The sequence below is a fragment of the Adiantum capillus-veneris genome, chromosome 7, assembly GCF_014529385.1.
Source record: "Adiantum capillus-veneris isolate H3 chromosome 7, ASM1452938v2, whole genome shotgun sequence".
Classification (NCBI taxonomy): domain Eukaryota; kingdom Viridiplantae; phylum Streptophyta; class Polypodiopsida; order Polypodiales; family Pteridaceae; genus Adiantum; species Adiantum capillus-veneris.
This window is the reverse complement of record NC_140937.1, coordinates 51,768,736-51,840,824: the sequence shown is the minus strand read 5'-3', so window position 1 is coordinate 51,840,824 and position 72,089 is coordinate 51,768,736. Positions and strand designations below refer to the sequence as shown.

At 40.2% G+C, this 72,089-nt stretch overlaps 1 protein-coding gene across 2 annotated transcripts; it reads left to right on the top strand.

Annotated features, from left to right (window-relative positions):
- The first annotated feature begins 35,098 nt into the window (after positions 1 to 35,098).
- Positions 35,099 to 58,834, top strand: LOC147453848 (short-chain dehydrogenase reductase 2a-like). Of its 2 annotated transcripts, none has more exons than XM_086517211.1 (5): positions 35,099 to 35,288; positions 35,390 to 35,417; positions 38,103 to 38,149; positions 57,067 to 57,459; positions 58,333 to 58,834. In XM_086517211.1, the coding sequence occupies exons 2-5, from the start codon at positions 35,392 to 35,394 to the stop codon at positions 58,689 to 58,691; spliced, it is 825 nt and encodes a 274-aa protein (XP_086373337.1). In that variant the 5' UTR covers positions 35,099 to 35,288; positions 35,390 to 35,391; the 3' UTR covers positions 58,692 to 58,834. The 2 variants fall into 2 exon arrangements, with proteins under 2 accessions (XP_086373337.1, XP_086373336.1); XM_086517210.1 differs by having other exon boundaries at positions 38,097 to 38,149.
- The last annotated feature ends 13,255 nt before the right edge of the window (positions 58,835 to 72,089 follow it).

Here is a 72,089-nt window from a genome sequence, read left to right as displayed (position 1 = left end):
ATTGGAACACTGTGCTGAATCCACTAAATCAAACCACAACAAATGCGACTAATTGAACCATAAGGAAAATCTGAAATACTGACAGTTAAATGACAAATTTGAAATGACTAAAGATACTTGACTCAATTAGGTGAACCACTTCAAACCAGATAATACACTTCAATAAAAAAAAGAATACATTTGACAAGACATGTATATCATAGAAATGTTTAAATCGGATAAAATGATGGTGCAAGTTCAACAAGTGGACGTTGGACAGGGTTACAGTCTGTCTTTAAATGTTCTTTAAAAAATATCAACACGTTAGAATCATTCCTTCTTTTGTCCCGCTCTTTTAACTTCATCCAACAATCTACTTTAATTCGAATAGCCCTCATAACATCTTCGTCCGGGTGGTGAAAAACTTCTGCTAGAAAATAAAATTTTTTGGCTGCACTCCAAAAATCTGCCAGCATGTCGAACAGGTAGCCCAATGCATAAATATCGCTCGCTTTTGTGTATGCATCTACGCACTGTGGATTGTATAGTTCGGGAGAAATCCACGGTCGCTTAGCCATCTCGGCATTCCCTGCTCTCGGTGCATTCAAAACTGCTTCGTCCGACTGTGCACTTGGAGACAGATAATTATTTGCTACGTGCTTAGCAGGTGTTCTCAGCATCATACCCCAATCAATGATACCGACGTGGGGTTTATTGGTGCGAGTAAAGTCCAACATTACGTTGAACGGGTGCAAGTTACTGTGCACTATACTGGCTGAGTGGGCAGCCGCAACGCCGTCGATTAAGGCATGACAGATTGCCGACATCTGCTCGACCACTGCTTTGATCCGCACCTTGTCTAACTCGCTTACAGGGTTGTTTGCTACAAGCAATGACCTCCAGCCGTGCTGTAGCCTGTGCATGTGTCGTCTGAACAATCCGTGAGCGAACGGTAAGCGGCACATCATGTCGCCCACGGTACCCCCATTATAGTATGGGAATATCGTGATCCAAGGAGCTTCTATAGTAAACCCAATGCACCTTACAATGGAGGGGTGAAGCGTTTGCATTCCTTGCTCTGTCTTAAAGCTGTCAAATTTTGCCTCACTCCCTCCTTTGTAACATTTTTCCACATATGTAATGTGGTCTCAAAAAAATGAGATGGCTTTGATAGTGTACAATGTGCACACACCGAAGGAGCCTGCTCCAATCCTCATACCCTCTACCAAGGCTTCGTGAGGGATGCCGACAAGATGAGAGCACTTTGCATTCAAAGCCCGGGGCGGTCACTTATCAAAAGCTTCCTATATCACGTGCGTTCAAGAGGTTATTAATAATACCTCAATATACATACTATATTTACACTACGTGCCTATTTAAAAAACCCCCACCCCCCTCTAATGTACACATACAAGGATACATTTTGATACATTTTGATCTGTTAATAATCCTCTCCGGTTAACTCACGTGATAGCATACACATTCTAAAAAGTGATCGCCCCGGGATTCAAAGCAGTGCGCTTGATTGTGCCGGTGCTGCTAGCATCGGATCGACCTCCCAAAGCTGCTTGCACATGTTGGGCCATCGTCAATCTCTTGGGTAAGGCTGCTTGGTCTTGCGCTTTCACACGCTTCATCTTTACCTTCTGTTCTTCCCACAATTTATCCCAGAGCTCTAATTTTGACATGTCGCAAGTAGGTGGGATATCTTCCTTTAAGTCTCTGCAACATACTTTCATATTGCCCAACACTGTCCTGACCTTGTGGTGGGGGTCAAATTCTCGTATCCCAGCTGGACTCAACAACTCGTATTGGCCTTCAAGTCGCAACCTGCACTCTGTGTTCTCCCATATAGCGCTAGTGATGTCTTTGATGTAGACATCGCTTTCACTAATCTGCTGTATGCGATAAGCTGCACATGATGAGATTGCCAAAATACATTCTTTACGAATGGCACGCATAATACATTTCTTTTGATCTGGCGTCATATTTGCATTGGACAATACAAAAACAGCATATCAAATACAAATTCATGGTTGCGAATGACACTACCACTCTCACACTATCTCAGGTAAACTCTTAACCACCACTTGAAGACTTTAACAAATATGCAAGGAAATATTGATAAAAATTGAATATAATCTTCACTTAAAATTGCAATCTATTACACGTGTAAAAAGCAGTTCAAACAAGTGGTTTATAAGAACTTAATTTAGATAAAAAATACATGTTAACGGTCTTTAACATTTCAACATATATTGAATTTTTAACTTATATTTTTCTCCGTGCGCACATACTAATTCAAACAAAGCACACACCGACTTAAAATCTTCAAAAACATTTAAAACATTGGAAGTATACAAATTGGACTAGCAAATTGTGTTCACACACTTTTTTACATAGAATTGGACTAGCAAATTGTGTTCACGCACTTTTTTTTTTACATAGAATTGATGTAAATGTAGTAATAAAAAAGTGATGATAATTGAAGCTCTGTAAAAAGATACAAAAGAATATTTAACATGCAAATTATGTACATTTAGATTTTTTGTGGAGAATTTATGTAAATGAAGCATTAAAAATAGCGATAATGCTTGAGAGTCCTTTAAAAAGATTAAAAACGAATATTAAACATGCAATTTGTGTGCAAAATTTTTTTAACATGTAATTTAAATGGAACATTTAAAATAGCGATGATTGATAAATAAAGTATTCTATATAATGAAACATTTAAAATAGCGATGATTGATGAATAAAGTATTCTATATAAATGAAACATTTAAAATAGTGATGATTGATGAATAAAGTATTTTATATAAATGAAACATTTAAAATAGAGATGATTGATGAATAAAGTATTCTTTTGAATATGATTAGCTGGTATATAATTTCAAATGGACAGTTGAAAACAACAAAATCTAACAATTGATACATTTTATATATGAAATACTCTTCACAGCCGCGTTACCGACCAAGTATTTCATATACTTAATACTTAAAAAATTAATTGCACATGTACATACAAATTATATGATGTTCATACGGTCGGGTTAACGACCTGAACGCCACATTTATGCAAAAACATATGCTTCTAACAAACGACACTCTATTCGCGCGCTACCGACCGAGTGCTGCCTGAATCTAAGGAAAAACAATGGCCTACATACGAACATCATATAGCCGCGTTACCGACCGATGTCCATATGTTTTTTGAGTAAGGGGAAGGCAAGTTGACTTACCATAAGGATACTAGATTTTCCGCATTACCGACGTAGTACCCAAACAGTAAGCCAATACTTACCACAAGGACACCATCGTCCCCCCGTCACCGAGGTGATGCCCGCGTGATAAGCACTGTTCCGTAGAACAGCTTACACACACACTCCCATTGTGTGGTAAGGTACCTTATTACTGCCACGCACTACGACAAAAGGCACGCTACCACACAACCCATACACACACACACACACACAACACATACCCGGATCGTGTGGTCAGGTCCCGGGGCGGTCACTTATCAAAAGCTTCCTATATCACATGCGTTCAAGAGGTTATTAATAATACCTCAATATACATACTATATTTACACTACGTGCCTATTTAAAAAACCCCCACCCCCCTCTAATGTATACATACAAGTATACATTTTGATACATTTTGATCTTTTAATAATCCTCTCCGGTTAACTCACGTGATAGCATACACATTCTAAAAAGTGACCGCCTCGGGGGTCGGGTACTCTGCTACTGTCGCGCACTGCGACATAGAGCACGCTCCCACACGACCCCCTCTCTCCCGCTCTCCTCTCTTCGATGTACCTGCAAAGGTGGTCGCAAGAGTTCTCTCTCTCTCTCTCTCTCTCTCTCTCTCTCTCTCTCTCTCTCTCTCTCTCTCTCTCTCTCTCACAGAAGACGAAAGCAAGACTAGCACTAATACACCCAACGGGCCCGATCGTGCCCGCGTATATATAACGCTAACAGCACGTTGGGATTTTTAGGATTCCCGATGGGCCCGCAGGGAAAATAATGAACCCCGGCGGGAATACGGAAAAGCCCGGCGGGAATTTTGTGGGTTTGCAAGTCACCACTAACCGGGTTCTGTGTGATCATGTTTACTGTGATCATGTAAATGTGTCAATAAGACCTTGTGATCACACAAAATTTGACATAATTACGTAAATATTAAATCCCTAGGTATGTGCATCGGCCTTCTCCTCAATCTGGCCATAGTAAAAGTCTTCAGTTATTATTACACCTCATAAAATTCTATTGTAATACTTATCATTATGTGTTCTCATTGTTTGATATATTGCTTTTGTGCACTTTAAAATTTTGAAGTCCTTGATGGCCTTTTGCCACAAAATAGAAATCTCTTTGTATCTCACTATGAAGGAGCACCATTTGACCACACATAATGATATCACAAGTGATGTTCCTGTTGTTTCAACCACTTATCATAAAGAAAAAAATAGTGCTAAACAAACAACCTGTCATGAAGCTTGTTATCTTAAATGTAAAGATTTAGTGTCTTCTCAACAACACCTAATGATTTTCTCACATAAGTGATGTGCACCAATATGGTTACCTAGGTTGGTTGCCAATGCATGGATTGAATCTCATTCTTAATATTAAATGAATAATTACCTCAAAAATCAACAACCAACACAACAACATCACTAGGAAAGTTACGCAAGAGTCTTTGAACTATTGGTTTGCCATTTAAAGAGAAAGTTATGCTTGATGAAGCTTTTGAGATGATTTTAAAAGAGGTGAAGAAAAATAGCAATTTGGATTCTTTTTGTAATCAATCCCTTTCTCTTCTCTTCACTATCAGTAGCATAAACATGTCCAGTTTTGACATCCTTCAAAACTTTCACAATGTCAACTCCCTACTATCCATTGAACTCTTGTTCTAGAAATTTTTCAACTTGGCTTCTACAACATAATTGGGACAATCTCCAAACAGAAATTTCTTTGCATAATACTCATTTTCTAGAGGCTTTGGGCACAATATGGATTCCCAAAGATTAATGATCTATTGACATACTGCTTGGTTTGTAGAACATTGACTTGAACCACTACTTGCACAACAATTGGAGCATGTACACATATAATCTTTTTCATGATGCCCAAACTTGTTTTTCCACATTTGATTGAATACCTCTTTGAAATATATCATCTAGACATGATACATAGCAGTAAGTAATTGTCCTTTCAACTTCCAAACATAGTATAGTTTTAGTGTCTCAAATGATCTTAATGCCAAATTTCACTTATATCTAACCAAAGTTGGTACTGCACAATGAGTCTTTTGTACTATAATTGGTACAATAACGCACCATATTTTTTGCAGTATTACTGATGTATTACATACATTATTTCTATCTAATATTCCAATAGATAATTTTTGCAAACATTTTGGTATTCCATTCTCAAGTAGGGAAGTACCAGAAGTGGCATTATAAATTTGATAAGGTACTCGTCCTTATTTCTTTGGTACTATACGAAAACATTGCTAGGAAACATAGTACCAAATTTTGTATTGCATAGAGGCTTGGGTAAAAGTTTTTTCACTTTTGATATTGTATGTGTGACTCCTACCATGCACTTGAGCTTCAAATTTGGTGCTTATTGTATGCTTGGATACTATGCACGGTACAAATAGTTGTAGAAAATCCTCTACCTTATAGAAGACTACCAAATTTGGATGTCCACATGGGGTTTGGTGGTATAAAGAGCATTACTCAAGGCCTTTTTTTATATTTTAGTAATGTATGTAGCAGTTTCTATGCATCATACTACCTATTTTGGTACTCTTGAGTGGCTTGAGTACTATACCTATCTTTTTTGGTAGCATATGGAGTTACTGCCCTATAACAAATACTAGATTTAGAAAATGCATTGTATGGAGTATTACTCTAAAGCAAGTGAGTACCAATTTGGTGCTTTTGGTGGTGTATGGAACCACTACTTTGTAGTACATTGTTTTCCATAGGATATACCATTATAAAAAGTACTCTACTTGAACATCCGTACAAATGAAACACGAGGGAATGATGATTCTAGGAAATAGAGGCTACCTAAGAGTCATTGAGAAGATGTAATGGATGTTTGACAACGCTTTTTCTTCTAATTCTTTGCTTACATATGTCCTTTTGTTAGGTGAAACTCTCATCTTTGATGTCCAAAAGGCATAGACCAAATCTCTTATTTCTCTTGTACTAATGATACATTGAGGCAATTGTCTGTGAAGCAACCAATGGCAACACTTCATCCTCATCTTTCATCTCCAATCAAGAACTTGTTGGCCGCTATATCCCTCTAATATATTCCTTCAATGGGCACCAAAGACACTAGAAATTCTAGATTGATTCATTGATGTTGTGTTGTCAATAATATTCAACAACATCATTAAAGAGGTTCTCTTGACAAAATCTCACTTGTTGAGTGGGGGACCTTGAGCTGAGTTTATGTGTTGCAAACATCAAGAGACGAGATTCCATTTGACATTTGATTTTTGAACTTGGATAATGTTTGGTGGTGCATGAGTTGCTAAGTATTTCCTTTTGTTCATTTATTTGGAGCCCTTAGGTCTGCTTGCACAACTAAGAATATGTTCTTTCTTGACCTAGTTAATGGCAGTCTTACTTGGATATCATGACTCCTTTCCTTGTTTTGTTGTTCACGCTTCTTTTCCGCCCAATAACTACAAATATAATTTTGGTTAGTGAGAGGTTTGCAAATGGAAGTAAGCACTCCAATTTCCATGGGATCCAATGTATGTGGTCAGTCCATAGCCTTATGATGCTGGCTGTGGTGGGCATTGACGTCCTACACTAAAGGTATAGCAAGCTAGAGAGAGGGGGAGGGGGGGGGGGGGGGGGGGGGGGGGGAGAGAGTGAAACAACAACATTATAGAAGCCACTACATAGTTGATCAACTCCCATCTACCCATATTGTAAAGGTCCTACATTTTATATTTTGAAACAAAGACTATAAAAAATAGAGCCATCAATGAAAAATAGCAAACACTTTCTCTTTTACCTTCACAAATTCACTCAAAAATAGGTGTTTTCTTGAAAAAACCCCTAGTCCAATGTGGTGTCAAGGACACTCCTTGTTTTTCCACCACCCCCTGCTTTCAGCTAACTAGTAGGTACAAGCAAAGGTAGAGGATCACTTTGTATTCAACATATATTAGGTAGTTCCAAAAATAGCCATACTCGGTAGTAGTGATGTCCCCACATGAGATTAAATGGAAACCCCGACGAGGTATTAAACTAAAAGGGTTACCGTATAGTATCATGTGAGTGTAAAATAGGGGGGTTTTACAAGGCAAAAGAGATAGATTTTACAAAGGAGAGTCCCATATGTACTGACTATGAGGAGGTATTCAGCCTTGTAGCCAAGATGGCTACCATTCATGTGTTTATTGTAGTGGTTGTAGCTTTAGGATGGATGTTGAAACAAATGGATGTATAGAATTCTTTCTTGAACAAAGACTTGGAGAAATTTGTGTATGTTGGGGTTCAGGAAATTGGTTGGATGCTCATTACTACCATATTCATTAATACACAATAGAATAAGGATTTCTGAGGCAACATTATCCTCACTCTGTGCTCCACCCACTTTGTGTGTCTTCTCTTCTTCTCCCTCACACTCTGCACACACCTTGTACTCTACAAGTGGTATCACAACTTGGGGAGAGACTATTATGATAGCAATTTACATCACCAATCGATTGTCTACCATGCCATTGAACTATAAGATTATTAAGAAGATGTAGACTGGCAAGAATCTAAATTGTGATAGATTACATATATTTGGGTGTGAAGCATTCTTCCATGTCCCTAAAGAACTAGAACACAAATCACACAAATGCATCTTCATTGGTGGTGTAGATGTAAAGATGAGATATTATCTCTGGCACTCAAAATCTAGGAAAATCCTTCTCAGTTCATAGGTTATCTTTAATGACTCAAAGATTCATAGACAACCTGTAAAAGAGGTTTAGTACCAAAAGGTTAGATTCGAGGATGTAGCCTCAACTGAGAATATATAATCAATTTACTAGTGAAATTCCTACCACTAGTAGTGCCTTAGAGAGAGCAAAGTCCAATGGTCACGTAGTGAGGAGATGTATACGAGTCTCTCATGCCTCTGAGCATTTTTAGCCAAGATTAGACTATTTGTTGGTCACACTGACTGTGGAGAGCCTACATGCTACCAAAAGACTATTTAGATGGAAGATAACGTGAATTGAGAGCACACAATAGAATCAAATAACTCATTAATAAGAGGAAATATACAGCAGAAGATAATGAGCCAAAATATAAGGATAGATTGGTTTCTAAAGGATTTAAGACTTTGACGAGGTTTTCTCTCCAGTAGTCAAGATAATCCCATGCATCTTGTGCTTGGATTAGTAGCCACTGTGTACATGGAACTTGTCTAGATGGTTGTGAAGATGGATTTCCTTCATGCGGATCTTGAACAAGTTTCCTACATGAAATAGCTAGAAGGTTTTGAGGTTGAACCTGAAAAGCCAATGAGGAAAGAACTGGTGTGTAGACTACGTAAGACATTGTATGGCCTAAAGCAAGGCTCAAGGTAGTGGTACCAAAACGTACATGACTCCCAAGATTATGTATGGAGCCAAAAAGATCAATGTTTGTATATCCAGAAGTTGAACGACGGTTCACTTATCATCTGGATACTTTATGTCAATGATATGCTCATTGCCAGAAAGTCTAAAGAAGATATTTCCATCTTGAACAAGTCACTTAGCATGCACTCTTGTATGAAGGGTTTTGGAGATGCAAGTCACTTTCTTGGTATGCATATCACGAGGGATAGAAAATGTGGAATAGTGGAGTTATCAGAGAAAACGTATATCCACAAGGGGCTTGCAATGTTTTAATATGCAAGGGGGAAAGGAAACAGGTACCCCATTTCAAGGACATGCAAAACTTAGCAAGAATGATGCTTCCATATCTAATGTTGAGAAAGTAAAAATAGAAAATGTGCCATATTCCTCATTAGTAGGCAATCTTATGTATGCCATGGTAGCCACCAAATAATACATTGCATTTGCAGTGGGAGTGGTTGGAAGATTTATGGTGAATCCTAGCACAAAGCATTGTGAGGTAGTGAATCACATTCTGTGATACCTTAATAAGGGTACAACAAGCAAGTGCTTACACTTTGGAAACAGTGATGCATTGATGCATCCATATTGGGTTACACGAATGCGGATTATATGCGTGCATGGATAGTCAAAGATCCAAATCATCAGGCTATGTGTAATCCTATTTTTTGGAGCATCCATGTCATGAAGATCATATCTCTAGGGTTTCACTTTTTCTTCCACCTTAGAAGCTATTGGGTTTCGAAGACCTAGTCCCATTTGGTGTCAGCCCATGGGAGATTGCTCTTATGTATCATGCACTTAACCTCAATTTAGTGGACTCTTTTTGCATGGCAAGATGGCTCTATATATCATGTAAGGCTTTTCATAAAATATATACAATATAATAGCATTGTATTTTTGGTGTTGTGATGCTCTCTCTCTCTCTCTCTCTTCTCTCTCTCTCTCTCTATCTTGTTGCCTCTGCACGCCCTTCATCACGCCATGACTACACCTTGATGGAATCCACCACAGCCAACACCTATGAGTGGTATAAGAGCCCATGCGGGCAAGGGCTCATCATTTTGATAGGCGATCACACAGGCAGACATGCAAGGGCTATAGGCAATGGTTAGGGAAGCGTTCTAATATATTTCATAGACAGGGAATATCAACAAGCATATCCAAACATCACAGAGCCAAGTAATGTTTGGGCGTCTTGAAACGCTGCCCCATTTGGGTGCTGTCCTAGGCAGTGAAATCACAAGAGGTTCTGTGGGTTTCCTCTCAAAATGCCCTTGGACAAGGTGGTGCTTCTCAAAACATTGTTGCTCTCTGTGGGTGTTGTCTAGACAAAGAACCTTTGGACGAGAAGCATCTCAAAACACTTCCCCTATTTTGTGGCGGTGACAAGGTGAGCCTTTGCATTAGGAAAATTTTGAACTCATTTTTGGGCCTTTTAAGAGTACCACATCATCAAAGTTGTACAAAAGAAAGCAACCCGTAGACCCCTCTAAATATTGCTTAGAACCCCATGATATGACCTATCATTGGAAAGTTCTTGAAAAATGGATTCTAAAGAGCCAAGGTCCGAAAAGTTTGGATGACTTCTATGAAAGTTATGCCATTTTTTTTCAATCAGCCACGTTTTGTTACCGTTACGGTAATCTAAAATCACCTTTTTCTAGATCTACATGAAGGCAATGTCCGATACATGCATGCTATATATCAATAGATAGAATTTGAAGAGTAGATTCTAAATATCCAACCTCTGACAAGTTTGGATCTTATTTGCAAAAAATTTACCAATCCCCACTTTTTGAAAGCTATGCCACATCAACAATTCTTACAAGGCCCATTTTTTAGTCCAAACTTTTCCTAATGGGCTCTGTAGCATAGTCAAATTTGCAAAGCCAGCCATCAACGTTTTTGATAAGCTTCTCAAAACATTGCATCAAAGTTAGCCTCAATGATCACAGTGATAAGAAAAATTTGCAGCATCTCAAAAGGTTGATACAAAGGATAAGATTCTCAATATGTTGCATCAAAGTTAGCCTCAATGATCGCAGTGATAAGAGAAATTTGCAGCATCTCAAAAGGTTGATACAAAGCTCATTAAAGCCATCCGACCGCTATTCATCAAGGACCAACAAAGGCTAGTCGACCGCCAAGCATTTCAAAACATTGGTGTAGAGGCAGTTGGTCTTAACCATTGCAAAGGGTTGGAACACCATCTCTCTCAAGATTGGAGATTCAATAAATCAAACGGTGGAGCGTTTATGGCGACCATGCCTCCAGATGCTCAAAGGATTTTTGACATGAGTATTCTCAAACGGAACCATAGATCTTCTTTTCAGATTTCAACAGTTCTTTTTCTATTCCATGTCATAGGTCTATTATGATTATACCTCTTGTTCACATAATTATATATCAAAACCTTGTTTTTAGCCTATTAATTGTCAGTTACTGCCATGTCCCAAAATTGTCCCAAAAACAAACATGTATGGGTTATAGACATTGCCACACACACATATGTGGTAAGACCTTCCAAAAAATATTCTTTTTGTTCAAGTCCTATTTTGTCCCACTTCTCATGAGGTTATTGGGTACACCAAAAAACCAAGGTTTGGCAGTGAACCAAAAGCTCCATCTTGTTGGTAGCTTAAAAGTAGCAGCAAGTCATGGGTATACGAAAACCCTTGGTTGTGAGAGAACCTAAAACTCACGGTTAACGAGTACACCAAAAATATCATGAGTGTGGTGTATCTAGTTTGGGCTTGAGGGGGGGTTGTTTGGTTTCCAAGCCCAAGTCCAGTTTGGTGTCAACCCATGGAAAAATTCTCTTATGTAGCATTCAGTACAACCCGAGTTTAGTGGAGTCTTTTTGCATGGCAAGATTTCTCTAATCATGTAAGGCTTTTCATAAGATATACACAATACAATAGCATTTTCTTTTTGGTGTCATGTTGTTGTTGTTGCTGTTCTCTCTCTCTCTCTCTCTCTCTCTCTCTCTCTCTCTTTGTCTTTGCATGCCCTTCATCACGCCACAGCTACACCTCGATAGCAACCACCATAACCAACACCTACATAAGCTGAGTATTAAAACTCCATTATTGCGTTGCAATAATCAAAGTGCTATTGCGTTAACAAAGAACCCCATGTTTCACTTCAAGTCAAAACACATAGAGGTTAGGTAGTATGTGATATGGGAATAATGGTTAGCAAGCACATTGAAATAGTCAAGGTTCATAGAGATGAAAACCCTACAGATTCTCTCATGAACAACTTAGCCGCAAAGGGTTTTTCACATTGCATTGAGATGATAGGTGTAGGGTGAAGCCAGTGGAATGCTTCATGATTATACATGTTGTTTATATACGTAAGAAACTTAAGAAACATTGGCCTTCAAGTGGGAGATTGTTGGTGTTCATGCCAAGTAGTGGGACACCCACTACTAACCCATCTAAACTTATTCATTAATACACACTAGAATAAGTATCTATGGGTAGTCTAATCCTCACTTTTTGCTCCACCCACTCTGTGTATCTTATCTTCTTCTCCCTCATACTCTGCATGCACCTTGTAATGTACAATTTATATGGTGCAACCACAAGGTTATGTGAATATGAGGCTACATGATCTTGTATGCAGGTTAAAGAAATTATTATATGGGTTGAATCAAGAAGCTAGAGCTTGGTATGAGAGGATTGTGGCATTCCTCATGTCTTTGGATTTTGAGATGTCTGATGTAGATCATTCATTGTATGTGCGAGAGAATGACGCAAGAATTATGGCGATATGTATTTTTGTGGATGACTTGATTGTTGGAGGTGATAATGTAGTTGAAGTAGAGGGTGTACATGCTCTACTTATGCAAGAGTTTGAGATGAATATTTGGAAGACTTGTGGTACTTCTTGGGCATTAAAATTATTCGCACAGAAGAGGGTGTATAGCTATCAAAGACATTATGCTTTGGAAATGCTAACATAGTATGGTATGGATGATTGTTATCCAATTGCAATGACCTTACAACAAAAATTTTAAGTTGAGAAATGATGCAACTCAAGTGCTTGAGAATGCTACCATGTACAAGAAGATAGTTGGTAGATTAATCTATGTGACTATCTCACATCTAGACTTAAGCTACATAGTTGGATTGGTGAGTCAATATATGCAGTCTCATAGGAAACCACACTTGGATGTAATGAGGTGCACATTGCACTATGTGAGTGCTACTTTTAATTATGTACTCTTTCATAGGGTTGATGTCGAGTTGTAGCTCTAATACACATATGCGGATTGGTATGGTAGCACATATGATTGTAGGCCTACCAATGGATTCATGTTTTCACTTGGGAGTGTTGCTATCACAGGGAGAAACAAGAAAAAATCTATTATTTTTCTATTGAGTACAAAGACACAATACATAGGTGCTATAGTGGCAGCATGTGAAGTAGCATGGCTAGGATTTCTACTTCATGACTTTGGAGTACAAATAGAGAGGCATGTTGTAATCTACTGTGACAAGCTTAGCAACATACACTTATCTTGGAACCCAATGTTTTATGCAACGACAAATCACATTGAGGTGCATTGACACTTCATCAGAGAGCAAATACAATAGATGACCAAGTTGCAAATATCTTCATGAAAGCCCTTGGAGTGCAGAAGCTGTGGTGTTTTAGAACGATGCTTGTCATATGGGAGATGGCATTGAGTTTGAGCAGGAGTGTTGAGATTTCAAGCTCAACATGTACTACTTTGAGATGACTATCACTAGCATTTATCATCACTAGTGCACCTTGGTGGATACACATATATTTGCAAATGGTACTACAATTTTACTACACTAACTTGGTCTTCCTATCGGAGTGATGGCACACTTATCCATTCAGCTCACTCACTAGCGGTTCACACTAGAACAATGTATTAGTTTCCTCTTATGTTGTACTTTCCCTTTTATGCTTTGTAGACTTCTTATCTTGAGTTAGTGAAGAATAATAAGTAGAAGGTTTTGCCTCCATCTCTATGCGCGCGCGCACGTGTGTGTGTGTGTGTGTGTGTGTGTGTGTGTGTGTGTGTGTGTGTGTGTGTGTGTGTGTGTGCCCGCGTGTTCACACGTGCATGCTTGTAAGCACTCAAGTTCTCTGCTTTGCTATATCTCTTAGCACTTGACATACTTTATTGGTAGGTTTTTCAGTAACGAATGACAAAATTGAGTAGATTGATATGCACTTACCAAGAAATGTTTCATATTGTTGTCTAAATTAAGGATTATAAGTTTTGAAATTTGTCAATAACATCATCAATAAATTTAGCTAACTTATTTTGTAGAGAGTTTCTTAGTTGAGAAAACCATGCAAACTATTAACCTTTTGGAGTTTAATGCATGAAAAATACTTTAGGTAACACACCAATTGATGTAGATTTTTCTATTTAGGTAGCTAGGCCACTCTACAAGTAATTGGACACCACTTGCCATTAGTTTGGATATGGTAACATTTGTGGACAAATTTTATTTTTTAGCATAGAGCTAAATAATGGAAATGGAAATTTGAATAAGTGTTTATTATTTAGTTGGAACTGATTTTATTGATGATGCAACGAGGAACGATGATGAGTATAATGATCACTTGGTATGACATTGTTTAGCAGATGAATAATTGGCTCGGTATAAGACATGTTGGTGATGCTTCAAGTATATATGTGGAAGGTCTACACCAATAATTATTAGAGTTGTCACACTCTATTGTAATTAGAGTCTATGGTTAGTTCCTATTTTTAGCTACTAAAGTGGATTGTAGCTATTTTAACCTTGACTATTTATGTATATTTTAAATACATGCAAAAAAAAAGCTCATTTTTGGATGGGGGAGATTGTACCTAATGTTCATGTCTCTCTACTTCTTTCCTCTCCATGGCTTAGCCAACAAGTGCTTACACTTTGGGAACAGTGATGCATCCATAGTTGGATACATGGATTCGGATTATGTGGGTTGTGTGGACACTAGGCAATCCACATCCGAGTATGTTTTCTTGTTCGCTGGAGCGGCAGTCTCTTGGAGATCACATTAGGAAAATTTTGGACTCAAAAATGGGCCTTGTTAGAAATGCCAGGTCAGCTTAGAGGAGATAATAAAAAGTCCCTAATTTCATTTTTGATATTCACTTTCAAAAAAACTCGGATATCAGATTTGGGGGTACGTTTATTAAAACTCTCAAAAAGTGTTCAGACAATGATAACATACGACGGCTCCGAATTGAACGCCGATTATCTCAATCTTTTGGATTTTTCAAAACTAAGATTTGGCGCTCAACGAGGTGCATTGAATGTTATTCTTCTCCTCAGTTTTGCGTCTCTCTTGCTTTCCGCCTGCGCGCAGTCTCTTTCCTTGAGCTCTCTTCCATTTGCTCCACTCTTGCACTCTCCTCTGTTTTGAGCTTTCTCATTCACCAATTCGTCTCAATGTCATTATCATCTTCACACAAAACTCAGACGAGGAGTCAAAACGATGTGTATCATATGCATATCGAACTGCCCGGAGAATACGAGCCCCTCCACAAGAAGAATAAGAGAGGCATCCTTTCCGAAGCTTCAAAAGAGAACTTCATATTTCAAGGTAAATAAAGTGTCGATCTTTGGGTGCATGGCAGGATATATCCTGAGCATCCTATCACCAAATCAACTCCACCGTTCAGAAACATAACGTCATTGCTGAACTATGTAGGAGATGGTTATTCTGGTTTATATGGCTACACCAAGCATTTGGCGGCCAGAAGTGATATTCTTAAGCTTGAGAGAGACCTTGCACACAAAGAAAAATTTTGCTTGAAGCAAACTGTGACAGATTGCGCTCAACAACTGAAAGGCAAGGATGAAAGCATTACGCAGCTCACGTAGGATCTCAGAGAAAAAAATACTGTCTTGGGTCCTCGGTTAAGAGAACGACGCTTACGAGACATTGAACAACTGAAGGTTGGTTCTGGGGGTTTGAAGAAGAGGGTTAAAGCAATCAAGTAAGATTATCATTCAAGCAGGTTTAATTCATCTTTACATTTGTAGTTTTATATCTTACTTTTCATATTTATGCTTAGATCGTTGCTGCATCGTCAGTCAAATATTGACAGCAACACACCAACTTCTTCAATTCCTTATGGTCTCATACTAAAACGCAAAGATGTCGCCGGACTTTTGGACGATAAGTGCTACTGCAAGATTGTTGCTAAGCAACTTGACACTCTTTTGAAACAGAATCAACTCCAAACACGTGATGTTCAGTCAATTCTGGATGAAGCCGGAATATCCAACAAAGGTTATTCTGCAATTTTTAGGTATGTCTGGTGTTTGAATCAATTGTCTTCACCTATCAAATCAAATGTCTGTAATTTTTAGGTATATTGGATATATGTAGCATTTGAAAACTTGGAAATAGTCTATTTACTTAATTTTCTGTTTATAGAACTATGCAGCAACAAAGTAAGAAGTTCAATCTCAAGCACACGTTGCTGCCAAATCCTTTCTCCATTCGAAAGACAAGACTGGAGGTCAACCAGGAAGTGCTTCCGACATTGGGCACTCCTTTTCACAGTGAAGCAATGTACAGATCGCCATCAGCAGAGGAAGTGGTCTATGACAAATACAATAATATATTTTATGATTTAGTAGCTTTGTAGACATATATTGTTCAATTGTTCGAGGTTTCTTAAGAGGAATGCAATGGAGTCTTGAAGTTTGTGCTTAAACTGGATGAGTGCGAGCTAGTGAAAGAGACAAAGATTGAGCGTGTCACAATAACACTTATGAATAGAGAATTAGATGAAAGCATTGCTTCAGACGACCCTAGAAACTTTAGCATGCAATCCGAAAACAATATTTTCTTATTAGCCACATTCAAGGTTTGATATCAACAAGTTTTTGCTTTAAAAATGGTTAGACATGTTTCATTTGATTGTTTTGGTTTTCCCATTTCAGGTGCCTGCAGAGAATTTTGATATTCTTAACTGGGTTTTCCATCAAACAAGTATTCCTGAAGTCATAAGCAAACAGACAAATGGAAAGACACTCGATGTATTAGGCATGGGTTCATACACAGTAGAGTGGCATATGGCTAGAGATCTCAAAACCCTAAAGTGTATGTACAACATCTCAAAAGGAGAAACAAGTAAAAGCCCTTGTTTGTATTGCATGGGAGGAGTCATTGTTCTTGACAAAAGAAATTGGAGGAGAGCACCAGACAGGCACTTGCAGGACCTTAACTTCCGCCCAGTGTTAGATATTCCACTATCCAGAGTACATATTTGCACAATGCATGCACTTTGCAGAATCATTGAGAAACTTATGTTTCTGTGCATTTGTTTTTCTTGGACCACTCGGCCAGCATCAGCAAAACAAAGGGCTATATTATCATTGGAAACAGTTTTCTCAGACATGGGATTGCATGGAGGACATGTGAAAATAGAGCAGGACGAGAAGAGGTCTAAGAATGGTCGAGATGTGCCAAAGAAGTTGTCTATTGGCGGTGTGAAAGCCCATCTCTTCTTGTCGATGCCAACAAGTGGCAGACAACGGAAAAGCCAAAATGCTCAAGAAAGGTTGACATTGAGATACAACCGGTGGAGAAACCTGCACAATGCAATGGTTGACCACGCAGACAATAGTGCAGCAAGGACTCGCAAAGTGAACGTGTGGAAAAGTTTGGATTCCATATTCAAGTTTTGTGAGCTCAATACTTGGAGAGATACTGATAATACATTGTTTCACGACGCTTTGGAGACCTTCCACAGGTCTTTCATAGCTGCATGGACAAATCAACACATAACTCATTACATGGTATATTACTTTATTTGATAAAATTGTGATTATATATTTACATATAAACAATAGGCTAGTTTTTTCTTGCAGCATATCATATGCAACCACATGCCTTGGTTTGCTAGGCAGTATGGTAGCTTGGCTATATGGTCTACACAAGGTATGGAGAAAACTCACTACCAAGCCCGTACTGGCTATTTTAGCCACACTCGTCACGGAGGTGGTGCAAACAAAGCCAACAGTTTGGAGGAACTACATCAATGGACTTATCGAAAACTTATGCATAGAACACACCGAAAGGAATGTGTCAAAGACAGTCAGATTGGCCAAGCAATGAGATTAGCAAGCAAACGACGGAAGAAGGAAATATGGGAGGCATCTTCTGTGGCATCGCGGCATGCAGAGTGGCGACTTCAAAAAGAACGCATTGGAAAAACTTCGACAACTCTGACCCAAGTTGTTTGAGACTTCCTAAAGATAGCGCATTGTAACACAATATATATTTTTGTGCCAAGAGAAGACAACCAGTCACAAAAGTGAGAAACATAATGTACTCATTGTTTTGATAGAAAATGTACTATTTTTTGGCATCGACAATATACATTGGAGCTTCTCTATTATTCATCTTCGTCAAGAAAAGTTACAAAATATTCTGGCCTTTCTGCCTGCTATGTGTTATCGTCTTCTTCTTGCCTTGATCTTTTGCAACCTAGTCCTGCAGGTTCGTTTATCGACAGTACATTTGTCTCCACCTCCACAGCCACAAGAGACATTTCTTCAGTAGGTAGATGCGCAATTGGTTGTTTATTGCGAAACATAGCATGCTTGTCATACTCTAGTAATTTCACAAGGTCAGTGATTCCGCATGCCAAACCATATGCCGCTTGGGCCAAAAAATAGCGACTATGCAAACCATACATTCCTGGCCCTTGGCCAAACATATACAATGCGGCCTTTTTTTCTAAAAGCATTATTTTATCTGCGTTCCACCTAATGACGGCCCCTCCTAAATATCTTGAAAGTGTCTTCAACGTCATCAAGGGTAGCTCTGCGTTGTCATTGGAGAAGGACGAATGGAAGACCAAAAAACTCGGATACTTAAGATTCTTTAAGTATTGGCCGAGAGAGGAATTCTTCCCTAAATCTCCCATGCCTCATCCACGAGGGCGAGGAATGAAGGTATCATCATAGACCACCAACTGCAATAAATTAAAGTTATGAAATGAGATAAGTAGAAACCAAAAAGGTAAGGCAAATAAAAAAAGATTACCTTCTGGTTTTCATCTTCCTCAAGTAAGTCCTCATTCCATAGGTTGATGCCGCCCTGACCTCCAGTGGGCGCATTGGAGGTTGAGGCCAAAGATGATGAAGAAGTGCTTGCCTTACCCATTTCTTCAATCCCTAGGTTTTTTTGCACTTCCATGAACTCCTTTTCTGTTGGAAGCGTGCGCTCATACCTAGCAACATCATTGTAAATCATCACAAGTGCACTTGCGGGGTCAACGAACTCATCGTCATTTACATGGACACCTATAACATAATACTTGTCGTGCTCAGGGTCAATGTCAGCATCATCATCTTCGAGATTCTGTGCCACAATGGCAAGGCAATAGTCCTCTCAAAGGTCAAAAAGCTCCATAATGTCGTTAAGCATGACATACTGCAAATCACCAATAGGTATGGTAGGTAGAACACTAGTAGGCAAAGCACCCTCCTGAAGCTGGACTCCCTCTGAAACCGGCAAGGCAAGGCTTCCCCGAGACTTGGGCTCTTGACCCTCCCCAGTCTGATCCTCTAGTGAGGCCTCTGTAGCATCAACATGCTCATCCAAAATTAAATGAAAATATAAAATAAAACCTGCATAATATTCAGCCACTCGACACTTGCGGTTATGAAGTGTACACTTGTAGTTTGTTATCCGCAAGTGCACTGGCAACTTAAGGCAACTCCTAGAAAATATGTGTTTCTTGGAGGAGTCCGAATTGATATCCTTCATGTGAACAAAACGAACTCCTTGTATCTCGACAGTGCCACCAAACGTTTGTTGCTGGTAGGTCTGCTCAAAACCTGATAGGTAATGTTGCACGGAGACAATCCACTCATGCAAATAAAAATCTGGATTGAACATCGGCATGATCTCTGTCTCGCGCTGCTGAAGCCCAATGCGGTATAGAAAATGAGATAGTTTGTCTTGGGGGGCATCCTCAGAGCAAGGCACTTCCTCCTCTGCTTCAACATTGAAGGGGTCCATAACGGAAATTCAAAAGCGAAGATAGACGAGAGAGCACAACATCCAAACAAAGGGCAAATGGGGGAGCAAGGACTCCCGAGGACAATGATAACATCGATTGACCTGCATCATGGGGCCGGCGTGCATCATGCAGTCGTTGTGATGATTACGCCACATGTCAGCCGTCGTGGAACGGTCGCGCCACAACGCGAAACTGGTGCCGCCACACCAGAAAAGCACCACTATCGAGTTTTGGTGCGACAACGTCATAACGCGATACGGCCAGTCTAGAGTACTCAGGTCAGCCTCCTCGCGTTGTGCCGCGATGCCTTTTTGTCGCGCCACCCGTGCATCATGGAGTCACCGTGATGATTACGCCACGTGTCAACCGCCCTGGAATGGTCGCGCCACAACGCGAAACTGGTGCCGCCGCTCCACAAAGGCACCGCTATCGCGTTTTGGCGCGACATCTTGTTGTCGCGTCATAACGCGATACGGCCAGTCCAGAGTACTCTGGTCCGCCTCCTCACGTTGTGCCGCGACATACTGTTGTTGCTAGGGCAACCCGTTGAGGCGCTTCTTTCCTCGTCGTGCCACATCGCGAATAGGCAGTGCCACTAATTTTGGCACCACCAATATCGCTTGAGTCTCGATGTGCCACGTGGCGCGTAATCATTATGCTCGCATGCCTCCTGTCATACCTCGCAATGTCATGATTAATGTAGCCGCCTCTTCTCATTATACTTAATCCGCTAATATAAACATACCCCCCCCCCCCCCCCCCCCCGTTTTTTCCGAAGTGTCTCTAGTCACTCTGCGTTTTTACCCACATCCAGATTTCCATATTTCCTCGCATTCTCCTCGTTCAGGTCATGGCCCGCACAAAGCAGAGAACAAGGAAGGTTTATCCTAGCCAGTCTGGTCCACAGGGCCAGGCTAGCTCGTCTACAGTGTCTACAGTGCAACCGTCAACATCGCAGGTGATTCTGGGCAAGACCATGCCGCAGTTACGGGCAACAATGCGAAGAAGAAGATACGAGCAGAATAGGAGCGTTCTACTCGAACTTCGTAAGCTCCAAAAGCACATTTCATTGGCAATACCTAAACTGCCATCCCAGAGAGTTTTTTCGCGAGATTTGCGAGCAATACAACCTGAATTTCCGGTGGTCTCGAAGTGCAATGGGGTGCTTGCACGAGGCCGCCGAGGATTATTTTGTAGAGCTTTTCCAGGACAGCTACATTCTCTCAGCCCACGCCCATAGGACAACATTGATGCCGCGAGACATCAACACACTGCGCCTTCTCAGGTTCAGGTATGACAAAACAATACCGCCTGCCGGTATTTCAGACCGAAAGATGGACAATATTCTTAGAATACCACCTATTGACAAGGTCAAAGTTCATGAAGTGTCTACACAAATGCATCGATACAGCACCCGTCTCAACACCAAGTGGGACACAACAGAAGACGATAGTGAAAGATTGGAGTAGTTACGCCTTGAGATGATGGAGGAACAAATGGCAGATGCCATCAGTGATGCCAATTACGCTGATGATTTGTCATTGTTGTTTCCATATTTCCATGTTGGCCTTCCTGTGTGGGGACGCATTCTGTATTTTCCCTATCACCCCCACGAGATTGCAATTTTATAGAACCGGACAAGGGAACTCACAGACTCAATCATCAATTGCTTGCTTTGGTGCGTGCTATTCTTTTTTTCACAATAAATTCTTTTAATATATTCAATTTTGTATGACACGAATTTCTTTACAGTTTTGTAGTTTCAAATTTGCCTTGGAATATGCAAGATGATGTCGCCGTCCTTGACTCGAACCTCTTGGTCGTTTTGATGGCCGAGGATATATCTTTAGTGGAAGTAGTTGACTGGTTCCAGTCAGTGAACATGGAGATGGATTTTTTTTTTGTTATGGCTTATCATGAAGGGTACGCAATGTTTTCAATAGTGAAATTATTTTATCTTGAACTCTAATTTGTTATGATGACATATGTTTTGCTTATGTTTATTTGTAACAGATCTCATTGAAGTCTTGTTCTCTTACACCTTGAACGAAACCGGTGCTACCTTGCTAATTCATCCCATGGATTTCATGGTGAAGTACGTAGGTAAGAGGTTTTGTATTTTGTTCGACATCGCATAGAATTTTGTTAAAAGTCGCTTATGAAATTTAATTGTATTTTGCGCAGATCTTTTCGGAAGCTTGTGTCTGCTCTTGAAGCTTTAACGCAAGAGCAGATATATGAGAATCTTACGATTATTAGTTGCAAAGTCCCTAAGCAGGACGATGCCTACTCTTGTGGATGGAGGGTCTTAATCAATGCAAAATTTTTGTTAGGGGTCATGCTTGATGGAAGTCGTAGAAGTGTAAGCATTTGACACTCGTTTACAGATTTGTATCTTAATAAGTTAGTACCTATGTTAATAAACATGATGTTCTTAACGCAGGTAAGAAATTTGGTAGATTATTCAAAGGCTGATGTTTCTTTGTTTAGAAACAGAATGATTGAAAACTTGATCAATTGCGCGACCATGGGTCCAGACGGAGCACGTGATGCTTTTATCCTGCTAGCACCAAGGCCCACGCCTAGGCCTCCACCAACAAGATACTCCATGTCTGCCACACCAACACAAGCACATATCAATATCTCCCCAGATGCCTCCCCAACCCAAGCTCCCACTAGCTCTCGTCCTGAAGAAACAGCTCCACAACCCTCAAACCCCCCACCCAACACCTCTCCTGCTCATGAAGTAGCTCTGGAGCCCCCAAACCCCCCACCCAGCACCTCTCCTACTCATGAAGCAGCTCCAGAGTCCCCAAACTCCCAAGCCACCACCTTTCCTCAACCTCAACCAACAGCCCCCATATCACCGCATGCACAAGATTAGAAAGAGATTATGAAATGTACTTTTGACAAATTGATTACAAGCAGTGGATCGAAATTTGACTTTTGTTTTGATTATGGTTCAAAGTTTACAAAATGTTGTGTACAGCTTTCCAAAAGAATGGGAGAGTAAGGATCCAATGGTGTTTGGTAATGTAGAGAGCTGCCTTTGTCGAGTAATCTTTGAGAATAATATTTGAATCATTGTGTACAGTTAGTTCACTATTTCAAGTCTGTCGCTGGTAATCTGTGCAGAAAGAGTCGTATGTTCTTGTCTGTGAGGTACCTGCAATGCAACGTACGCGATAAGACATTGGGATACATGAGCACGATAGAAACATCAATGTATAAAAGTAATACATGTAGCTTAGTACCTTTCGCATGTTACACTTGAAAACAAATTTTGAAGGCAAATTGAGATCGGACTAATTTAACAAATCCTCTCGAACCTGTCTTAAAGTGACATTTGATATGACCACAACAACTATAAGCAAATAATTTGAAAACCATATCTTGATGGACATCAAGGGATTAAAATCATTGTCACTTAAATCTCATCCATAGCTACCAACTGACCATTCACTCGATGCCACCTCATGTAGTAGAAAGAAACTATAAAATTCTGTGATGCTATCATACACTTGCACACAACCGAGCGCTTGTCAACTTTGCACAAAATGCCTTCAGAATCACTGACATCCCAATTATCATCCAAAAAATCAAGGAAAGTTTGGGATTTGCAGATGAACATGGTTTCTGTTTTTCTAACCTCCTCATCGTGGAAGAAATCTATAAAGACATGTAATGGCATAAATAGACTGACTCGTACTTGCCTGCTTGCAATGCTTGGTCGCAAACACTTCAAAATTTCCTGATGAAGCTTGAGTTTAAAACAGTCAGAGGTTTTTGAAGTTGGAACTGGCCACTTTGGGGAATCTTGTTGGGAAAGAGGGAAAGGTTTCAAAGTGCCAAATCCATGGACAAAGCAAGGGGCGTTGTAAAAGTAGTCGTAAAAGAAAACTCCCCTCTCTGCGAGAGCTCTTCTCGCACTAGTTCTGTACATAAGTTCTCCCACCGAAGCATGAAAAACATCAAAAATACCAATTATGCACTCAACTGGTTGTCTTCTTTGTTAGAAGGATAAATATCTGCAAAAACAAAAGATAAGAGAATGGTCACAAGAAATAGTCAACAAAATAACTTGAAGGATCTTTAAAGACTTTTTAGCAATATAGTAGTCACACAGTTTGGTCTATGAGCAGGAAACCCCAAAGGTGACTGTTGTAGTCGTAGTTCGGAGTGCATATATGCATGCTCAATGAGCACCTCTTTAACTGTCTTTCCTGTTTGAGACAAGTGAAAATCTTTCACACGTCCTTTGTAGCTGTTGATGAATTCATTTGACATCCGTTTTCTTCTTCTTGTTTGAAGCAGAACCCAACTACCAATGGTGACTGTGGTAGACATCCAACGACCATGGTCTAAGTCAAAGCTGTTGAATAGTTCCACAGATTTAACAGAGGCGGATGGTTGTCGTGGTCATCTTCCTTCCATCTCTGCTTCTATTAGCTGCGAAGTGACACTATGCAAAAACGATAAAAGAAAAGAGGCTCACTAGTTTACACAAGAAGTAGTAGCTTGAAAAGTGTTCATCAAAAGGTGTGCCTCGTTGAATGTGAGCTATGGCACATTTGGCGTTCGTCGCCCATGGCAGGGGAATAATTTGCACAAATCGAGTCATATCTTCTTATTCAGATCTTTTTAACAGAAAAAACTCTTTTTTGAAAATGCAAAAATTTGAGATAAAAATCAAATAAATTGGAGCTACCGTTGTGGTGACTCAAACTCTATTGGTCGAACAGCATTCTCTCTCTAACGTCAAAAAGTCCTTTTTTGAGTCCAAACTTTTCCTAATGTGTCTCCAGAATTGCACTTTGTCTTCCACAACTAAGGTAGAGTATGTTGCAATTTCTAGTTCCAGTAATAAGGAAGCTGTGTGGTTATCTTGTCTAGTGGGAGACCTTGGTATACACCAAACTCTAGTGCTACATTGCAATAGTCAAAGTGTGATTGCGTTAGCAAAGAACCCCGTGTTTCACTCCAAGTTGAAACAAATAGAGGTCAGGTATCATCATGTGGTACGAGATATTTTGGCTAGCAAACGCATTGAGTTAGTCAAAGTTCACATGTATGACAACCCAGTGGATGCTCAAACGAACAGCTTAGTCTCAGAGCGGTTTGCACATTGCATAGAGATGATGGGTGTAGGGTGAAGCTACAATCATATTTCACATTTAGACAGTTGTACATACTAACCCCTACATTGTTTAGGCACGTGGGCCACCTTGGTCTTCAAGTGGGAGATTGTTATGTTTCAGGCCAGTGGCCCATGGCCGGTTTGACCGGGTGCCCATCCACTTACATTCTTTGGTTATAGTGAATGAATAAGGAGAGAGAAGTTACTTCTTCTCTAAGCTCCACCAAAATACTGTGTCTTATTCTTCTCCCCCTTCTCTCCTTCCCTCTCTTGCGCTCACAGATCTCCATCCTCACAATGGGGTTGCTTGTCCCCAAGGCAACATCACTCTCTCATAAAGTGAACTTGAACAGAGGCAAAAGTCAACACGGACCAAAAAAATAAACATAGACAAAAAAAATAAACAAGGACAAATTGGACGTTGTCCAAACTTCACGAAAAATGTGCTTCACTTCAGTACCCTAGATCCCATTGCTGATTCAATACCTTGTGCTAGATAGTGTTGAGGCTCATTGGCCCCACTTGTACCTTGCCAAAGTGGACTCCTTGGATAGTTGCAATGGTCACTAATTTCAATGCCACACACTTCCCCTTTGACATTTGTGTGTATAAGAGCACCTTTGCACGTCGTAGCGGCAACATTTTGAGTGGCGCAAGTTGTTTTGGCTACTCCTCATAAACATTGTGGAAGTTGCACATGCAAACCAAGAGAAAGGAAAAATACACGAGAGAGAATGGCAATGTTGAGCCAACTCTACCAATTTTTGTGGAGTTGAACATCGGTAGGCATCATTTTTTATAGGATACAAAATCTGCGCACAACAACAAAATGCTGTCATGGGCAGTGTGCGAATCCACCTTAAGTTGGCAAAAGCTGCTCATGGATAAAGCAAGCCGGCTCATACTCCTTTGGTGTTGTTCATATTTTAGGCAAGCTGTGAAGAAGTTTAGAATCGTAATAGCCAAGTTCTCTGGTGGTCTAGTTAATGTTTTAGAGCAAGCCATCTCACATCCTTGTGGTGTGAGGATATGGTCACATTATGCATAGTTATCTGTAACATCTTAATGATGCAACTATGCCAAAATCCGCATAGTTACAAAAGGCCTTGCATAAGACAAAAAAGTGGCGCATGTGTAACCATGCATGTGGCATAGTTATTTCAAAAAGTAACCGATAACTATGCATCGCTTGACCATTACTTTATTGGATAGAAACAAATGCCGCCTCTTTAATTCCCTTTCTTCATCTACGGATTCTTTTTTGTTGGTCACCACCCCCTTAAAGTTGAGCCCCAACTGATTGTCGTTTAGTTCGCAAGTTTTTTTGTGAAAAATTCTTTGCAAACCAAAGGAGCCTTTCCTTTGTCATCTCCAACTTCACGCAGACATACAAAACGAGAAAAACACGAACATCAATCATAAGTCTTGAGAGCATGTGAGATACTACTATGAATGCTCAACCTTCCCACATGCCATATCCTACTATATTAATAGCCTCTATTAACCAATTTGTTTATAGATTGCCTTCATGTGTGGCATGAAAGTCATTCAAACAATACTTCTTAGGACTTATCCATGCTTACGAGTATGTGTGGCATGAGCCTCAAGATTTGGAAGATGGGCACCCTACTTTAGTGTAAATACTTTATTTTTATGCTTTTATTGCAACATCCAAAAACATGATGCCCTACAAAATAAGGAGAAAAAGCACAAACCTAGAAAGTTAATGGAGCAAGTGGACATACAAACCTTTGCAATCAGAGTGCTATTCATGCACACAAAGCTCAAGATGTGTTTCTCTTCTTCCCAATGCTTTTTGCCTGGACTTGCCATATACCTACTGACCACTCCCACTACATATGCAATGTCTGGCCGTGTGCTAACCATGGAGAACATGAGATTGTCAACTATCGAAGAATACGACACCTTTGCCATCTTTGCCTTTTCAGCATTCGATTTCGACAATCATGCTTGCTTTTTCTTTTTAATGCAGCCATTGGGGTACTCAATGCTTTCCCCCCTTGCATATTAAAACGTTGCAAGACCTTGTGATATACTCTTCTTGTGAGAGTTCAAGTATACCATGTTTGAAATCTCTCTTCATACGTATACCAAGAAAGTGACGTGCATCGCCCAAATCTTTCATAGCAAAATGCTTGCTTAAGGCATCCTTGAGAAGTGCAATCTCATCTTTGGACTTTTCTGTTATGAGCATATCATCCACATAAAAAATCTGAATGATGAGGGAACTACGTTCAACCTCCTTGTGTACAAGCAGTGATCCTCTTGGCTCCATACGTAACCCTTGGACTAAATGTACTTATCAAATTTGATGTACCATTGCCTTGAGCCTTGATTTAACCCATACAAAGCTTTCTTGAGTCTACACACGAGTTTTGCCTGTGTTGGCTTCTCAGGCTTTATCCGCAAAACCTTTTAGTTGTTTCATGTAGACATCTTCTTCAAGATCCCCATGAAGAAATGTTGTCTTCACATCCATTTGGACCAATTCCATGTCCTCAATGGCTACTAGACCATGCACAAGACGCAGTGTAGTCATCTTGACCACGAGAGAAAATATTCATCAAAATTTAGGCGCTAATGTCAACCTAGTTTGTTTGCCATAGATGCAATGCTGACATAAAGAGAAGTTAAAGTAATCTAACACAGGGGTATAACAAAAATGTTGCAAGACTTTCATTCCCTTCCGACTCTTATGACCTAGCCGGCTATGCCACAACTCTGTAGACAGAAGCTTGGCTACACAAATAGAATTCTCTTTTATGGAAGAGACATAAAGTGAGTACAATGAGCTAGACATTTGGCCTTTAAGCATGACCAGATTCCCCTTTTTGATAATCCAAGAACCACAATATGAGCAAATATGGTAGTGTAATCCAAATCATCCAACTCTCCCCAACAGACATCAAACTCTTTGTCAATTTGGGTAAATGTCTAACATTATGTAGCATAAACTCAATGCTATTATGCATAGAAAACTTGATGCTGTCCACACTGCATATATCAAGCTCCTAAGAGTTTCCTACCTTCATTGTGCCATGCGTGGTAGTGTATGTAGAAAACCACTCCTTGTGAGGAGTCACGTGAAAGCTAGCACCTAAGTCCACAATCCAATTTTGCGCATAACACTTGTAAAGAGATAATAATGCATCAAGACTTAAATTAGATGTGAAAATCAACACATCATTTGGCACGTAAAAAACCATCTCAATAGTTGGAGACTCAACCACATTCATCTCTTCAATTTTCACGTTGCTTTTAGGTTTGTCATACATTAGGTGAAATTTGGACTCACAAAGGGGCCCTTTAAGGAGTTTGACTTTACCTCTCTCTACCAAAATGGGTGCATGGATAAATTTTTGCAAACAAACTCCAAAGTTGGCGGAGGTTTGACAATTAGAATGTCCAATTCAAGCTCTATCTATTGATGTATAGCACGCCATGAGATTCCTCATATTTTAGAAGATTCTTTTTTTTGATTCACTTAGATTCCGACAGAGTTGTCACATCATAGGTGAATAAAAAAAAGAATCTTCTAAAATATGAGAAATCTAATGGCATGCTATATATCAGTAGATAGAGCTTAAAGAGAACATTCTAACTGTCAAACCTCCGCCAACTTTGGAGTTTGTTTGCAAAAATCTATCCATTTTTTGTAGAGAGAGGTAAAATCAAACTCCTTAAAGGGCCCCTTTGTGAGTCCAAATTTCACCTAATGCTTCACTTTCTCTTTGCCCTTGTCACGTTGCAATGTGCGTCAATCTTCTTTAAGTGTCCCTTTTTATGGCAGTGGTAACACTCAACATTTTTCATGTCTTTGCCATGACTCTTGCTACAACTTTGCCTCCAATCCTGAGAATGACCGCGGCTATGACCACGCTGCCTTTGCTTGTCACGATTGTCACTAGCCACATGCGCATCACCATGCCCACTCACATCAAGAAATTGATTTCGAATCTCCTCAGTGACCAATGCACTAGCAACATCTTGAAAAACTAGCTTGTCATTAGGTGCAGAATTGCTTATGGCTGTGTTGAAGGTCTCCAAGACGATGGTATCAAACATAGCAAGAAAATGGCCTTCATTTCATCACCAAAATTGATACCTTTTGAAGTAATCTGTGAAAATATGTTGTTGAACTCGTTCAATGAGAACTAACATTGGTGCCTTCTTTCATATTTGTGCGCATAAGCTTCTTCATTAGCAAAACCTTGTTCAAGGCATTTTTGCCATCCCATGTTGCACATAGAGCATCCCATAAATCTTTGGCATTGGTCTTATCCATTATGGTAAAGTAAATGGATTCACCAAGGTGCAGATGAATGATCGCCATGGCACGCTCTTTCAAGTCTTTCCGTTGTTCATCAGTATACGCATTCTCTCTTCTTTCATGCAAGGGTGCTATCGAGCCTTTGTTGATCAAAACATCTTGCATACGCTACCGTCAAATAGCAAAGTTGTGCCATCAAACTTTTTGATGTAGTACTCTTATCTTTCTGAAGCACTACTCGTAGCCACGACTCAAGAGAATGTGGCCAAAAACTTATGGCAAATTTCTTGGGAAAATTTCAGTAGAGTTTTCTCTATAACACGAGCAAAATCTCAAAGAAAAAGTAGTAAAGTCACTGTGTAAAAACAACCAAATGTGCCAAGAATGCATAAAATGGACTCGCGAAAAAAATTCGACAGAGTCTCCTCTGTACGGGGAGCAAACTCTCAAACCCAAAAAGTAATCACATAAACTGCTCAAAACAACCATTGGGTATAAAAACTGATTAAAACCAACTGTCGTGTGACCGCCAACTCAATGTCAAAAGAAAAAAAGTCTGACCAGATACAAATCCTATGGCAAGGGTATCGTAAGAGGGGAACTCCAGCTACATGTATCACCGAAGGTATCTCAACATTCGAGAATACCCCAATTCAAAGAAAGCCTCACGCAATGACCCTCCAAAGGCTAAAGCAAACTCAAAACGACTAGCCACAATCTCAGAAAGGGCTCTGCCGGTCTGAGTCTCAGCAACGGATGAGAAAACTACCAAGATATCATGCCAAATCGGTGCCACAAACAACGTACATACGCAATGACGCAACTCAACGTACATGAGTGACTGTGCACGAACAGGCGCCAAGAACTCTTGGGTGCAATAAAAAGGATCCCTATGAGGATATCTGCTCTCAAAAGAGCTCAATAGCACTATGTGTTCTCAAAAAAATATGCATCTGTCAACGTATCTGTCTGCAGAGAAACTGCTATCAAAATGACTACCAAAATTGCATGTGAAGGCACTGTGCTTGTAAACGTTTGAAAAACATGGAGACACTGCTGTATGTGGGCTCAAAAGCCCCCTGTAAATTTGTGTGTCGGTGTAGAATGGGAATTTTAGTGCCGATTTTTGCCGCCATACAAAATGCGCCAATTGAATAGCCGACCGCCAAAGAAGTTGAAGCTAAAAACCGGGCCGTAGAGCGTAATTGGTGCGCTCGGTGCCAATTCCAGGTGTCACTCCTCTATGATAGAGATACCTCACTGTTACCATATACATGTGGTAGTGATGTGTGTGAACACACTAGGACCGTCGGGGCATTTTTTCCCTCTTTAGGAGGTTTTTTCCCTCGAGCATTGTATATACGTCCATCACTCTAGGGCTATCTATCTTTCTATTGCATACTAAGTAACACACTCTCTATTGTGTGCCTTGAGCTTCCTTTGTCTTGTCCAAGCTATGTGCGTTTCTCTGCAACCCTAATTCCAACAATTGGTATCAGAGCAGGTTGCGTCCTCCCGGGCTTAGTCGTCAGCTGCTCCAGCACACGCTTGCTCACTTTCACCGATTTCAGTGAGCTTTGGAAAGCGTTCACAGGTCGACAAAAATTTCAGGAGAACTCGTAGAGCTCAGTCTGCTCAGATTTTTGATTCGGGCTCATCTCGGCCTCCGTTTCCACTACAGGCAGTACTCTGCACAGGCTATTTTGTCATTTTGTGCATAATTTCTGTCAGTGCTGTTTTTTGCATAACAGGTGTCATAGTCTTCTACGTGTTGTTCCCGCTTCGTTTCTCCTATTTTCGGGCAGTTTTCACATCAGGTGCAGCGTTTACCATGGCTGACAAACAACACAGATGTGTTCAAGATGTTTGCTGGTGCTGCTGAGGGCAGGTTGGATGGGGACAACTACCCTATGTGGGCTTATATAATGCAACGTGTTCTGGTGTCAAAGGGCATTTGGAATATTGTGCAGGGCATTGATGTACGTCCTGGTTCTGAGGATGTAGGCGATGTTGAGGATGTTGCAGGTCTTGCTGCAAGGATTGTTGCTATTAGAGTTGTTTTGCCTACGGTAGAACAAGATTGCTGGGATGTAAAGCATGTGCAGGCTCATGCATTGATTGCGTTGTCTGTGAAGCGCACCATTCGTTCAGCAAAATCTGCAAAACAGGCTTGGGATATTCTAGCAGGTCTTTTTGCAAGCCGCAATGAGGCTAAAATTGCTTTGCTGCGTAAAGAGTTGGAGTCGAAGATTATGCATGAGAAAGATGATATGGACACTTTCCTTGCTAGTGTCAAGGATATCAATGAGCAACTTATTTCTACAGGTGAAGTCATTTTAGATAGTTCCCTTGTGCAGACTGTTCTTGATGCCTTACCAGATTCCTACCAGACTTTTGCTAGTACTTGGAGACTGATGACCCAAGGAAATCCTGAAGTTGTCAAGTTTGATGCATTATGCACATTGCTGTTGCAAGAGTCACTTTCCAGAAAAAACAGAACTAGGCAGCGTGCAGTGGAACAGGCTTTTATTGCTTCTCAAAGAAAGGGTGCTAACAACAATGTGGCCACTTCTTATGGTTCTGCTGCGAGTGGCAAAACTTCTGTTCCTAACGCTTTTGCTGGCAGCAATTCGTCTGGAAATTCTGGTGATAAGGGCAAAAAGAAGATGCACTGCCATTATTGTAAAGCCAATGTACAGTGCCTTATACACCTCAGCAAAATGGTGTTGCTGAGGGGAAAAACAGGTCACTGACGGAAATGGCACGATGTATGGTCAAAAGTCAAGCTTTGCCGCATTCTTTTTGGCTTGAGGCCATCATGTGTGCCACTTATGTACTTAACAAGTGTCCTACGAAATCTTTGCAGCCTATTACTCCATATAAAGCATGGCATGATAGAAAGCCTTCTATTGAGCACATGTGTGTTTATGGTTGTTTGGCATATGCTTTGGTGCCACAAACATAGCACAGAAAATTGGACGATAAGGCTGTCAAATGTATTTTTGTTGGTTATAGTGCTGAAAGAAAAGGTTGCAGGTTATATAATCCGCAAACAAAGCGTATTCTGGTTTCACGGGATGTAGTGTTTGTGGAAAATTCTGTTCAGCCCTTGCTGTCATGCACTAGAGATAGTAATGTAAGCTCACAGGACATTTATGACACTTTGTTGCCTCTTTTCAGTGGTGGAAATACGCATTTAATTTCAAATGAGGCAAATGTACAGCCTATGGGGGTTTATGAAAATGTTACAGATCAGCCTATTACTGATGCAGATATGTACATGATGTACTTGATGAGGAAAGGGTTGAAGGGCTAGAGGTATGCCACTTTGCGTGACAGTAAATTGGATGCACCTTTGTCTAGTCGTACTCGTTCAGGCTCTCACCATGCATCTTATGCATCAGATTGTTATGCTTTGGCTGTGTCTAGCTTACATGATGTTGAGGAGCCTCTGTCTTTTGATGAAGCACATAATTCAGAAAATTGGATGGCTGCCATGCAGTCAGAATATGATGCACTTGTAGAAAATGACACATGGACTTTTATGTGATTTGCCTCCTGGAAAAAAGGCCATTGGTACAAAGTGGGTTTACAAGTTGAAATGCAAGCCGGATGGTGAGATCGATCGCCATAAGGCTCAACTTGTTGCAATGGGTTATGCACAACAAAAAGGCATAGATTATGAAGAGACTTTTGCTCCCACTTGTCGTATGACTATTGTCCGTTTTTTATGTGCATTGGCAGCTCATTTTGGTTGGTATGTACATCAATCAGACATTGTTATTGCTTTCTTGAATGGTGACATATTTGAGGAAGTTAATGTAACGCAGCCTCGTGGTTTTGTCATAAAAGGACAAGAGGACAAAGTGTGCAAATGTAACAAGGCTTTGTATGGATTGAAGCAATCTCCTCGTGCTTGGTATGAGAAAGCTGACACTCATTTGGTCAAACAAGGCTTTCGTAACAGTCCAACAGAAAGCACATTGTATGTAAAGCGTGAGGGTGATATACTTCTCATTGTGGTTCTTTATGTCGATGATTTGCTGATCACTGGACCAAAGACATATTGCTTAATTTAAGGCTGATTTGAATGCTACTTTCAAGATGAAAGATTTGGGGCTGTTGCATCATTACTTGGGTATACAGTTTAAGCAGTGTGATGGTGGTATTGCCTTGTGTCAGAAAAGTTACATAGAGACATTGCTATGTAAGTTTGGACTTGAGGATTGCAAACCTATTGCCACTCCCATGGAAACAGGTTTGAAGTTGAGTCTACATGATGCTGGTGATCCTGCTGATGTCACTCTTTACCAAACTGCTATTGGCTGCCTCATTTATGTATGCAACACGAGGCCAGATATTCAGTTTGTAGTCTCACAGGTCAACAGATTTATGCATAGCACAGGGTCTAAGCATTGGCAGGCTGTCAAGAGGATTTTCCGCTACCTTAGTGGCACTTTACATCTTGGCTTATTTTATCCCAAGGGGGGATCATTGCCGCCAGACTTACATGCTTTTTCGGACTCAGATAGGGCTGGTTGTTTTGACACGCGAGTGTCCACAAGTGGTTTTTGTTTCATGCTTGGCAGTTCATGTATATCATGGTTGAGCAAGAAGCAACCTACTGTGGCCACTTCGAGTTGTGAGGTTGAGTACAGGGCAGTCTTCACAGCTACGGTTGAGTGTGTATGGCTCAAACGCCTAATGGCTAATTTGGGTGTTGGACAGGACATTGCCAACCCTATCTACACTGACAGTCAGAGCGCATTGGCAGTTGCAAGGAACCTAGTTTTTCATGCTCACACAAAGCACATTGAGGTGCATTACCACTATGTCAGGGAGAGGCTCTCAGCAGGAGAGATTAGCTTGGCTTATGTGCCAACACAGGACAACCGTGCAGATCTTTTCACAAAGGCATTGTCTCGTGAGAAGCTTGAAGCTTTCCGCAAAGCTTTGGGCTTACTCCCCTTTGTGGACTGATCATGTCCTTAGGGCATGGCACTTCCCTTTACTCATGTGCCAACTCTCGTTCACCGCATCACTCCAAGGGGGATCTGTTACCATATACATGTGGTAGTGATGTGTGTGAACACACTAGGACCGCCGGGGCATTTTTTCCCTCTTTAGGAGGTTTTTCCCCCCGAGCATTGTATATACGCCCATCACTCTAGGGCTATCTATCTTTCTATTGCATACTAAGTAACACACTCTCTATTGTGTGCCTTGAGCTTCCTTCGTCTTCTCCAAGCTGTGTGCGTTTCTCTGCAACCCTAATTCCAACACTCACCCACGCATGTCGCAAGCACAGTCATCCATGGAAAAACACTCATCTGCGGGAACACTAGTGTTGGGGTTGGATATCGAAAATCCGCCGCGTAATGAGAGGTGTCATTGGTGTCGAAATCAATGCGCCGTGCTGTCGAAGAATGTCGGAAACCGAGTCGATGTCAAAGACTAGCTGAGAGTCGATTCACTCTCACCAATGTCAGTGGTGAATCGCCGATGCCAAGGCCACCTCCCGTCGCTCGACGGGAGTCTGCGATGCCGAAAACTCAGATTGAGTCGGTGTTGATTCAGAGTTACGAGTCGTCGATGTCCGGTGCGGAACGACGAGTTGTCGACGTGTCGAAGTGTTGAAATACTTGCTCTCTCTCTCTCTCTCTTGCTCTCTCTCTCTCAATCTCTCTCACTCGGGTGTGTATGAGTGGGGGGGGGATTGTCGATGGCACTATGGGAGCAAAGGCTTGCACACACTATAGTGTCTAAGTAAAAGTTTTTAAACCCTGTCCTAGATCCTTATGGCATCTAAAATGCATCAGAAAGAGGAATCTAAAGTGCATCACAAAAACGAATGTTTGTACGTGTGGGCCGATGAGTTGGGTGCAAACCCTGTCCCCAATCCTTATAGCATCTGCACGTAAAATGCACGTATTTGTAGGTCAACGAGACTTTTGCCTCTCTCTCTCTCTCTCTCTCTCTCTCTGTATCGTGGATGGACATCATTTTGCGCTTAATTAATATTTTAAGCAGTCGTGCGCGCAGAGAGACGCTTAGACAGCGCTTGTCTCCTTTCTTATAACCTGCGTAGAGAGGGATGCAGGGCCATTCAAGCTCCCCTCTTTTCTCCGCAGATTACAGGCATTCCAGCTCCCCTTTAGCTTGTGGATAAGTGGGCTGCTATCAATACCAAGGTCCATCTCTCTCTCTCTCTCTCTCTCTCTCTCTCTCTCTCTCTCTGTGTGTGTGTGTGTGTGTGTGTGTGTGGCTGACTTCCTTTTATTTGGCGATGCAGATATGGAGAGCGGCTCTAGTGCCAGCAAGTAAGTCTCCGCTCTTTTTCTTTGTTTTGAATAGAGGCCTATCTTTGAAGTGTGGTTAAGTCAAAACCATGGAGATCTTAACATGACGAACAAGGAAAATAAGTATTGTCCAAGTGTTAGTTAATCACAAGAAGTTTTGGAGAGATTCTCACAATAATTCCCACATTATGACTTAACTCAACATCATGAGCTTCTGTGAGGGAGGCACGGCATACCTAGCTAGGGACGATTGGGGGCAGGGGACCGCTAGCCCGATGGGGGGGCCAGTTGTCCCCTGCTCCCAATCGTACCTGGCTAGGTATGCGGTGCCTCTCGAGCAGAAGCTCATGATGTTATGCATTGTATGATAAACACTGAAAAGTCTCCCTTTTCCTACATGAGAAAATCTCTAAATCTTCTTGTGAATGTAGAAGCTACAAGTAAGTTAGATAAGCAACTTCAAGTAGAGATATGGCCTCATTGCTACTTGAGAAGTAGGCTATGGCAAGTTCTTAGTTGGTGTCTAATGGTGGTTGTGTATTGAAATTTTTGAATCCACTATTGCTGCTGCAAGACGATAGGTATCATGATCAAGTAAAAATCTCCAAATAATGCAAGATTTTTTCTTCAAGAGTGCATCATCACCAATTGTTCGTATTGCTCTCTACCCTCCTCATGCTGTATTGCATTATTCATCCCGAAGTATCATGCTTAGGTGAATAATTAGACTCAAACTATGCGGAAACTGGCAATTGCTTTGACAAAAACTTCCGATCATAATTGTGTATTTGCCTGATTGTTCATTTGCTTATCTATCTATCCATCCATCTATGTCTCTATTTATCTAACTATTCAAGTGTTTATCTATCTTCATATCTATTCATCCATTTATCTATCCTTCTTCTTCATGTTTGCATCACTAAGTACCTATCTATTTATTACCTAGCAATGTACTCTCTCTCTCTCTCCCCCCCCATGTGTATTAAGTGGGTTAACGCTATATAGATTACCGTGGCATTGATCAACCCTTGACAAAAAGCATCTCGTTGTTAACTTGTCAAGAGATTCTTTGATTTGCCAATGCTCGCGATGTGGAATTCCCATGGACATAACCTAATCTACATCCACAACCGTTTGTGTGCTCACCCTAGCCATTTCATACAAGGCAATGTGGCCTCCCCAATGATATAATAGTCACAAGGCCATGTCCGCATCTATATATTGTATTATCTAAAATTCTCAAATTTTTAGTGTTTTGTACAGAAGTACACCACATACATGTGTATGATCTTAAACACATCTCATGTCTTAGTAAAAAGGGACTACTAGGTTGTGTTGTCCAATACTTTGATCCATTTTGTAGATAGGCCATGAGCTCCTGAGGTATGGTGGAGACAAACTAGAAGAGAGAAAAAGTAGCTAGATCACCATCACTATTCACACATTGCTCATTGTCTTCCAGTGCACGGAGTAGCTGAGCTTTTCGTAGAAATGATTTTGCACCTATCCGATCCTAACCAATTAGGGCCTTATTTGAATGTCACATAAGTGTACGTAAGAGGCCGAAAAGAGTGCAAGTTAAGTTTGTAGAGAGCTACCTAAGAACTGTCTGACTAGGAATGATAAAGAGCCCCTCAAAAAAAAAAAAAACTCACTAATAGTGAGTAATAAATGTATTAAAAACCAAAAAACTTACAAAGTAAGCCATACTCTTCCTGAGCCATGGCATCTACTACCTTCCTAAACCCACACCACCAGATACATCAGTTGATAAAGGGAGCACCTTGTAATTGAAAATAGTAGAAAGAGCTAGACCTGACAAGGGGTTGCCACCAAGAAGATTGCCCTGCGCTCGCACTCTCCTTGCCCGCCAAGCCAGTGCTAAGAGACATAACGCCAAGATGAACTTTGGCTTTTGCTACATTCATCCATATATATATATATATATGCAATTCAATCCTCTAATGATGATGCACTTACCATTTCTCAACTATTCAAATAGTATGTGTTTTAATAAGTTATACATTGTATAAATATTTATTTCGGATATAATCATACACATAATTTACTTACTTATTTGGCAGAAAAACATATCATGCATGTAAAGAAAAAAAAAAAAACACACACACACACACACACGCGCGCCCGCGACATAGGTGCATGACTGTGCACACACAAATGAGTAATTTTTTGGTGTATAAGGGGAGCGGCCGGGCGTGTCCTACCCGACTCCGAAAACAAACAAAAACAAATGAGTGCTTAAGTAAACAAGTGGACTCTCTCTGACTCTCTCTCTCTCTCTCTCTCTCTCTCTCTCCCAAAAGTTAGAAAAGAAAACCCACCCCAAAAGACAGTCACCATGATCATAGTCTACATCATACATGCATTTCATGAAAGATTTACAATGCTTATGGAAAATAATATGCAAGCATTAATCTTAGCTTGACCAAACACCTTCATGAAGTAGAGAGCTTCCATGGTTGGTATGGTAGAAATCTTTAAGAGTGTTAGATGATTCAACTAAAGTGGTTTTACATGTTTAGATGGTTTCACCATGTAAGGTTGGCTAATTGTATCATTGCAAATGTAGTTACAGACTTGAAGGGAAGGTGGCCATTATCACTGGGGGGAGCGAGTGGTTTTACATGTTTAGATGGTTTCACCATGTAAGGTTGGCTAATTGTATCATTGCAAATGTAGTTACAGACTTGAAGGGAAGGTGGCCATTATCACTGGGGGAGCGAGTGGTATAGGTGCGTAAAAACCACAATATTCCGATCGCATGTGTGTACCACAATATTTGATAGCATTTTATGTTCTAAGCATGAAAGAAGAAGTCATTGAAATGTTTCATTGTGTAGCTATTCCAATTTATGAGGTATACTTGTTTCTCTTGTCTCGACTCTGTACTCTATATCCCTAACTAGAAACTCCCTAGAATGTCAACGGGTGCTAGCTCAGTTGGTAGAGTCATAGCCTCTGTGCCTAAGGTCTTGGGTTCAATCCCCGCTTGGTGACCTGAAGACATGTTCCAAGTCCTTAAGGATTGTTTCCATATGTGGGTGTGTGCGTGTGATGGGATGCCTCTCTCCCTACCCATGAGGCCGTTGTACATAGGGTGTGTGCGTGTGTTTCAAAGTTCTTGTACTCTCTTTTAAAAAAAATAGAAACTCCCTAGAAATAGCTCATGATCTCAATCTTCTATTGAGTGAAAAGCATTAATTAAACCCCACAACATTAATAAAAAATATGTCAAAAGATATAATTAAATGTTGGGGTAAAGGCCTCTTGCCGCCCGCTCGTGACTGACTAACACCCTCTACCTAGTAACTTTGCTAACTCATTTTACCTTTCATATACATACAGTAAAGCTGAACCTTAGCAAGGGGGCACCTTGATGCAAGTCAATGCAACCTCAACCTTAGAGTAATGCTAGAGATTATTAAAAAACGGACAACAGCTCTGTATGGTGTCATGGCTCGGCACGAGCATGGCAAGTTCTTGTAATTTTTTAAGATGATCAATATAATTCACTCATAATTTGTGAGTTTTGCACCCAAAAATAAAAAACGGACAACAGCTCTGTAGGTGAAAAAAATGGCTAGCGGATCAACCTTGGCAAGGTGTTGAAATTGGGCTAGGCTGAAATCAACGCAATCAAAAATGACAAGGGAGCATTACAAGGGGGCACTCGAGTTTAACATCGGTATACGCACACACATACACGCACGATGGGAGACGACTTGGCCTCAGATACATCTCTCTCTCTCTCTCTCTCTCTCTCTCTCTCTCTCTCTCTCTCTCTCTCTCTCTCTCTCTCTCTCTATCTATCTACGAAGTGTGGTAGATCGGTTATGCCATTTCCCTCTTGAATAACAGGTCTTGAGTTCAACTCTCCTCGTCGGCTAGATCTCTAAGGTCTCTTGGGATAGTTTCCTACGACATTAAAATTTTCTTCTTCTTCTTCTTTTTCTTCTCTCTCTCTCTCTCTCTCTCTACAAATGCAGGTCTCTCTCTAATTCTTGATAATTGACATTGGTGTTTGGCTTTACCATCAACAATCCAAGCTCTCTGATTGGACATCAAGTCTCCTCTAACACCATCTTGGCCTCGACCTCCCTCGGTACCTTTGACATTGACAACCTTTCTCGGCCTACTATCGATACCCACTCTCGACTTTTCTCAGTGACATAGAGAGGGATATTTTCTCTCCGGCATCTCGATGTCTTCAAGCATCAGTGACCTTATTTGTTTGCATCCTCGGCATCGATGTTTCCTCTTTGGCGTTCATATTCTAGCACACAACGATCAACATCCCCTTTTTTTTGGTGCTTTTGGCACTCGTTTGATGAACGCATTTGACTTTTGGCCTCAACATTTTTGACAATTCCATCCAACGATGGAAGACGACATCAACTTCAAGTTTACACCGACATACATGTTTCTCACATCAAAGTTACAAGGGGACACATAGCAAGAGAATACATTTCTTTCCCGGGGAGGTCACCTAATAAAAATGTAACCTATCACGTGAGTTCAACAGAAGGATACTTAAAGTTCTTGAAACTTACAGAAATATATATACAAAAGGGCATTATTTTTTCAAATTTGAAAAAAACTTACAGATTTTAAAAGAAAAGGGTACATTATATTCTTAACACAAATCACAGATAAGGGGTTTTACAAACATGTCTTGAATGCACGTGATATGGTAGTTTTACACATAGTGAACCCCCCAGGATTTCTTTGCAGTTCACAAGTGTTAATAAACTCTCTGCGTCTTTCAGAGAAGTTATAGCTTGCCATATGCATTTTGGCTTGATGTATGCACTTGTGGGTCATCGTTGAGATTTCTCAATGAGAGATTATAGATCTCAATTTCCTCTAGTTTTTCAGTTACTTTTGATAGAGGGATTACAACTTTGCTGGATACACGTTTTTGCATCAATTTTTGGTTTGAACGAGAGATTTATGCATCGACTAATGCTTGTTCTTTTAGCACCTAGACTTCCATTGATCTCTTTTGAGAGCAGATATCCCTACAAGGATTTGGTCTACTCCTTGCATTATTTTTCAGCGCTTATGTCATAAGATCTAATATCTAACTAACCCAAATGATTTCTCATATTAAACTGACCATTTTACGTGGGAGAATAAACGCGAACAAGAGTTAGAATATAAACATGTGCTTATGGATCTATCTCAACACGGGGCCAAAGTCAATGGGTCCAAATGAGAGACGGTCTGTCAAAGAGAAATGCTAGCTAATGGAGCTTAAAGACCTTAGGGTTATCTTCATTAAAGACCTCCAAAGGTTAGCGTTAAATGTCCTTAGACCTAGGGTCTTACGGTAAGCTAGGCCCATGCATTTGGTGTTTAATAATTAATATGTTAGGCATGCTTGATGACTAAGGTCCTTGGCCAAGGTGTCCTTGTGCTTAAGGTGTTCCAACAAGCAACCCTACAAAGGGGAGGGCGAGCCTACAAGCTAGGGGCATGAGAGAGAGAGAGAGAGAGAGAGAGAGAGAGAGAGAGAGAGAGAGAGAGAGAGAGAGAGAGAGAGAGAACCCATGCTCATGCTAAGCCTATACTTGTTGACTAAGGTGCTTGAGAAGATTCCCATGCTTCGAGGGTAAGGTACTTGAGGGGCTTGAGTCAAAGAGATGCCCTACAAAGGAGTGGACAAGCCCCAAAGCTAGGGGAATGTTTGACTCAACCTCTCAATCACCCAAAGGGCATCCCTTCCTCAAGGGGCACAAGGACACATGTCAGGTTCTCCCTATGCTTAGCCACATGGGGTGCTTGAATCCTATCGATTAGGCTAAAGAGGAGTCCAATGAGCATTTAGAATAATTAATTAATTGTTTAGGCATTTATCAAGATCTCTCTCTCAACACTTGTCCAAAAACTACCTCTACTGCTTGACTTGACCCAGGCTTATGATTGGCTAGGCTTGAGAGAGCCAATGAGCTTAGTGCATGAGCTAGAGAGGGGGTCGACCCAAGCGAGGAGAGGGCTTGCTTACAAGATATATTCTCTCACACACACTCACACACTCTCTCATTGTCTGAAGTGCCAAGTGCAAGAACTCCATCTCCTTCTCCAATCTTGCTGACAAGTTGAGAGCCTACACCAACACTCTTGGCTATGAAATGAAAATCCAACCAAGAGCCATGCTCCGACACTAAAGCTTTTCATCTTCTCTATCTTCATTACTATGTTATTATGTTATTCTAAGCAAGAAGAGTGATGATAAGTGAGGAACTATTTCTTTCTCATAGGAATGTTTCTTCTTCCTCTTCCCTATCCTCATTCCCTGCTAGCTCTCTCCACCTTCGAAGGTGTTTGACGTCTTGGAATTGAGGCCGGGGACAAGTTAATGCTTCAACTAAGTTATAGGCATAATTGTAGTGCATGAAGCTCTCTATCTTCATTGCACCATCAAGGTCTCAAGAAACACAAAGCTTGTATTGTATCAAGTCTCTCTTTATGGGAGAGATTATAATACAAAAGCCTTTTGGAGGGGAGAGACTGGCTCCACATAAATCTAGTCCTCAATTGTTGTCAAGTTCTCTAATTCTCTCTCTTACAAAGTATTGTCATACCAAGCTAATTAAGTATAATGGCTATGTTGCTACAGCTAGTTAAGTTCACCCTCTATCGTCATAAAGTAGTCTCATAAAAATTCTCACTATAGTTCTCTTAATTCCGCTATTCTCAATGTTCATAGGCAATTTCCATTACATTGGTATCATAGCTATTGGTTTCTCTTTTCTTGCTTGAGAAAAGAGGTCCTTAAGTTGTCCATCAAAGGTTGGTCATGCTCATTGCAATAGGGTAAGTGGGATAAAGATCTATTATCTGGTTGAAAAGGACTTAGTTTGAGATACACTGTTGGGAACTATAGTTTTAATAATGGAGTCTCTCGAGGCTTTCCTTTGGCTTAACCATTATTGATCTACTAGCACGTTCAACAGGAACAATAATCAATCCAACAGTGTTAGACCCTCTCCACTATTATTTGCAATCAACAGTCTCTAAACCATAGGTGTGACTTCTTGAGAACTAATTTTTAAAGGTATAGGAGAGTAGCAACTAAGGTTTTTGAGGGTACCAAAGCACAAATTATTTTATACATAAGTTATATTAGCATGGCTGACAATAATCAAGAGAGTATAATGAATATTGACAACTTTGATTTTGCACATGAAAGTGCTACTGATAATGCCCCAATGTTTGTTAACTATCTTGTTACTAGATTGCAATAAGCTATGGGCAACCTTGATTTGCAAGCCTAAGTTACCCAACAAATTTATGATTATGGGATTTCCCTTCCTCTCCAAGAAGAGAGAGAGCTTAGGAAGCCTCTTTTTGAGACTCCCAAAAGAAGACTCTCTCCGATAAGAGAGGAGGAGGAATCCAATGAACGAGCAAGAAGTGAATCCCCGAATTTCTTTGAAGATGTGGCTCCATGAAAATGGCGGTCTCGACGATCCCCAATTCCTCCCAAGAGGAAAAGATCATCCTATAGTCCTTCTTCTCGTCACTCCGAAAGGGAAGAGAGAAAACAAAGGGAAAAAAAGGCAAGAAACAGGTCACCCTCTTCTCCTTCTTCTTTACCTTTCTACTTTTCCGCAAAAACAACGGTTATTCTCCTAGAGAATACAAGAGAAGAGGACATCGAAAATCCTACCCTGCTTGGAGAAGGTCCCAAAGCTTAAGAAGTTTGAAGAGGGAGGAAAGAGTATCTCTTTTCTCACCTATGATGGCACCTTTGGTGCTACTGACAAAGTATTGGCCTTCATCCAGCAATTTGATGTGGCCTTTGGAAACGAGGGCTTCATGAAGTCTTCCAAGCTACGCTATGTATCTATGCACTTCCAAAACTTTGCTCGTCAATGGTGGGCTAGCCTTCGTGGCAATGGTGAAGCCCCAAGACATGGAAAACTCTAGGAGTATCCATTATGAAACAATTCCTTACAAGCGATGCAAAGGACAAAGAGCTTATCAAATGGTGGAGTTTGAAGTTGCTCTTCAACAAATCTATCCATAAATATGTCGACAAGTTTTGGAATTTACATCTCAAGGCTGCTGTCTTTCAAAAGATAGAATTTGCCAAGCAAAAGCAACAATTTTGTGTGGGATTACCTAAAGAAATGGTTGAGTATATCAACTCCCAACGGCCTGGTTCTATTACCGAAGTAATCCACCACACTATGGTTTCTTTTCGCATCAATTTTCAACAAGGGACTAAAAGGAATTCCAAGCCCAAGGAAAACAAAGATTGAAATTATGCAAAGGGGAAGAAAAATGCTCAAAACTCTTCCCAACTCAATTCCAACAGCAACAACAACAACAATCGGTCCAAGGAGAAGGAAGTTAACAAAGGTAAAAATGAACTCTCTCGTGAAGAGCTAGAAGCTTTTTGTAAGGACCGCAAATTCTTTAAGTGTGGGAAGCAAGGACATGGCTATCGTTCTTGCCCCAAAAGAAATGCCCGCAATGAGACTCCTAGAGATTCCACGGTTGAAGCTCCATAAGAGGATTCTCATTGCAAAGGATGACCTCTCTCCTATGCTTGGGGAAAGGTAAGGGAGCATGATTCCTTCATATTGTTTGACCCTGGCTCTACTCACAATTTCATATCAGTGGAGTTGGCCACTAAGTTGGGCATTCAAGCTTTTGAGATGGGAGATGTTGTAACTGCCGATGGAGCTTTCAAGAGACATCAAGCCTCCGTTACTCCCTTGATTGGGAAGTTGAGGCTTCATGTCCAAAGATATATCGACAAAGAAGACTATTTTATCTCTCCTCTCTAACATGAGGATGTTATCCTAGGGGCACCATGGTTCAACCGCATGGCTGCCAACATGAAGTTCCCTAAAAGGAGAATCTACTTTACCTACATGGAAAAGAGCATGTATATAGATGCTAATGAGTCTAGTCGTACTATATCACTTGAAGGAGTACGAGCGGAAGTGCGACGCGAGAGAGAATGCGAGAAGAAGAGCACGACGATATGGTGAACTCGTTCTACTGTAATGTGTAGAGCATAGTGAGTTCTTATTAGGTTTTTACAAAAGAACATGTGTACATACCTGGCGGCCCACCCACTTACCTGGGCGACCACATTGGGCTTTATACCCCAACAACCTCCCACTTAAAGTCCAATGTGGTACTTTAAGTGTGAGAGAAGCTACTATACAAGCTAATATACAAGAGATGTAGAGACGTGATGTACTACCCTACACCTAACTGCTTGCGAAAATGCGCAAAGCTCTTTGAGGGAAGTCCTTTTGTAAGTAGATCAGCAGGATTTTCTGTGGTGTGAACTTTGACAAGCTGAAGTTGCTTATCCTCGAGCATTTCCTTGATGAAATGATACTTCACATCCACATGCTTTGTCTTTGAGTGATAAACTGGATTGCGAGCCAATTGTATAGCACTTTGACTATCACAATATAACACAGGCATCTCTTCTTTGATTCCCAAATCTGCTACTAGTCGATTAAGCCAAATTGATTCTTTGCATGCCTCTAATGCTGCAACATATTCAGCCTCTGTAGTAGACTGAGTAACACAATCTTGTAATCTAGAACGCCATGATACTGCTCCACCAGCCAATGTAAAGACATACCCTGACGTAGACCTTCGGTTGTCTAAGTCACCTGCATAATCTGAGTCTGTAAAACCCTTTACACTTAGCTCCTGACTCCCATAGCATATACGCATACTCTTTGTAGCTTTCAGGTATCTCAATATTCCTTTCACCGCCTCCCAATGTTTCTTGCCTGGGTTTGACATGTATCGAATTACTACTCCCAGTGCAAATGCAATGTCTGGGCGAGTAGCAATCATTGCATACATCAAACTACCCACTGCAGACGCATATGGAATCTTATCCATTTCAGCCTGTTCTTCCTTAGACACAGGACAATCTTGTTTGCTACGTTTCACATATGGTGGCAATGGAACACTCAATGCCTTTCCCTTCTCCATATTGAAACGTTGCAAAACCTTGTCAATATACTATGTTTGAGATAACCAAATCAACTTCTTTGATCTGTCTCTCTCAATGCGCATACCAAGTATATGACTTGCCTCACCCATGTCTTTCATGTCAAACGATTTTGCCATCTTTGACTTCAAAGCTGAAATTTCTTCCAAGTGCTTGCCAGCAATCAACATGTCATCCACATACAAAATAAGGATCAACCAACTGCCATCCTTAGCCTTCTTTGTATATAGACAGTGATCGAACTCACTACGTTTGTAGCCTTGAGAAAGCATAAACTTGTGGAATTTATGGTACCATGCCCTCGGTGATTGTTTTAAGCCATAAAGACTCTTTAACAACTAGCATACCCAATCTTCCTTGCCTTTCTCAACAAACCCTTCTGGCTGCTGCATGTAAATTTCCACATCTAAATCAGCATGCAAGAACGTTGTCTTGACATCCATTTGGTGCAACACCAAATCTAATATGGCAACCAATGCAAGAAAGCATCTCAATGTAGTCATCTTGACCACCGGAGAGAAGACTTCATCAAAGTCAATGCCTTGTTATTGCTTAAAGCCCTTGGCAACAAGCCTTGCTTTGTACTTTGGCTGACTATCATGAGCGGTGATCTTATACCTGTAAACCCATTTACAAGGTAGAGCCTTTTTGCCCCGTGCTAATTTAACTAGCTTCCATGTCTTGTTTTTATGCAGAGCTGTCATCTCTGACTGCATGGCCAATTGCCAATTCCCGGAGTCCTTCATTTGCACTGCTTCCTTGTAACATGAAGGCTCATTGCAATCAGTCAACATGACATAGTTCATAGATGGAAAAAACCTATCAGGAGGTCACGTGACACGTCCAGATCTACGCACAATAGGTGGCTCATGCTCAGCCACAACCTGTGGTTCCACTCTATCCTGTCCTTGCTCCTCTTGAGCCCTGACATTATGTCTTGCACGTGCAGGTCCATCTTCTTGGAAGACAACTCTTCTAATCTCCTCAACCCTCTCTGGTTTAGAATGATATTTGGATTCATTAAAGTGAACATCATTGCTGCGGACAACCTTTCTGGATTCGGGATCCCAAAGTCTGTACCCCATCTCACCAGAATTACCATAGCCTAGAAAGATGTACTTTCTACTCTTTGGCTCAAGTTTGTTCCTAAATTCCTTTGGAACGTGAGTATATGCCTCACAGCCAAAGACTCTGAGATGCTTGTATGAGGGCATTTTGCCTGACCATACCATCTCTGGCACTGAATCCTTTTGCAAAACCTTGCTAGGAGATCTATTTACAAGATGAACTGCTGTTGATACAGCTTCAGCCCAAAACCCATTTGGCAGCTGTGCATTAGACAACATACTTCTGACCTTGTCTTGTATGGTCCTATTCATCCTCTCAGCAACACCATTTTGAGGAGGATTGTAAGGAGAAGTAAGTTCACGTTTTATACCTTTTGACTCACAAAATCCCTGAAAGGCCTTTGAAACATACTCTCCACCATTGTCAGTGCGTAAGCATTTAAGCTTCTTGCCACTCTGATTCTCCACAAGTGTCACAAACGTTTTGAAAACGCTAAACGCTTCATCCTTGTGCTTGAGAAAGTAAACCCATACTTTCCTCGAGTAATCATCTATAAATGTCATAAAGTAAGAAGCTCCCCCTAGAGATAGGTTAGGCATAGGTCCACACAAATCACTATGAACAAGTGCCAACTGTGTATCTCTTCTACTGCTTCTATGCTTATGTGGCTGTTGTGTTTGCTTACCATACAGACAATGTTTACAGAATTCAAAATCATTAAATGAAAAGCCAGGCAAATAACCAGAACGAGACAAGATTTCCATTCCCTTCTTGGACATATGTCCTAACCGGCTATGCCACAAAGAAACGTTCGGCTGCGCGGTTACATTGATTACATTTTTAGAGACATTTGATACATAAATCATGTAAAGTCCTCCAGAATTTACTCCATGTGCTACTGTCATAGAACCCTTGGATATCTTCCACATGTTCTGTCCAAAAGTGGTGACGTAGCCAGCATCATCAAGTAAAACTGTGCTAATCAAGCTCTTTGTAATTGTGGGAACATGTCTCACATTCTTTAGCATGAAAGAAGAGCCATTCTGAAACTTCAATTGAACATCTCCAACACCTAAGATCTCACATGTCTGCCCATTGCCTAGCCGAACATGATCTTTAGTGGTCACATAAGAGGTAAACCACTCCTTGTTTGGAGACACATGAAGTGATGCCCCTGAGTCTATAATCCAGTCACTCAGTGCATTTCCATCAGATGTTGTAACAAGAGCTGAGTCCATTGCATTCTTCAAGAAGTAGATGTCTCCTGACACTAGACTGTCATCCTCTGCAACAGTGTTTGTCACATTTATTTCTTGAATCTTCACTGAGGACTTGTTCTTCTCACCATGGTCTTCAACTTTCTCTTTGTTTTTTTCTGCTTTCCATTCTCTGCAGTCTTTTTTCATGTGACCCTTCTTGCCACAATGGTAGCATTCTATGTCACTCTTGCCTTTAGCACTGCGGGACTTGCTACGAGACTGATTCCTCTTTCCACCTTTGTACTTTTCTTTGGTCCTTCCCCTGACAAATAAGGCTGTTCCTTTGCCTTTGTCCATTGTCTTTCTATTGGTTTCTTCAGTAAGCAGACTTCCTTCTACACCTGCTATGTTCAAACCATCTGGAGGTGCAGAATTACTCAAAGCTGTGCGAAAAGTGTCCCAACTTTTCGGCAATGTGATCAACAGGAACATAGCTCTAGCAGGTTTATCAAACTTGACACCTTGAGCTGACAACTGACAATAGATTGTGTTGAATTCATTCAGATGATTGGACATAGGTGTCCCTTCTTTCATCTTCAAGTCAACAAGCTTCTTAAGCCAGTATACCTGTGAAGCTGCACTCTGCTTCTCATAAAGATCACTCAGCTTTAACCATGCTTGATAAGCCGACATCTCGTCTGCTACATTGAAGTAAACGCTTTCTGCCAAAGTCACCATAATGGTAGAAAGTGCCAATTCATCCATTTCGCTCCATTCATCTTCATCCATATCTTCTGGTTTTATCCCCTTGAGCTTTATAGGTTTTATCTGCTTCTTTTGTACCAACACGTGCCAAATCTGCTTCTTCCACAATGGGAAATTGGTTCCATCCAGCTTCTTGATATTGTAAAGAGCAGTGTCCTGTGATCCAGCCATAGCTACGCTTCACAGTAGTTTACTTTTCTGGGAAAAATTCGGCAGAGTTTCCCCTGTAAACTGACCTCTGAACCAATATCAACCTGTCGAATGAACCAAGAAAGCTTTAGATTCTGTAGAAATTTTGGTAGAGTCTCCTTTGTAAAATGGCTCTGGTGTACTAAAAACAGACCAAAAAACAGCTCAAAAAACACTGTCTCTCTGACACTGTAAGCTGCGGGTAAACCTGTCCTGCACCTGTACTGTCTCTAACTGTCCTGTCACTGTCCTGTAAGCATAGACTGCGACAATGCCTCAACGGCAGTAAAGCAAAGATGCAATCCCAACTGTCTAACTCACAGTCAATACATCCTAGCTGCCTACCTAAGGGTGCTCGAGGGATCGCTCCAAGACCTGTATCACCGAAAGGATCTTAACATTCGAGAATCCCCCAGCTCAATAAAACCTCACTCGACCCTCAACAAAGGCTGCAGTAAATCTGAGAGTACATAGACTTCCCACAAAGTCATACATCCACAAATTTCCCACTGTATGCTGTAACCGCTGCGGCGGTTGTTTGTTGCGTGACTCACAACCAACAAACCCTCAACAGACATACATCATCTCTGACAATACATCCCATGTGGAAGTACCTGCAATGTCAGGATGAAATCTGGAATATCAAGCAGCAAACACAAGCTACCTGATGAACTAGTGGATGTCGCCTACAGTCTGTGTGTAGATGCGCCCGTGTCGTATGTGACAGGCCTCCAAGAACTGTGAGCCGTCCTTCGATGTCTAGACAGCCACAAATCAACACTCTGGGAGTGTCAATATCCTCAGCACCTGCAGTCGTAGGCCAAAAACCCCAAATTTGCAGAGTCAGATCTGCATCCATCGAGACCACGTAGTCGAAAATGGCCTGCGCAGACCTTTGTCGAAGCCGAACGGTGGCCGAGATGACCTCAGAGTGAAATTATGAGAACACCAAGCCCTTCCAGCTTTCCCACAGGATTTGGGGCCGTGTCTTCGCCTGTCGAATTTCACTCCAATCTGAGCTGGTGACTCTAGCCTCCTGCAGTGCTGCCCCGAGCCTCGATCTGAGCTCTGATACCAGTTGAAGGAGTATGAGCGGAAGTGCGACACGAGAGAGAGTGCGAGAAGAAGAGCACGACGATATGGTGAACTCGCTCTGCTGTAATGTGTGGAGCATAGTGAGTTCTTATTAGGTTTTTACAAAAGAACATGTGTACATACCTGGCGGCCCACCCACTTACCTGGGCGACCACATTGGGCTTTATACCCCAACACCACTTGTAACTTCATCTACTTTTGATAAGTCAATGAAAAGTTCAGTTTCCTCGTACATGATTTTTATCAAAGAGTCTCTAAATGATGCTAGTGCTTTAACAAAAACAAAGTGGTAGGAATCAAGAAGAATTAGACTTGTTTAATTTTCTAAATATATTCCAAAATGTATTTATTGACGACATCCCTATGGAGTTACCTCCAAACCGAGGGGATGATGACCATATGATAGAGCTTCTACCTGGAAGCTCATCGCTTAATAAACCTCCCTATAGAGTTTCTCAAGCTCAACAGGAGGAGATTATGAGGCAAGTGCATCAGCTGGTAGACAAAGGGTTGGTGAGTCCTAGCTTCTCTCCCTTTTGTTCCCCCGTCTTTTTAGTGCAAAAGAAAGATGGTACATACCGTATGTGTGTGGACTATCGAGCACTAAATTGTATCACTATCAAAAGCAAACTTTCCGTACCATGGGTAGAAGGTATGTTTGATAAGCTACAAGGTTTGATCTTCTTCAGTAGGATGGACCTTAAAAGTGGCTATCATCAAGTAAGGATATTGAATGAAGATATCGTAAAGACCGTATTCCGTACAACGTTTGGTCTTTATGAATGTCTTGTCATGCCTCTTGGTTTAACAAATGCTCCAGCCACGTTCAATCGTTTAATGGAAAAAATCTTTAGACCCTACCACAAGTTCACTGGAGTGTTCTTTGATGATATCATCATCGACTCCAAGTCATTGGAGGAACACAAGCAACAATATGTGAAGGTAATTTTTTAAGCTTTGAGGGAGAACAAGCTTTTTATCAATTAAAAAAAGAGTGATTTTTTTCTTCAAGAGATTCAACACTTAGGTCATATTATCTCTCAAGGTGGTATTTGTATGGATTCATCAAAGTTGGAGGTAATAAAAGCATGGCCTAGTCCAATGAATCTACATGAGCTACGAAGCTTTATTGGTATGTGTGCATACTACAAACCCTTCATGGAAAAATTTTCTCAAATAGCAAGACCATTGCATGACCTAACAAAGAAGAACGTTAAGTACTCATGGACTGCTAAAGAGCAAAATTCTTTCGACAAGCTCAAAGAGAAGCTTACCTCCCAACCAATGCTTATGCTTTCGGAGTTCTCAAAACCATTTGAGGTCCAATGTGATGCTTGTGGTGATTGCCTTGGAGAAGTATTGCTTCAAGAAGAGCATTAATTCGACTTTTGCTTTTGCTATTGCTAGATGCAACGAAGGTTTCAAAACAAAATAAAGCCATAAATGGGCGTGTCTCGGAGTGGTCATCTTTTTATTAATGTTTTCGGCCATATGTACTGATAGTTTTCGGGAGCATGCCATAGCATATGAGAGCCGAAGGCTCAATAATGATGATCGGGTCTTGGGCATATATGAAAAAGAGCTTTTAGTTGTTCTACATGCCCTAGACACATGGAAGTACTATATATTGGGGACTCCATTTATTTTGTGAACGGACCACCAAAGTCTCAAGTACTTCATGATGCAAACCAAACTCTCCAACAAACAAATGAGGTGGGAAAATTTTATTTCGCAATTTAGTTTTCATATTGCTCACATTGCTAGTAAGTGGCCGATGCATTATCACGACGGCCAAAGGTAAATGCAGTGTCTATAGCAACTCACAATGATCTATCTTCCATGATAGATGAGTATGCTATTGACCCTGATTTTAAAGACATAATGTCAGCTCTTTAGGGAAGAAAGAGGAACCATTCACCTTGCAACATGGTTATCTTCTCCATAGAAACAGGCTATGTGTTACTCACTCCCTTTGTGAGGAAGTCATGTGTGAATCCCAGGCTCCTCCATATGCGAGGCATCAAGGGATTCAACCTACTCTTTGATAAGTAGAAACATACTCCTATTGCACTACCAGGATAGTGGACATACAAGAGTATGTATCCAAATGTGTGATATGCCAAAAGAAAAAGTATGATAGAGGGAGACAACCTGGATTACTCCAGCCATTTCCAATCCTTAATTCACCATGGGAGAGTGTATCCATGGATTTTATATTTGGATTACCCAAGTCTATCCATGGATTTTATATTTGGATTACCCAAGTCTATCCATGGGAATACGAGAATATGGACAATAGTTGACAGGCTTAAAAAATAAGCACACTTTATTCCTATCAAAAAGACTAGTAAGGCACACCAAATGGCAACCCCCTTCATATCCCAGATTTTCAAACACCATCGATTTCCAACATCCATCGTGTGAGATAGAGATGCTAGAATGACCAATAATTTTTGGAAAGGTCTCTTTGAAAATCTAGGTACAAGATTGAATTTCTCTCTGATCTATCACCCACAAACGGATGGCCAAAGTGAGATAGCCAATCTTACAATTTGCAATCTATTAAAGACTTATGTTACATAAGTAGATCAACTCTCACAATGGGAGAAGTAATTACCCCTGTAGAGTATGCGTACAATAATATTGTCCATACTACTATGGGAACGGCACCTTTTGAGATCATAGAGGAAAGACCTAAAATTCCCTTGCTACTTAAAGTACATGGGAAGATCTTAGTTGTCGGATGAGTATAGCCATGACCTACAACAATCTTTCCAAAAGATTAAGGAGGCTATATCCATCTCTCAACAAAGGCAAAAGGCTATTGTTGACAAACACAAAAGGGCCTTAACGTTCAAGGGAAATGATTGGGTCTTATCAAATTTCCCAAGGCTCCATTTCAGGCAAACAACGGGAAAAAATCCTACGGGCCATCAAAAGTATTATGTTAAACTAGAAAAAAGATACTATGGTCCTTTTCAAATCTTGAAGCCAATCAATGACATGGATTATCAACTCAAATTTCCCAACCATTGGCTCATACACAATACTTTTTATGTGAGCCTACTCAAGCCCTACAAAGGAGAGCCACCACAAACCCAATTATTGAAGACCCCCCAGAAATCAAGGACCAAGAAGAGGTGCTACAACCCAAAGCTATTTTTCGTCCATGAGGACAAGGTGCTACTACATGGTAAGATTATCTGACGATATCCTATTAAATTCAAAAATTATCCTTTTGAAGATGCTAGATGGATGCAAGGAATACAGCTTAAGGATAGTATGAACCTTGTTAATGCTTACAATGCTACATTAGAGTAAGGAAATGTACATGTTTCGTTTAAATAATCAATGTTTTTGTCTTATAAGACTAATTCTCTTTTTCTTGTGCAAAAGTTTAAGTAGTATGCATTCTTAGAATCATGTTCGTGATGACGAAGTCTCTCAAACACCAAGTAGAATTTGTCACTCTACTTTGGGATAATCAAATGGACTCAAGAGCAGACATGCTTGCGACAGCTAAGTCTCCCAAGCCCCAAATGGATTAATCATCCATCTTGGAATGATGTCGTAGGGTAAAACGGGATCCTCTACCTGCTAAGAAACATTGACTAATGACTAAGGCTTTATCTCTTCTACCTCATAGTCGAGGACGACTATGATTTCAAGAGAGAGGTAATGTCATAAAATCTAATATCTAACTAACCCAAATGATTTTCTCATATTAAATTGATCATTTAATATGGGAGAATAAACAGGAACAAGAGTTAGAATATAGAAATGTGCTTATGGATCTATCTCAACACGGGGCCAAAGTCAATGGGTCCAAATGAGAGATGGTCCTTCAAAGAGCAATGCTAGCTAATGGAGCTTAAAGACCTTAGGGTTAGCTTCATTGAAGACCTCCAAAGTTTAGTGTTAAAACTCCTTAGAAATAGGGCCTTAGGTTAAGCTAGGCCCATGCATTTGGTGTTTAATAATTAAGATGCTAGGCATGCTTGATGACTAAGGTCCTTGGCCAAGTTGACCCTATCCTTAAGGTGTTCCAAAGTCAACAAGAAACCCTACAGGGGGGGGGGACGAGCCTACAAGCTAGGGGCATGAGAGAGAGAGAACCCATGCTCATGCTAAGCCTATGCTTGATGACTAAGGTGCTTGAGAAGCTTCCCATGCTTGGAGGGTAAGGTACTTAAGGGGCTTGATTCAAAGAGATGCCCTACAAAGGAGGGGGCAAGCCCCAAAGCTAGGAGAATGTTTGACTCAACCTCTCACTTACCCAAAGGGCACCCCTTCCTTAAGGGACTCAAGGACACATGTCAAGTTCTCCCTATGCTTAGCCATATGGGGTGCTTGAATCCTATTGGCTAGGCTAAAGAGGGGTCCAATGAGCATTTAGAATAATCAATTAATTGTTTGGGCATTTATCAATCTCTCTCTCTCTCTCTCTCTCTCTCTCTCTCTCTCTCTCTCTCTCTCTCTCAAAGGGGAAAGGATGACACTTGTACAAAGGCTACCTCTACTGCTTGACTTGACCCAGGCTTATCATTGGCTAGGCTTGAGAGAGCCAATGAGCTTCATGTATGAGCTAGAAGAGGGGGTTGACCAAAGCAAGGAGAGGTCTTGCTACTCTCTCACACACACTCTCATTGTGTGAAGTGCCAAATGCAAGAACTTCATGTCCTTCTCCAAGCTTGTTGAGAAGTTGAGAGCCTACACCAACACTCTTGGCTATGGAATGCAAATTCAACCAAGAGCCATGCTCCAAGGCTAAAGCTTTCGATCTTCTCTATCTTCATTACTATGCTATTATGCTACGCTAAGCAAGGGAAGTGATGATAAATGAGGAACTATTTCTTTCTCATAAGAATGTTGCTTCTTCCTCTTCCCTATCCTCATTCATTGCTAGCTCTCTCCACCTTCGAAGGTGTGTTTGAGGTCTTGGGACTGAGTCCGGGGAGCATAATTGTGGTGCATGAAGCTCTACCTTCATTGCACGATCAAGGTCCTCAATGAACACAAAGCTTGTATTATATCAAGTCTCTCTTTATGGGAGAAATTATAATACAAAAGCCTTTTGGAGGGGGGACCAGCTCCACATAATTCCGGTCCTCAATTGTTGTCAAGTTCTCTAATTCTCTCTCTTACAAAGTATTGTTCATGCCAAGTCAATTAAGTATAATGGTTATGTTGCTACCACTAGTTAAGTTCACCCTCTATCTTCTCAACCAAGAGTCATACACGAGGGGTCGAGGATCAAGGATCATATTTCCATTTCATGAAGAGTCAAATGACCTTTAGATAGGTGTGAGCATTAGGTGCTATGCCTAGATAATAAGCTTTGTAATCATTTTTTGGAATTGAATAATCAAGTGTGTGTATAAATTCTAATATCGTGTGCATTGATTTAACCCTTAAGTAATCTCCCTCTCCCTCTCTCTCTCTCTCTCTCTCTCTCTCTCTCATCCATCATTATGATCACATAATGAATGCCACATTATTCTACCTACCATAACCCATCAAAAAATTGCTATGAAAGACTTGGGTGAAGGAAATCATTTTCTTTATATGCGTATCAAGAGAGACAGGAAAACGGGTATTCTTGAGTTGTCTCAGAAATTCTATATCCATAAGGTATGGCAATATTTCAACATGCAAGGGGGAAAGGTAGTGAGTACCCCACTACCATCATATTTGAAACTAATCAAGAAAGATTCTCCTAAGTCAGATATTGAAAGAGCACAAATGCAAAGTGTTCCATGTTCTTGAGTTGTCTCAAGAATCCTATATCCATAAGGTATGTCAATATTGGGGGGCGCAAGGGGGGGGCAATGAGTACCCCACTACCATCAGATTTGAAACTAAGCAAGGAAGATTATCCCAAGTTAGATGCTCAGAAAGGAGAAATGGAAAGTTTTCCATTTTTTTCATTTGTAGGTAGTCTTATCTATGCTATGGTGGCTATGAGGCTAAAATTGCATTTGCAGTGGGAGTTGTTATTCGGTATACAGTTAATCCTTGCAAGTAGCATTGGATAGTGTGGTGAAATATATCTTCTAATACTTGAAGGGTACAAAGAGCAGGTGTTTACAGTTTTGTAATAGCAATGCATCTATTTTTTGTTACATCAATGTAGATTGTGCTCATTGCAAAGATAGTAAGAGATATATACCTAGCTATATTTTCATATTTTTGCAAGAGGAGACATATTATCTTTCTAAGATTTTATGTCTTCTTTCACTGTAGAGTTTGGATAAAATCACGAGATGCTAGCAAGGAAGCTATATCGTTGGCATGTTTAGTGATAGATACTAGCATTCATCACCAGGTTCTAGTTTTGCATTGTGATAGTAAGAGTGCCATTACTTTAGTAAGAAATATTGTGTTTCTTTACATGTGGAAACATGTTGAGGTTATGTATTATCTCATTCAAGATGCATTGACACATAAGCTCTTCTTATCAATGTCCACGCTAATGACAATCTAATGGATGCTCTTGCAAAAATCTTGGCTATGGATCACTCTGCATTGTTTCAATGGGTGTAGGGTGAACAGAAGTGTACAAAAGTGAAGTTGGTGTGCTTCATAGTTGTACATACTAGCTTTAGTCATAGCCATGTATGGCCACATTAAACTTTCAGTGGGAGATTGTTGGGGTAAAGGCATGTGCCATCTGCCTGTGACCAACACCCTCTACTTGCTATCTTTGCCTCGGGGGGTTGACCGTTCAGTCTCCTCCTATATAACGTATGTTCGTGGGTATTAAAAAAACCCTCTTTTAACATGTTTGAATGAATAAAATGACCCTTTATTTTAGGATTTTTTTCCAAAATTGAATATAAAAACCCCTTATTTTAATGTATCTATGTTAACTTGCTTAAAACTTTTGTATTATAAAACCAATCCTTTTGAACTCACGTTATACATTAACATGATTACATAGTGCACCCCTCGAGATCTTTGCTAACTCATTTTACTATTCATATGCATACAATAAAGGATACACTCACTCTCTCCTTCTCTTGAGTGGTATTTCCCCCAAAAGGCTATCATCTCTTCTCCTTCTCCTTGCTCTTCTTGCACGCACATATGCACCCACACTCCCTCACATTAAACATCATAGTAGGATTTAGATTTTTGTCAGAAGACATTATTAAACCCCACAATATGATTTAGCTTTTTGTCAAAATATATAATACTCAAACATGCTTATCAATGTGTTTGAAAATTTGAGATAATTTCCAAGTTATATATATTCTATGCCCACAAAACCATATAAGTACTTTCTAAGGTGTGCTAGCATTTACTCTTTCCACATAATTGTAGATCTTGATTTCAGGTGAAGCTAGTGTACGTTTGTTTGTGCAAAATGGAGCATCTGTTGTAATAGCAGATGTACAAGATGAAAAGGGTTTGGAATTGGCCAAGGAACTTTGCTCTGACACGGTTGTATACAAGCGTTGTGATGTGACACAAGAGAGTGATGTGGAAGCTCTTGTAGACTTTGCAATAAAAAAGTGGGGAAAGCTTGATATTATGTTCAATAATGCCGGAATTTTGGGCAAGAGCCTGACAAAAGAAGTTTCCACCATGGACATGGATGATTTTGATCATGTCATGTTAGTGAATACTCGTGGAATGGTGCTTGGAGTGAAACATGCAAGCAAGGCCATGTTGCAAACCAAGACTAAAGGCTCCATCATTTGTACCTCTAGCATTGCTAGCATATCAGGTATGTTTACTTGTCTTCTTTTGCCAATCTAGTGAGCTTGATCTTTGTGTTTCTTTGGATCATTGGAGTACATGATATGCCTACAAAGTTGGTATGATTATGAGTCAAAAATTGAGCGGGTTAATATTACAACTTACATTTTTCTCCCATTGAGGTCAATTGAATGACTTCAATCTCAACATACTTGCATGCTTATGCAATTCATGTATCTAAATATATGTGTGTGTTAGCTGCATGCTATGATTTGGCCTTTAATTAATTTGTCTTTGTAGCTCAATATGGATGTATAATTGGTTGTGAAGTGCTTATGTCTACCATGGTACAAAAGAGATGATCTTAAGTAGAGGCTCGTCATGTTGTCAGAGTATAAGTTATAGTGAACAGTTTGGACCCTAATCATGATTCCATTCTGTTGAAGAACCTCACATGCACACGTGCCACTCCTCGATGCTAAAAAATGAAAATATCTTTGTTATTGCCACTCCTCGATGCTAAAAAAAGGAAAACTACTTTGTTTTTCACCACCCCAACTTGCACCTTGTGCGCACATCTATATGTCTGGACTTCTATGTGTGTAAGCATAGAGTGTAAATGTATGGTTTTCCCCATGCATAAACTTACTAGTTCTAACACAAATAATTAGAGTGAAGCCAACTAAATAATTCTATATTTACTCGATGCTTAAGATTTGGATTTATAGCTAAACAAAAATGCAAACTTGTCTTGTGTGGGTAAGGGGTCAATGCTAAGTATATTGAAACCATTGTCTTGTGTGGGTAAGGGGTCAATGCTAAGTATATTGAAACCATTGTCCTTCATAGTTATTCTTTTTCTTTGACTAAAGGATTATTTTTTCTTTCAATTTCTATCTAGGAGGCTTAGCAACAACAGCATATACAATTTCGAAGCATGCGGTTTTGGGTCTTATAAGGGCAGCTTCAAGTGATCTAGGAAGATATGGTATACGAGTGAATTGCATTTCACCTGCAGGAGTGGTGACACCCTTGGTTGTAGAATTCCTCCAAAAGGTGACATCCAACCCTTCGTTAACACCTGCACAAGCTCAAGATGCATGCGATGAAACTAGTTGTTTTGTTGGGCATTCTCTCTCAGCACTAGATATTGCCCATGCGGCCCTATATTTAGCATCTGACAATGCAGCCTTTGTAAGTGGTCTCAATCTTGTTGTTGATGGAGGCTTTACTGCTAGTCATCAAGGTTTTAAAAAGTAACATTTTTACAAGTCCATTTATGTTTTTCATTTTTTAACAGAATTGGGCTCTTGCTACTTAAGAAGGCTCATGTGATGCTTTTTAAAATATGACTCCATGCTTCGGATACACAAATTTTCTTTGATCTATCGCATTTTAGAATTGTTCCCTTCTTTGACACAAATACATATAAAAGAACTAAAAATACCACGATTCTTTCACATCGATATTTTTGAGCTAAGAATTAGAAATATTCCATCACACCTTTTCTCATAATTGAATGTTTTGAGAAAAATATTATTTTCATTTTGCAAAGTAAAATAGTGTAGACAACAAGGAAAGACTTGAAACTTTACTATGTTTCATCTCTACAATTCAAGTAGAAAATAATTGAATGTTTGGTGTTGTGCTTGTTTGAACTAATGTCACTAAGAACTCTGGTCTAATACTTTGTAACCTTTTCCATCTAAGTATATTTTCTCATTTTTATAGTTTCAGAAGAAGCTAAGTGTAATAGTCTAGTCTCAAAAAATCAGTGTATACCTCTCTAGATTTTTCTTTCCAACAAATCTTTTCTAAGTTTCTAATCTCTTAGTCTCCTTTTAGTTCATACATGTCTCTCTATCCTTATTTTTGCAACAAGTAGATGTGGGGAGAGTGGGTTGCATTGTACAAAGCTATGGCATACAATATCCTGATTTGTGCAAGAACGTTGTGGATGTGGTCTACCGTGCAGGACATCATCGATGTAATAGTGTATCATGACTATCAAAACCATATATAGTCAAATAGGCATAATATCGAGCACAAATCTTGCATACAATATCCTGATTTGTGCGAGAACGCTTTGGATGTGGTCTACCATGCAAGAAATCATCAATGTACTAGTGTTTTCATGATTACCAAAACCATATATAGTCAAGTAGGCATAATATGGAGCACAAGAGCTCGCAACTTTTAAACTCGGATACCTATTTTTCATGTAATTAAGGATAAATTCTACCACAATCATAAAATTCCCAATATAAGTTGCCATTCCAAAATGAAGGTTTTTGCCTAACTAATGGTTTCCAACCATTACCACCTTCCAATACATAAACTGTGAAACGTTGTCATGGGAAAGAGGAAGTAAAAGTCTCATTGATGTCAATGCAATTATTAGATAAGTATCTTTGCTGTGTTCCCTTTATGAATAGCTTTCAAGGCTAGCTACTAAGCTATTGAACATCAATCAGTACTTGTTGTTCAAGAATTCATTGAAGTTATATTATATAAGACTATTTTATTCTTTGACAACTTTCTGATCCAGATGAGCCGCACCATATTTCCACCTTTGGAGACACCAAAAATTGTGAACCCTTCCAATCTTATTCCAAAGTGTAATTGTGAGATGAGTTACTACCTAGCTAATGTACCTAGCCCTCATAAAAATCTATTAACACTCTCAATTCAACTTTAATGAACAGATTTTAGCCATTGCTCCAAACCTACTAACTTTGCACACAATTCCTTCACAACAACCCCCCCAACCAATGATGAAGCACATCAAAGAATTCAATTTTACGTATTAATGTTTGAGCTCCGATCCTGCCCATGTTCATCTCCTTTATTTGAAACAACTTGCAAATGTCTACGCAATAAATCCTTGAAGTAGTGTTCGGGAAAAGTGTGCCTCACCGGTTAAAAAATCAAATCAGCTTACCCTTGAGCAGTTGGAGAGAGGGAAAGAAGGATAAAATTTGCTTGAAAAACTTACGAAAATAGAGTTAAATTGCAAAAAATGCCGGTTATTTTGCAAAACTTCCTCTTTAATACTATCCTGAAGGTAAGTTTGTATGTTTGTGAAATTGATTTTTCTTGAACATTTCTTTCAAGACAGACATCCTACAGCACAAGAAGATATTCTAACTTTTCCTACGCATGGTCAAGTCCGAGCTACCGCAAACGTATAAAACCCTGATGTATGACTTGTTGTGATGAGACCCAGCAAAGGTCTCTTGTTGAATTGATATCCTTAAGATTCTCAAGCGAACATGATCCGCACAAAAGTTCGTGTTGTAAGTGCTCAATTAGACAATATAAGAAAAGGGGCCTTGCACTGTGGATGAAACACTGTGTAAAACAAAATGTCATCACTTACGGTTACAAGTTCAAGTGCTATAGTTAGGACTAACTATAGTTCTATAGTTAGTGTCTTGTTTTCCTACCAAACTTTTGTATTTGTATTGTGAAACTATAGACAACTGTATCTGTATTGTGAAACTATAGACAACTTTATCTGTATCTGTATTGTTTAGTTAATTTTATGAAGAAAAAAAATGGGTGAGATCTTTGTATCACGAAAATGAGAAGTATCCATCAAAGCCTAGTTTTCATGTGTACTTCAATTTTGTTTTTTTTTTTAAAGCATAATTTGGCAAATTCTTAGAGTGAATCAAATTATCGTCTCTCAAAGCTTTTTTCAAAGATTTTGCAGTGTTTCAATGGAAAGCCATGATTGAGAGGCATTTGTAGATTAAAACCACAAGAATGCATTTCTTTTGAGTTCCAATCTAGTATATATCTCACAAATAAAGTCCCAATCTAAAAAAAATCTTTGCATGCTATATAATAGTTTTGGAATTATCACCATAGAACCATATAAATGAACTCTAGATGCCCTATTTGTCTTCCAAGGTTTAAATTTATGTCCAACTTTAGAGCTAATCTCTCAGCACACGATTGAACATCTCCTAATAACATGCAACTTTTCTTTCCCTACTCCTTCCCACCTTGTATGTGCTCACAACGTTAATACATGCAAGCCTCCTGCTTTGAGAGGTTGTTTACACTAGGTCATTTGTTTTTTCAAGCATCCAATTAGGTCTTCCCAATCTCCGAAAAATAAAAGCCTTTCATAAGTGAAGGGTGGGTTTACTAAATGAAAAGACCCATGAAGATGAAAAGTCAAAAGACTTTTTGTGTCCATATAAAGAGATGGTCGAGTGCACATTGATACATATGTGTTTTTCTTTTGCTTATTTTCTCTTTAGCGTTTTCTTCTCTTTAGAGTGTGTCCTTGTACTATATAGGTAGTGATTTTGTTTTTTGAAGCTCTTACTACACTTCACATTGTGCTTGGCTTGGTTACTATCCGAGACATGGAACTTGTCCAAATGGACGTGAACACAATATTTCTTCATGGGGGGATCTAGATGAAGATGTTTACATGAAACAACCAGAGGGCTTCGTATGTGAAACCGAAAAGCCAACGAGGGCAGAATTTGTTTGTAGACTTAAAAAGGCACTCTATGGCTCAAGCAAGATTCAAGGAAGTGGTATCAAAAATTCGACAAATTCATGCAATCTCAAGGTTACATAAGAAGTGAAGAGGATTAGTGCTTATACACAAAGAGGTTGAATGATGGTTCTTTAATCATTTTGATCTTGTATGTAGATGATATGCTTATTGTAGGCAAATCAATTGATGAAATCAATCAGTTGAAAAAGATGCTAAGCATCCAGTTTTTAATGAAAGATTTGACTACTGAGAGAAAATCTCATCGAAATATTTTTTGTTGCTTGAAACTCTTGGCAACTAGACGACCCTTGTACCTAAGCTCGAGATCTTCTGTTGTATACTTCTTCTTGTATACCCAATTGCAAGGTAAAGCATTTTTGCCTTTTGGTAATTCCCCGGGGCGGTCACTTATCAAAAGCTTTCTATATCACGTGCGTTCAAAAGGTTATTAATAATACCTCAATGTACATACTATATTTACACTACGTGCCTATTTAAAAAACCCCCACCCCCCTCTGTATGTATACATTTTGATCTTTTAATAATCCTCTCCAATTAACTCACGTGATAGCATACACATTCTAAAAAGTGACCGTCCCGGGGGTAATTCAACAAAATTCCATGTCTCATTAGCCACAATCAAACTGTATTCTGATTGCATAGACTGGTCGCACTTAATGCCATCATCCATTTGTATCACTTCTTTGTAGCAGGTTGGCTTTCCATTGTTGGTGACCAAAATGTCGTGTATACCTGGCTCAAACTGCTCGGGTACATGTGATACTCTTACAGAGAGTCTTAGTAGCACCTGACTACTAGACTCTGCTCTCTTTGGAGCAATAGTAGTATCTTGCACTTGAGGATTAGGTGCAACACTACTGAACTGAGTTGGTTCGGAGGCCGCTACATCCTCAAAACGAACGCGTTTGTACTGAACTTCTTTGATGGGCTTATTGTACATTTTGGATTCATTGAAAATCATGTGTGAGCTACGAATGACTTTGTTGGATTCTGGGTGCCAAAGATGAAATCTCATCTCTCCATTTTCACCATAGACGATAAAAATGCATTTGTGTGACTTGGGATCTAACTTGCGACAAAGTTCGTTGGGCACATGGGCATATGCCTCACATCCAAATACACGTAAATGCTCATAGCTTGGTGTTTTCTTAGTCCATAATTCCTCTGGAATTTTGAAATTCAAAGGATAACTAGGTGACATGTTGATGATGTGCATTGCTATTAGAACAACTTCCCCCAAAAACTCTGGAGTAAGCTTTACCATAGACATCATAGAGATAACTCTCTCTTGAATCGTGCAGATCATTCTTTCAGCTATCCCATTTTGTGCAAGTGTGTATGGAGCAATAAACTACCGTGACGAATGTCTCTTCGATTGCAAAAATCCTTGAACTCCGTGGAGACGTATTCTCCACCATTGTCCTTTCAAAAAGCTTTGAGCTTTTTTTCCTGATTGGTTCTCAACCATGGCGAGGAATTTTTGGAATGTAGAAAAGAACTCTTCCTTACACTTAAGGAGATACACCTACACCTTTCTGGTAGAATCATCTTTGAACGCGAGAAAGTAGTTTGCCCCCCTCCCCCCCCCCCCCCCCCCCCCAAGAGTTTATGTGGCATTGGGCCACACAAATCACTGTGCACTAAATCTAGGGGTTCGCCTAGTTTCTTGTTCGATGGCGAAGATGTGAACCTAGTATTTTTGCCTTATAAACAATGCTCACACAATGTAAAGTCCGTGTAATCTAACATAGGTAAGTAGCCAAAACGCTGAAGTCTTTTCATTCCCTTTTGGCTAATATTCCCTAGCCAGCTCTGCCACAACTTAGTAGAGAGCATCTCGGCAACATAGATCTGACATTCTGCAACACAAAAGTAGTGTCATTATGCATCTAAAGTTTCACATCACCAATGTCAATAATGTCAAGCTCATAGGATTCACCAAACTTGACTATTCCATGCATGGATGCATAAGAGGTAAACCACTCTCTATGCAGTGTGACATGAAAACTTGCACTAGAATCAAGAATCCAATTCTGTGCATAAGCCTCATCCTGTGCAACCAAAGCATCTGGAGTGAGATCTGCAGTGAAAATGAGAACATCTGAGGGATGTGCTATCACCTCTACATGAATCTTTGTTGGCATAATGTTCATCACTGGAGGAGGAGCATCCTCTACTGCAGTGGTAGGTATGGGAGACTCAACCACATTGAGCTCCTCGATCTTTACCGTACTTTTGCCTTTGCCATAATTATCTTTTTGCATGTTTTTTTGGTCTCTTAGAAAACTGCAACAATCCTTTTTGTGATGGCCCTTGTTATGGTAATAGTAACACTCGACATTTTTGGCACTGCGGTCTCTACTTGAGTTCTTGTGTCTGCTAGGACTATGAGGATTTCGCTCTTTATTTTGCTTTTGTATTTGTTCCTGTAATGGCCTCTTTCCTCCATTGAATTGCCAGTCATATATGCATCTCCATGACTAGCACCGTCGAGAGATTTTTGATAAATTTCTTCGGTGAGCAATGCATTTGTGACGTAATTGAATACTAACTTTCCATTCGGAGTTGAATTTCTAATGATTGTGCAAAAGATGTCGCATGAACCGGGTAGAGAGCATAATAAGACTATAGACTTGAGTTCTTCGTCAAACTCCTTAAAGCCCTGAGATGTTAACTGACTAAACAAGGAGTTAAACTCATTTAAGTGACCAAAAACTATGCTACCTTCTATCCCAAAGTTCCTCGGTTGTTGTCTTCCCTATGATAGTGAAGAACACTAACTTGGCTAGATGTAGTCATATTGTATCCATGGCTCTCACATCCAAAAGCTCCCATCGAGCTTGCATATAGTCATCATTCTCTGCACGCTCTTTCAATGGTTTTGATATGCCTTTGTTTGTCAAAAAATCTTCCATGTGCTCTTTCCACATGGTGAAGTTACTACCATCGAACTTGCAAATGAAATACTCCTCCTTTTCTGAAGAAGAAGCCATCACTGACATGAGGGTTTGAGATGTGCCAAAATATGGCAAGAAGGTGAAAAATTTTGGGCAGAGTAACCTTTGTATCAGGAGTAAAATCTCAACTGAAATAGGCTCAAAGGTGCCAACAATGAAAGTCACGACTCACGGAAAGGAAATCCGATAGAGTCTCCTTTGTATGAGAAGTCAAAACTCAACTCAAAATACGCATAAATGTATCAACTGCACTAACTGGGCATCAAAAACCTGATACTTTTAATGCCAATGAGATCTCCAACTCGACGTCAAAAGCATATGAAACCATCCGGATACATTTCCTATGGCGAGGGTACCGAAGTGGGAAACTCCATCTACCTGTTATCATCGAAGGTGTCTCAACATTTGAGCACATCCCAACTCAAAGAAAACCTCACGCTATCGACCCTCCAAAGGCTAATGCAGACACAAGTGGACTAGCCACAGTCTCAAAAAAGGATCTTCTAATCCAAGTCTCAAAAACGGCTAGGAAAAACTGCCAAAATAGCCAAAAATGACTCCACACGTAGTACAATGGGCAGTGTCCTCAACTCAATGTACATGAGTGAACCGCACTCAAACAAGCACCAAGAACTAGTACATGCAGTAAAAGTGATCCTATGGGGATATCTGGTCTCAAAAGAGCTCAGTAGCACTAGATGTGCTCACACAAAAATGCATCTGTCCGTAGAGAAACTGATGTCGAAACGACTGCTAAATCGCTTGTGAAAACGCTATGTCTAGAAACCTGGTGGGCAAGGGGAAGAGATGGGGGAGAAGCTTGCTTTGTGCTACAATGGAGGTGGAAGAAAGCTAGCAGAGAGATAATGTTGGACTATAAGGGGTGCATGTGATTGTTACAGCCATGGAGAGCTTGGAAAAGGGTTTGTAGAGAGAGAAAATCATTTTTTAGCTATAGAATAGGTTTGAAAAGACTTTGGAGGGTGGAAAATGATGTTTTGAATTTTTTTGAAAAATTCAATTTTTTGGATTTTTTAGTGCACGTTTTTTACTTTTGGAGGTCAAAAATACTTTTTTGACCATGAAATAGGTTTGGGGACCTTTAAAGGAGGGAAAACTTGAAATTTGAAATTTTTAGTGTATTCTTAAACCCGGGCCAAAAAAGTGGGGGAAAAGAGGTCAAAGTGGTCCCCCCCCATCCCTTTCCCCTAGCCACCTCCCTTACCTTCTCACTAGGTAAGAGGCCATTAAGAGGTGTAAGGCTACCTTGTCCCCCTACTTTTTTGAGGGTGTAGAGTGTGTCACCACCCTCTTCCTATTGGGTGGCCTCTTATTAACCTTAATCCCAAAGGGCCCCTAGAGGGTTCATATTTTTCCTAATGTATTATAACAACCAAAACGGGTGTAGCCCTTCAAAGCGACAGAAGATGACAGAAACACATGCAATGGTGACGCGGCCGGTACAACCTCCATCTCATGCGTTTTGACCTAAAGAAAGAAGGTACGAGATGGATGAAAGGACATTACAGTTCATTTTGTGAATAGAAGCTTAGCTAGGTTAGAGCCTGTTTACAGCCAAGAGAAATTGCAAGAAGAAGCTCCTCAACTAGAGATAGAGTGTCACAAAATCCGTGTTAACCACTTGGTGAAACAATGTCTACAGACGGAGATCACACAAGTAAATGCCTATTGTCTTGACTGTGGTGTCATTCACTTGATCCCCCACTATCCAAAAAACCCAAACCGAGTCAGAAAGATCACAACGAATGTCTCAGGAATCATTTAGCTACCCAGTAGCTTGGAAAGCAAAAACGTCGTATCAATTTAAGTAGTTACGAGAACGCAAGCTCAAAAGGAAGCTGCTGAGAACCCAAAGATAGAGAAAACAAAAATTGACGCGAGTCCAGATACGAGTGAACCAAAGTTTGACGCACCTAGTCAGAAAACCAAGAGCAAATGGAATACCTGGAAAGCTAGAAAGGATAGAATGATATCACGTAGGGGAGAGAGAAAAAATCCATGGCTGAGAAGCTTACCCAAGCTGAAGAGAAGATAAGACAACATGAGAAAAGTGTTGCTCCTTCTCTTGTGTAGACATCTCAACCTCCAGAAGAACCATCCACAAATGAGAAACCAAGAAGTGCTAGCTCAGGAGGATCAGTATTGGTCGAGAAAGTTAATGAGCCATTAAGTGCCCTCCTGAAAGCCTATGAAACACGGCTCAAAAAAAACCAAACCCAAGAACAGAGGTGGATGACATATCCATATGCGAAACTAGAAAAGGATAGGCTTGAATGTGCAAGAAAATGATTCGAACAGCCCAAGCTTTACTAGAACCACAAGTTGGAAAACCTAAGGGTGTGATCCTTGACCCACCTACACCAGTAATCTCACCAAGCCAGGAACGAAAAGAGCCAGATTCTAGTCACGAGCACGGACCAAAGCTCAAGGACTCAGCATTAAAGTCAAGGATAGTGTTGAATACCATGGACTCACTCTTTCAAGGGATTTCACATAGCTATACCTGACAACTGTAAAGAAATAGATGGTCTTTATGAATTGTGGAAACAAATCAAAGAGGCCAATGAAGCGAGTGAGATAAGAAGACAAGTAAACCATACGGGTGATGGAAGAGGAGTGTCTCTTCCACCTATAGAAGAAATTGAGACTAGATCTCAAATGAATCTAGAAGTGGTGTCGTATTGGGGAGACAAACGATCTGTACAATCTATAGACAGTCAACCCCATTCGCTAAGAACACTACCATCCTATACGGGAGAGCACGAGGCCAAGCTAGAGGTTGTTGTAGTCCCATCACAGAGACTCTCTTCCAATAAGGTCATCGATTCAAAAGGATTGATAGAAATTTTGTTGACACTACTCACTTGTACGATAAGGTTAGCCAAGTTGCTCAAAATAAGACCAAACATGTGGGCTACTGTGGAAAAATTCCTAGAGAAATTTAGTGTTAAAAAACCAATGACTCAAATCGAGGAAGGGATCAAAGATCTGGAAATGCCTCAGCTAAATGCTAGACCAATGCCCTTAAACAAGGTCAGAGAGTATTATGAGGAAGAAGATGGGAACACCACTCTTCCCGTGGAATTCCAAGCTATAAAAACCATGGCAATCCTTGACAATGGAGCTGGTGTTTCATCGCAACAAAAGAGGTCTGGAAAAAATGGGCAAAACTAGCAATAAGGGCTACTAGGATGAAACTACATCTTGCATAGCAACACATGAAAAGGCCCATCGGACTGTTAGAAAAAGCAGTTGTCACTTCTTGTGGCATTGAATATGAGCAAATTTTTGCTATTGTTGACTTCGGTAAGAAGGACAACAATGATATCATTCTAGGAAGGCCATTAATGTGGTGAAAAATGAAAATGGTCTAAGATTGGGGATATGAGTATATCTACCTAAGACATATGGAAACCACGACAAGGATAAATCTAAAGGACCATAGTTACAAGGATGTGACGAGAACACCTATGGAGGAGTTTGATTCCGCTTACTGTAGCAGGATCAGAACTTTCAGCATGGTTGGGTAAGCCTAAAGAATTGTGGATGTGTGGAGATTCTCAATGTGGAAGTTTAAAGCAAGAGGAAGGCATCCTAGAAAGTGCAATTGAAGATACGGATTACATCCTAGAACCCTTTCCTGAGGAAGCTTTAGAGCCACTTGAATGGGAACACATCTTGGATACTCTCAATGTGTGCGTTATTCAAGACAATCCAACAACAAAGTTTTGTGATGAAAATGGTTATGATGTCACTTCTTACTTTGCAATGAGTGTAATCCATGGAAACAAAGATGAAGAAGACGACGAGTTCTACGACTCTGTAGAACACTTGGAGCTTCAAGAAGATGCCAACAATGAAAATCCAAACAACCCAGCACGTGACATGAATAACACTTTAATAAATGATGGTTTTATGATTCTCCAGACCAAAGACCCAAGCCTAACAATGTCATTGCTACAATAATAAAGTGCATCAAAAGTGGATTCCAAAGTCCTCGGTGGAAACGCAACTGCAACAAGCATCCTCATACGTGGCTCCTATACATGAAGAAAAAACTCATCCAAGGAGAACACAGTCATGTCAAGGAGCTACCAACACTCTAATCAAGTGGATACTAAACTCATCCCATAAACAACAATCCAAGAGCAAACAGACAGTAACTTTCCATAACAAGCTAAACCACAAAGGAAAAATGCTAAAATACAATCTTACTGAAGATAATAGCGATAGTGATGATTCTTTTGACATCCCCTACCAGGTACTTAGGTCATCACCCTCACTAACAGCTTTCACAACAACCAAAGAAGGCCAAAAGAAAAGAACAACAGGTCAAAACCAAAAAGTTCGACAAATCTAGATACCAAAGAGCCAAATTGGACAAAAGCAATGGATCAAGAAGACCAATATCTCTGATGACAAATCACAAGATACAACACCAGAAGGAAAACAATTGAAGCCTGCAAGAACATCTAAGAAAATAGCAAAATTGCAATCTTTTTCAAATTAGATTTGGGATCCAAAGAAGTTGATTCAAGTACAAAGAGGTCAGGAGTTCATTTGGATTCCAAAATGGCTAAATTTTCAACTCCCAAAGTATCAAGTGCCAAAGTCTGAATCTTGTTGCCAACCAAGCATACACATGCTGAAGCAAAGACCATTGAAGACTCACACAAAGACAAGATGGATCCCAAAGAAGTCTCTTCAAACACAAACGAAGCAGGGACATGTATGGGTTCCCAAACGAGTAACATCAACAAAACAGCGAACAATCACGAAGAAGTGGGTCCAAAAGGAAACCAATAGACGAGCTGTCGTCGCTTGAATTCTTTCAATTCCTCCTTCGGTTATAGTACAGTTAGAAGAGAGCCCACTTCAAGTCAGGACCCAATACTATGGAACAATGCCAAATACGACAACCAACCACAAGGCTAAAATGGATCCCAAAGAAGCATCAAACAAATAATTAAGCCATCAAAAAAGCTTTATAGCCTTCAATAAGCAAACGACACAGGAGCTTCAAAAAACATCACATTGCTTAGAATAGGAAGCTTCACCAGCAAATGCTAATAAGCAAATTGCTTATACCCACATCTTGCACATCATACATCTTTTTCCATGCATTGGCTGTGTATTCATGATATGGCTACATTACAAGGCCTGCATAGGCACCAGTTTTAATTGCCCAAGCACAACACATAGGGCCTTGGTGATACCCTTTCGTCAAGGAGGACTCCAAATAGGAGGGGGGAGGCATTCTAAACGTGGACCTAATATTATGAATATTAGAGGGCAGTGAGTTGTATTGAACTTTTGTGTTTGATTGTGATTATTTTTTGACAAAACTCAGACTATATGCCCTCATAATAGCATTACAAGAGGAGTACGAGGACAAAAGCCATATATGAGCCCCTAGGGACATGTGTACAATGTACATAGCTTTCAGAATTCTATTCAAATTATTTTGCTTTTTGTTGAGTTCAATTTTGGTTTTATTTAGTCGTTTTTTTAGATTTTCTTGAGAAAAATGAAAAAAAATCCATAATCCAGATAAAGAAAATATTGAACGGATGCTTGAGCAGTACAAAATACGAAGAAGGTCCAAGAAAATGACAACACTTATGAAGCATGTCCCAAAAGCCATATGCACAATGGATAATGTTAGAGGTAAGAAAAGAATGCTGATCAGCCTTCAACAACAACATGAGGCCAAAAATGACTGAGAATGGTCATAACACTTTGAGATGGCCTTCAAGGACAAAGAAAGTTGGTGATTGACTAAACAAAAAGCAGCCATCAAGTGTAAAGTTGCCATTGGTACTTCATGCGACTATAAGGCCGTATACAGGAAGTAGACCTTTATATTGTAAATCTTTTATCTTGTATGTGAATTAATGAAGCCTCACAAACAAAAGGGACTAACAATACTTACAAGAACAAAGAGGGTAGAAATGATAGTTTAGTCATCTATCACAGTAAACGTCTATAGGAGCAAGCAGGCATCAAGCTCAATTTTGGTCATCATTATTGGTTCTCCATGTGTTTGGTAGCCAGAGGGTGCCAGTGATGCCCTTCAGTCATTTTCAAGATTGAAATTCAAAAAGTGTCGAATAAAAGTCCAAATCAAGCCAAACTTTGTCAGGAGGCTATGCATAGAGAGTACAAGAAGCTAAGGGTTTACCAAAAATAAAAAGAGTTTAACCCTTAACCAAAGATGCAATTTTTTCAAATATGAAGCCATGATAGACATCTATATACCATGTACATCATGTATATGAATTTTGGGTACAAATGGACAATGATAGCTCATAAATGTTCATCTATCGTGAATGATGTCGGATAAGCCCTTTTTAGAGCAAGCTACTAACTTGGGAATTAAGTGGGGTTTGTCGGGCTTTAATAAAGTCATGTATCAAGTAGAAGTAGTATATTGATTTACAAATTACAGATTAGCTAACAGTGGTAAATGCAACTTTGATCCCCTTGATGCAGGAACACAGGAGTCCCCAATGAAGAAGCACAGACATAGAAGTAATCACATGATCTCAAAAGATTTTCCTTGATTAGCGGATCGAATGCTAGACATGGGTTTTGAACCTCAAGTTAGAAATAATTATCTCCCAAATTTGGCCTAACATACAGACTTTGCATTGGATTGCAACTTGGCCTAAATAAGTTGACGGTTTAGCCATTAATTTCTACAGAATCCTTACAAAGCTGTCAATGGTTCACAAAATGTGAAAGTCAATCATAGATTGTAGAAGTTGTTTCTGAAAATGAGAAAAACAAAAAAATTGGCAAGATGTTCGTCATCAATTATGATTTTACTGAATCATGTGAAGACTATGTACATTGGATTGGACGAACAGGACGAGCTTGTGCAAAGGCTATAGCCTACTTTCTTTACATCAGCAAAACGACAACAAAGACCACACCGACATTGACAACCATGTCATGTCAGGGAAAACATGAATTTGGAGGGGGGAATGTTGGCCGTTGGGTCAACAGCACGACATAACTCAACAAAACCTTATTTTTTGAGAGTTATGGAATGCTGACGATTATGGTTATAAACAGCATTTGTAATAAGTAGGCCCGGGGGATTCACCCTGGAAAACTTACTGCACCACGTAAGTCCAC

Coding starts and splice junctions, on each gene's coding strand:
- LOC147453848 (XM_086517210.1), top strand. CDS start 35,392: ATGGAGAGCGGCTCTAGTGCCAGCAA. Junction 35,418..38,096: donor AGCGGCTCTAGTGCCAGCAA/GTAAGTCTCCGC, acceptor TTGCAAATGTAG/TTACAGACTTGAAGGGAAGG. Junction 38,150..57,066: donor TGGGGGAGCGAGTGGTATAG/GTGCGTAAAAAC, acceptor TCTTGATTTCAG/GTGAAGCTAGTGTACGTTTG.